The 72,089-nt window shown below is 41.6% G+C and overlaps 1 protein-coding gene across 1 annotated transcript; it reads left to right on the forward strand.

Moving 5' to 3' along the window:
- The first annotated feature begins 9,228 nt into the window (after positions 1-9,228).
- On the forward strand, positions 9,229-53,778 carry LOC131472400 (ankyrin repeat domain-containing protein 50-like). Its single transcript, XM_058649529.1, has 5 exons — positions 9,229-9,533; positions 10,993-12,164; positions 31,432-31,664; positions 49,017-52,552; positions 52,831-53,778. Exons 2-4 carry the CDS (start codon positions 11,656-11,658, stop codon positions 52,547-52,549), a joined length of 4,275 nt encoding a protein of 1,424 aa, XP_058505512.1. The 5' UTR covers positions 9,229-9,533; positions 10,993-11,655; the 3' UTR covers positions 52,550-52,552; positions 52,831-53,778.
- Positions 53,779-72,089: the final 18,311 nt, after the last annotated feature.

A 72,089-nucleotide genomic window follows, 5' to 3' on the forward strand; every position in this document is an offset into this window, starting at 1 on the left:
ATTGCTCCTGTGTGTTCACTACTGGTGGGTAATAAGGATGGGTTAAATGGAGAGGGCAAATTCACTATCACTAATTGGTGTGTGTGCAAAAACTGATTAATTTTTAAATTCTAAATTGAACATCATGGGTTCCACAGTCAACAAGCTCTGATAGCCAATTTTAAATACCTGTATATATTGTTCTTTGTCGTTTTCTTGACTGATTGGACTATTTACTCAATACTGCCCCCTACGATTTGCAGTGGTATTGCTCCGTGAACGCAAAGTACGGTCAAAAGTCTCCGTCCGTCTCCTTATGAATGAGTATAAATGGTACTTTAGAAGGTTTTGAAGGAACAGGGTTACGAATTTAATGAAAACAATAATACTGTTGTTATTTAAAAGGAGCTGAGGTGCCTGTCTTCATTTCTTTTGATGCGAAACACGGGGATAAAAAGCAGCACTTGTTTTATTTATAACAGTATTCTATTTGAACGAGCAGATTTATTCACTACATAATGAAATCATTATTTCCCATTTTAGCATTTTACTATGCAGTAGCTTCTGTGACACAAAAATGTACATTCCCATAAAAACCGCATAATCAATTACCCTTTTTTAATTAACGTATGTATATTCTCTCTCCGGATTGATTGTTCCTGACATTTCACCAATAGTGTCGTAGTTCACGCGCATTTGAGGCAAAGACCTGAAGAGACAGGAGGCGACATGTGTAACAATGCCACACAGTGCCACAGTTCAAAACCACTTCTGACACCGAACATCAGAAGATCTGCCGCCGGTTATTTATGACGTCATTCTGCTGTGTGTGTGTGTGTGTTTATGACGTGTGCACCACATGGTTCAAGAACAGTTCAAGACCACACACATACACAGTCTCTTAACCGCCATGAACCAGTTTCTGTCTGTGCTTAAATGTAACAAAAATCCACAAGCAGATAAAAACCCATGACATTTCCATAAATGTGATTAAATAACGTGATTTTGGTGCAGAAAACACAGTCTTTGTAAAACAAAATTGAGAATACAGTTAGTTTAAATGGTGGGAATGTATTTTTAATTTTTTCAGGAAACGTTAAAAAAAATGTTTATCAGTGTTGGTCAAACCTGGAAATGTCTTGTTTTTGTCCACAAACCAAAATGATTCACTTTTTAACGATTTCTTTGTGATATGGAGCAAAGAAATTAAGAAAATAGTCCCATTTCAGAAGCTAAAACAATCAGAAACCTTTTTTTAATCATGAGAAAAGTTTCAAACTGATTAATCGATGATCAAAATAGTAAGTATTAAAAAACATTTCTTCAACTGGAAGGCTGTGGGTTCAATTCCTGGCTCTGCTAAATCTATGTCTCCTTGAGCAAGACACTTAACCCCATGTTGAAGTGTGCGAATGGGTGAAAACGGCTAGAAATATAAATAATAAGTACAGATATGTGAATTTTGTAGTGCAGTAACAAAGTATTTGTACTTTGATGTAACCTAATAAAGATTTATAACTCGAATTATTGATCAATTTACTAGAATGAATACAAAATACAAAATGTGTTGAAACCTATAGGTGACCGTGTAATTGCTTTCTGCCCCGATTGCATTTTGTTGCAATGATAATGTCATTTTCCCAGGATAAAACCTATTATTTTACATGAATTTACATTAAATAAAGTTGTCCTCTGGTAAATAATCATTGTTTATCATGGAAAAAGAAATTCAGAAACTGGATGTAATGAAGATTTAAGACGCCCACATGCTCTGGAAACAATAATTAAAATGTCACAGATAAAGTACAAACCATTTCTGTGATTGTCTACAATGAATTCTGCGGGGGAAACTCGGTGTAAGAAACTCAGTTACAGTGAGAGGACGGACCTGTAAGGCACTCGGGGAAGAACCTTTGCTTTAGTGTGGTGCACGCACACACACACACACACACACACTCTCCGGGGACATAAATATTTCAGGGAGTTGTTGTTAGTTCCAGTCTGCTGGGTGAGACAAGCCCATAGCAAAGCAGCAAATACCAGTTTCTGGAGAAAAGGGACAAGAGTTCACGACCCATGTAGACAATATAAAGTTGATTTAACCAGTCTGGTTAAATGGTTCTGCAGTCTGATACTGGATATCCAGAGGAAGTCACTGGTCACTTCTTTCTTTTTTTTTCCACTCAGATCCACTTCAGTTTGACCTTTTGGCTTTCGTCAAATCAATTAGTCCCATTATCGTCATGAAGACGCCAGATGCTGAGACTTAACAGAAAAGTCTGTTCATGTAAACATGTCAACTGTTAGATTCTGCCTCTGATACCAAAAAACCCACAAACAAAATAAAATGTTGATTCATTTTAAGAATCTAAATTATTGATCAAACAACATGAAGTTTCACCACTGGGAAAGGATGCTCAAAAAAAAGATGTTCACATCTGAAATGTTTTACAGTGATGTATAATACGGCAATTTCCACTTTTAGTTAGATAGATAGATAGATAGATAGATAGATAGATAGATAGATAGATACTTGGCTAGCTCACTGTGTTTTCTTGTCATCTAAAACTATAGCTTGCTAGATAGCTTGCTAGCTTGCTTGATAGATAGATAGATAGATAGATAGATAGATAGATAGATAGATAGATAGATAGATAGATAGATAGATAGATAGATAGATACTTGGCTAGCTCGCTGTGTTTTCTTGTCATCTAAAACTATAGCTTGCTAGATAGCTTGCTAGATAGCTTGCTAGCTTGCTTGATAGATAGATAGATAGATAGATAGATAGATAGATAGATACTTGGCTAGCTAGCTGTGTTTTCATCTAAAACTATAGCTTGCTAGATAGCTTGCTAGATAGATAGATAGATAGATAGATCCTACTTTTTGCACCCAAACATCCAATATCAGCCTCTTCGTTTGACTCCTATCAAATCAGTTCTTTTCTTTCCTTTCCACAAAAATAAAGCTTTAGTTGTGACTTAAATAGCCCAATACAACAAAATAGTTTCTCTATAATCAACATTTCAGTCCCTGACATTTCATCACTGAACATTAATTCTCATAATCTTGTCAAATTATCCAAGCGTGAGAGCAGGTGACGTCCAATTTCACAATTCACTTTATACAATAAACTGTTGCCACGCACAATCAAAACAAGCACTTGCTGTATCGGGAGAATAAATCAGAAACATTTTGAGATAAAAATAAAGATTAAGGAGTCAGTGTAAAATGAATTAATGTTTCAGCAGAACCATTTGTCATTTACTCAACAGAGCAGCGCTAGCTAATTGGAAAGATTCAAACTCTCCTTCAGGAAACGCGACACTGTAATTTGTTCCCATCCATTTCGCACACATACTGTGTTTCTTGCCTTTTAAAACAAAAACAAAGTCCTGACATTTTCATCACCACATCTGATCCCGGTGATCTAAATAAAGCAGTGCAGTGAAATAGAACATAATATACAGCTTTCAAACGCTCCGCTGCTCAGTAGCCTTGAAATCTGCCAAGTGTGTTCCTCGTTTTCCACGGGGTCACTCATCTGCATCACGTCAACTATTTGTGTACGAGCCCGAGGATACTGAGCAAGGCGAACTTGTCGTATCTGACAGGAGGAATAAAAAATAAAAAATAAAAAATTGAAAATCTCTATTTACTCCAAAAGGCCCGTGGGTTCCTGCAGCCGTCATATAAAGACAACTGACGTGAGCCAGGAGTAAAAGAAACAAACAAGAACAAGAAATGATGGACTCTGTGATAAAGCCATCAAATGAAAGATTGATCCAAAGGTGACGCGCGTACGTCAGAGAACTGCGGTGTCACAGTTTGACCTTACTTAAATATTCACCTTATCCACAGCAGTGGTGATTCATTTTTACTTTGTTTTGAGTGAATTTGTAAGCAAAAGTATAAATTAGGTTGTGTGTCTTAAGTGACAACATAATTATAATTGTACAATTTAACTTTCATGTAAGTCTTAGCCATGCTAGCTGTGTGGCTCTGACTACATCCTGTCTGTCCACCATTTTGATTCTGACTGAAGTGTCTCATTAAATATTGTAGGATTAGCCGCATGTTTCTCAAAGAATAAATGATTAAATAAATAACTTTGATGACAAAAGACTAAAGACCGAAACAGTAAATAGGTATTTTGTACACCAACTGTTGGAGTCCTAAATTTATTAGTTTAGTTAACCTAAATTTATGCTAACACGTCATGTGTTAGTCACGTGTTAGCATAAAGCTTAGCTGTTTTCTATTGTATAGTTGTAGCATGGATCAACTCTACTCCATTAGTGATAATACCTGGTACTTTTTTTTAGTACCTGCAAGGTTCCAAGCGATGCCAAATTGGGTCAAGTAGAACCAAGTAGAGCTAGAACAATATAATGAAAAAGCGTCACATGGTAGCTAGCTGCTTTTAGCCTAGAGGACAACTAAATTTGTCTAAAACTGTTGCAGTTAATGTAAGCTACACTGAGTTTATGTTACTCTGTCCATGACATGACACCGTTACCATGGTTATTACTTTTTTTTCCGGTTCACAGACGTTAGCAGCGACAATGAAAATCAACACAAACAACAGATATCATTTCAAAATATTTGTCCGAACCTTTGGGAGCCGACGGGCTCGGCTTATCCTCGCTTTAGTAACATCATCAATCTTGTTTATGTAAAAGATGGGAAAGTTTTGTTTCATCACTCACCACCAAAAAAAAAAAAATCTCAGTTTGCTTCCACTTTAATTTCACAGAGCTTGTATAAATAAGATATATAATTACAGTAGGACGGGACCACACTTACACACGACACACACTCACATTATGTGGCTGTTTTTTAGGCAGCGCTGCTCCGAAAAACACCCAACGATCTGCAAACTGCCTGCCATTCAAGTTCCAGCGGGAGCCAAGTTACAAGCTCATTGTCCCCACAGACAAAGAAAAACAAAGCACGTTGCTGATTATTCCCTTTTTTTTCCTCACACTGAGTTTGATGTGTAGGCTATATTCACTCCCTGCCACGCTCACCAATCTGCCAAATTCATGTAATCACAGCAATTTCCTTTGTCTTTGAGGCGACTAATACCCCAACTGGTCCAAATCATCGTCCTCAATGGACCAGCATGAGTCGACATGATTTTTTTTTTTTTTTTTTTTAAACATTCATGAATATTCTCTTGTTGTTAGCAGTGTGATGGTGCACTTGTAATAAAAACAACATACAATGTGCATTGTGTTGACAATGAGTCGAGGACAAACTGGTTGAGGACGGTCAAAAATTCAGCCGCTCACGGTGTCATATTTATAGGTGCGACTTCTACACAATGACAAATTGTGTAGAAAAAAATCAATAATTCACCCCCCCTTGAATGACGACGCGGCAGCAATAATGAACAACGAGGATGCTGACCGTGATAACTCATGCAACAGCACTTCACTCAGCCTCTATTCACAAGCTGAGTAAAACATAATTGGCAATCATGGAACCCGGAGCTACAGGCCTGTAAGCACTAATTTACAATCACAGGATAGGACCATGCTGCTACTCCAGGAGTTCTCTTTGTGTGTGTGTGTGTGTGTGTGCCTCAAGTGTACCTACGCCTGAGCGCTCCTGAATTACAGAGTGCAGAAATGATTCAGATGCACGATCAGGTTCCGCTACCTTGTGAGGATGAAACCAATCTGATTAGCGCTGCAGCTTGTCAGGATTCAACAATGTTGGTCATTATTTAATAGTTTTGTGCATAAAAAGTTGTTATGTAATGTGAAAGTCAGCCTCTGTACAAAGTAGGTTTGTTCGCGTGGACATTTTTAGAATCCGTCAGTCTTGTCAGATCTTTGGCACAATGACAACAAGTTGTGCTACAACTGCACAATAGAACAGCGTTTAAGCTAAATGCTAACACATCACAATAGCCTATAGTGTTTGTTTTGCTGCAGTTTAGCATGTTAGGATGCTAACAGTTGGTGTACATGATACCTATTTACAGTTAAAGCTCAGTGTTGTTCGGTCTTTACTCATTTGTCATCAACGTTTGAGAAACAGCTAATCCTACAATATTTAATGAGACATTTCAGTCAGAATCAAAATGGTGGACAGACAGGATTATCAGTACCTGCTAGCATGGCTAGCATGGCTAGGACTTACACAAAGGCTGAATTGTACAATTATCTCAGTATGTTGTCACTTAAAAAACACAACTTATGCTAAGAAATTCACTCAAAACAAAGCAGTAAACTAAGTAAACTAATCCACCATTAGCCTACTGTAATGCAGTCTGAATATTGTTACTCTGACAAAGGACATTTTTAATAAACTTGTGTGAAATTCAGCAGAAACCTTGGAAATCTCACCTGGATTCTCCAGAAATTAGTCTTCAGACTTCCTCCAGAATTCGTGTCTAAACACAGCTCATGAGAGGTTTTCATAATGACGCCTCTAGTGGCACTAAAACTGATTGACAGTGCGGCTGTTGCTGCTAATTACAGTTTCTATTCTTGATTACGCAGTGTGTTTATCCACGGACTGTGTGAGGTGGGAAATAGAGTTTTTATTGCAGCTAAAACGTGAAAACTTTTAATTAAATGACCTTTTAGTTTCACCAAATTATGTATGTTTGTTGTTGTGCCATCACTTACAGTTAACTATGTTTGGAAAAATCCTTATGACTGAGGTTTGTCCTGTAGGCCGGTTTAAGTTTTATTTATTTTTCAGTGCACAAAGAGGAAACAAGATAATGTTGTCACTTCATTTTGTGCACTTGTGGAAAATAATGATCCTGAGCTGGAGTTGGCAACAGTGAGGAAACTTGTGTTATTGCATAATGTGTTCGCAAAAAGGACATTTACATATGCATTAGAGCTCATAACAGCCACTTAGCTGGTGCTGAAGCTGTTTTTGGCTGAACTGATTAACCATCACATACAGTGGGACTTAGAAATGCCTTCAAACTGTTGAATAGGTAAAAACTGCTCATTTGCCGGCGTAATTTTCAGTCAATAAAGTCCCCCAATTACCTGGAGTAAGAAGTGCAACTATACAAGACCTTGAAAGTTCATTGTCCTCCGATACGTTTGCGGATGATGTATCATATAAGGTCAGTCTGTGGGTTTTGTGATTAGTTTGGAGAGCGGCGCTTCAATATATGGATTTGTTTATCTCCTCGCCGCACGCTCAACTCTCTGAATGACAACAGCGTCCGACACAAACTGAAGGAAGGCCACGATTTCAGCAAAGGGAGGAAGTGCACTCAAAGCTCAAAGTCCCTGATGTAATAGTTACTGTTTTTGTAAGATTCAAGTGATTTTTATTTGCCATTTTTTGTACTGTAAGGAATTCCTCTCGAGTCAGCAGTGGTAGGAAACAGAATAAATAAGGAAGAGCATAATAAAAAATACAATTAAATACTAAGATGCATCTACAAAATACAATAAAACAAAGCACCGGTATGAGACTGTACTGATCGATATACAGTATTATACTTGGTTGACATATTGGAGTTGACAAGGTTTTTATACCCTGACGTTATTTTCCATCAGCATAACTGTGGCAGGGAAGGAGATAAATAAAGTTCCTCTACTTCCATCCTATTTCTTTATTTTCAAGGCTATAGGTTCATTTTAGTATACATATATGTCTCCGGGATCACGCCGTCACGGCTGGTTACCGCACACGCGGAGTTATCACCATGACAACGTCAGCTGGCAACACAAGTGTCATCTGTCAGAAAACTACGACAGCGACACATCACAGGAAACATAATTCCTCAGGGGGACGATAAACGCGTTGCGAGATCAACAAGCGCCCGTTAAATCATCGACCTGAAAGCGCCACGTGCTGGAAGCTAGACAGTTGTTTTTGGAAATTTGCTTTGTGAAAAAAAAAAAATGTCTAGAACAACTTGCAGTATTTCATTTTCAAGTGAGAAAACGACACGTGCTGTTCCGTTGCAGCGTGTTGCTGTGATGTGTTATTTGATGGTGGAAGGGGGGGAAAAAATGACATGACATGACATGACACACACCAACCTGCTGCGTTGATTTGGCTCGTATCTGCGGTTTGAAAACACATAGACAGACTGGCTTGGCATGAAACACGAAAACACCAATTATCTGATTTTTCCTATATTCAAATATTGAAACGCCTCCTCACATTACAGTCAAACGTAAAATCTAATTCCACACACAGCTGCTCGCCCGCTCACTAAACATCGACAACATCTGGTGTTTCAGCTGCAAGGTTCAAAAATGCATCGCAGTCAACAGTGGCACCAAGGTAGCATTAAACTGATGTTTTTATTAATAAACAGCTCATTAATTTCTCCAGTGGATCCATAAACATACTGACATTAATGAGCATAGATAATCTATAGGTGGAAATATTAAAGGATACAGATGTGTGGCGCCTGTAAAATTGTTCTGTCAATAAACCTGTGCAGCATTAGAAGTACTCGTAGGGCTTTTTTTTCTTTGTGTTTTTAAAGATGGAAAAATAGTTGCATCTCATTCCTACAGTGGGACTACCTCATGGTGAGACGGCAGATTGTAAGAAACGGACGGAAGGATATCATTCGTCTTTGTTTGCTGAGTAAGCGTCTACTTCACAAACATAAATCTCACACTCTGGTGTTTGGTTTGTTTGTGTTTTAGCAACAGGAAATGCATCCTCTGCAACTGCTTTTTACGGGAAGCTGAAACTAGCGATTGAGACCATAAACTCCGCAGGAAAATGTTTACTGACAATATAAATCAAGTGAGAATATATATATATATATATAATTGCATTAAAACAGACCTGTATTTGCCCCCTGGTGGCAGCCGTACTATGACTACCCCGCCTGCGCTGAGGAGATGCTTCGAAGTAATGGAAAACGAACTGAGTCAAGCAGAGCAGAGTAGAGCTAGAACTGTATAATGGAAAAGTGCCATAAGTTTTTGGTTGGAACTCCGCATGTAAATCAGAAATACGGAGTTCTAACTACATAAATAAATCGAATTTTTGGCTTTAAATCACCATTGCGTGAACTCATTTGACATAATTTGAATATAATGGACATATGTTTACATTCAAAACCTACGCACTACAGCTTTAACATTTTTTTTTTGCCTCATTTTGTTCTATTTCTTTTTTTTTAATTAATGGCGACCAGGTGCTAAAACTCCAAATCCCAGAAGACCTTGCTGCGCCCACTAGAGTGTGTGTGTGTGTGTGTGTGCTCTGCATGCAGTGGCGAGAAATGCAGAGTGTAGTGGAGGCGGAGGGAAGAGTCAGTCTCCTCACTGAGGAGCTGTTTCGGGCAGCAGGAGGAGCCGCCGACGCCGAATGAAAAAAAACCCCACACACACAGAAAGAAGACCGACTCAAATAGAGACGTGAACGCGGCACAAATGCACTGAATTCGGGCTTTGAATTGCACCAGGAGGAAAACGGCCGCACCGCGGTACATGTGCGGCGTTTAATGCCCGCGGAGAGGGAGCTGACTACGGACACAGCAACCACCAACCAACCAACCAACCGACACCTCTCCAAGAAAACCAACCAGCAAAGAGGTGAGACGTTTGAAACTGTAGCGAGTGGAAACAGTGCAACAGTCGGCTTTATTGAAGTTTCAACGGACAGTTCGGGTACATTGTAGCAACACGGCTACGTCTAACGCCTCTTTTGTGCGGCTTCTGTGTTTTGTCCTCCCTTTAAAAAAACCCACAAACCCAACACAAGTGTTGTAGCCGCTCTGCTGTGTGTTTTTAAAGCCCCCACGTACGTGTAGTGTACATTGTATCCCGTCTGGAATGGGTGAGGTTTTTGCCTGCTCATACAAAAGACTTGTGCTGCCTTCACAGTCAACTGGGGTGAAGTGGTGTCGCTGTGCGCTGATGGGGTCGATGCGTTTTTTGTCGCCTCCAAACGCAACTAAAACCTGCTTTGTATTTGTATTTGCGTGCGTTTTATTATTAGTATCAATGAGGAAACCGCCTGTGTTGCAAGTAGAGGACCGAGGTGTGCAATTTTTGTTATTTGGCAGCCTTACAAAGTAACAAGCAAGACTGTATGTGTGTGTGTGTGTGTGTGTGTGTGTACATGAGTGAGTGTGTGTTTTTGGCTGGAGAGGCTGTGGCATATTTGCATTTGCTCCAGTATGGAGAAGCAGCAGGGCTGTACAATGTGGCCAAAAAAGGGGTTATCTAATCAGCCCTTATTAGCAATAATAATAGTAATAAATGTCAGATCATCACATATTCTGTTTCGTATTAGTTAGAGTTGAAGAAACCAGTGATTAATATTCTCAAACTCTTGTTCGGACACATATTTTAACACAATCCAGAGTCATTGCACGTGTCAAACCTCAAAGTGTGTTTGTGCAACGCATAAACATCGTACAAAGATGTTGTTATATTGAGATATTTTGTGATAGATTTGCATGCAGTGGTGCACAAAAAGTGGACAAATACCACATTCGTAGAATCCTCTTCATCCTAATCCCTGCATTTACCACCGCTGTCTAAAAACATGCAATCCTGCGCGGACCTCCCACTTTTTGTAGCTTTTTTTAGGTGGGGTTACCTTTAACTTCCACACATGTAAGCAAACAACCCCCCCCCCCACCCCGTTTGAGAGCAGGAAAAGAGGGTCCCTCTCGTTTCCCTCGGAGTTCAGGACGGATGTGGACTGTTTGGGATTTAAAGCCACATAGGAAGTTGGAGGTGGGGGGGGGGTAGACTAGAGAAACTGGACGAACCCCTGCCAAGAATTTAGTTGCAGGGCAGGCAGCGAGGCAGGGAAGCAGGCAGGGAGGCTGTGATGTTGGTTTGTGGAGGATAAAAGTGCTGAAAATCAACTCGCCCACCTTTTTTGTAGAAGCAGGGGAAAAAAAGTTAACCCTTCACTGCTGCATCTGAAACAATAACATCAACCTGCTGCATCATATATTGTTAGATTCTGCTTCAGTTGTGAATATGAATCCCCAAACTTTTGCTCTTAACCCCTCGTGTCTGTGTGTGTGTTTTCCAGGGGGAAGACTTTCCAGTGTCGGCGTGTTATTGGAGAAAAGTACTCGGCACCGGCTGCCACTCTCGTGCTAATGCAATGGAAACGCGCTCGGGTCGCCCCCGGTAGCATCTGAAATGCGCCAGCGGAAATATACCGGCAACTCCCATGGCTAATTGTGTCAAGTGGTGGTGGCGGCCAGAGTTTGCCGGTGGATGCACTGGAGCGCCGTGTGCCCTGCCATGCCCCGCGCCATGCTAAAGCAGCACGCTCATAATAACAAGGAGCACTCAGTTCAACCAGTGGGAAAGCTGTGGAAAAAGTTGGTGGAAAACCTATGGTTTGAGACCCAGTTCTGATTTCCTCCTATTTATTTTTTTTTTCAAACTTTTTTTGACCTAGATATTCTGCTGCCTTCACTTCACTTCCATCTGCAGCAGCTCTGCTTCTACTTTCCCTCTCATTCATTCTGGCTGCTTAACACCAACACCAAGGACTGTAAAGTGCACCCAGTTTTCTGAGAGGTATATATATATATAATTATATATATATTCATGCGGCAAAATGGATTTCCGAGTTTGCAGTGGCCCCTTGTTGTCGAGTTAAAAATGTGAGGGGGGGCGGGGGGCGAAAGGAAGGGACCCCTATGAAGTGGAGGAATAGGTGGAACAGCAGCTCAAGATCAAAATGGCCCAAACCAGTTTGCTGCAGGGGAAGCGCTTTTACTGCCGGGAGTGGGTCTTTCACAAGATCCAGCACTGTCTCCAGGAGAAAACCAACAACCTGAGCGGTGTGACCAGCACTCCATGCAAGCAGCAGCAGATGCTGGCACCCAGCGGGGGTGCGTCCACTCCCGGTAGCCTCACAGCAGGATCCACAAAGTCAGGTACCTCCTGGGGGGTGTTGCTGGTGGGAGGGCCGGGGAGCGGGAAAACGGCTCTGTGCACGGAGCTGCTGTGGCCCACGTCGGCACAGGGAACCCACCGCGGCCTCAACCAGCAGAGCCTGGCGTTCCACTTCTGCCGCGCGGACGACTCGGACACGCTGTGCGTCAGCGGGTTCATCCGCGGCCTGGTGGCTCAGATCTGCCGCAGCGGCCTGGTGCCGGGCTATGAGGAGAAGGTGCGCGAGCCGGCTGTGCAGAGCACGCTGCAGCCCGGGGAGTGTGAGAGGAACCCGACGGAGGCGTTCAAGAGGTGAGGACACACACACACACACACACACACACACACACAAACAAACACACCTGTCCTCTTCCACCTCACGACAGCCGGATAATTCCACTGATTAGGAAACTTTCACACAGAGGAAGACGTCGTCCTTGGAAGTAATTGCAGGCAGTTAGCTGATCGACAGGAAAATGATTAGACGGTAACAAGTTATCAGGCGACAAAGTGCGAGCATGTGCAGGTTGTGTCTGAGTCCGTATTACTTAAGTTTTTGCCTGAAGAGTCATCATTTCTGCTCTGGATTCACAACAACCTGGCATTTTAGAGTCCTGAAAAAGAAGAAGTTTAAAGAGCTGTGTCATCGTCTGGACGAGGGCATAAAATATCAGATTGTGTCAAAACAAGGATTGCATGGATTGCTGCTTTTGTTGTGGTAAATAATGTCCCTCAGGTGCTCTTTAGTCTGGATCAAAAACGTCTAAGACGTTACGATTCAGTAGCCATGAATTATTAAACGCTTTTTTTTTTTTAATTCTCACAGTTCTCAAGTTGTCCAACATTTACTGTACATTTACAAGATGGAGCCTAAACACATGAGATAATGTCATCTAAACATGAACTGCTGTGATGCAAGAACCTGTTCTTTGATTTCTGTTATTTGTTGCATTTTACAACAATTCAATTGCAGCCTTTGAAATGGGCTTTTATTCAAATTGTGATGTCAATTTGAAAATGACTACTTGTTCAGCTCAAGAAAACAATGACTCGGTTACCTGCATGCATTTCCTGATTCTTATTGGCCACAATCTGCTTTTCATTACTAATAAGTTCTGAAACCGAACCAACAGCTGCAGAGGCGACACTCGGCGTCCTGCTAATGCTCATACATATGATTGTATTATAAATGCTTTTAAGGCGTTCGTGTGGACACGAGTGGCCATCTGATATGGAGCTAATAACCTTTCGTTTTGATGCAGATGAATTAGGTTTTTCATGTGATAATGTAGGAGAATGGATGTAACCTTAGCTTTGCATCATTTTAGACACATGTTTGGTTAAAATAAAATATTTTAAAAAGAAAAGATACACAAAACAATGATGTATGCTTGTTGTAAAGAATTATATATGGATTGTAAGGATGTCCTGACTCAGCTATGGTAGCCCCTGCCAGGTATTGTTGGAAATCCCTCATTTTTTGGTTTGGCTGCAAATGTAAAATAGCAAAGCCGGCCCCTCCCCCCTTCTCCACCTCCTGACCCTCATGCACCCCCCTCCTCCCTCTCTCATTTTTTTTTACTGCTGCTCACACTCAGCACATAGCTCCGCCTCAGCAGCCTCCACACTTATTTGATGTCATGGTTTTGTTGGTTTTCCCCCCCGGTGTGTGGCCATGCTGGGTGGGACTGTCCTCGGCTCGGCTTCTGATTCATGAAAGGTCAGATATTTTTGAGTCGCAGCCGAGCTCAGGTGCCCCCCCCCCGAGTAAGGAGCCGTGACTTACCGGCTGACCTGAGTGGGGGCCGGCTGCTGCACAGAGATGATGTTGAAATTGGGAAGTGCAGCAGGGCTTGTGTACTTCCAGTGCTTTGCCTGGGCTTGTAACTCGATCAAGATGGACTGTTATTGTTGAGACAGGCTTTAAAAGGAGCAACACGTGAGCCTGTGTGTATGTGGTTTACATTGTGTGGCTTGTCTTCACTGTATAGGCCAGGCAGGGATGGAATGCAGCACTGCACACACACACACACACACACTCACGTTTCTTGTCTGGCCATCTGGTGACGCTTATTGCACCATCTCGGCATCGCACACAGGGTGGAGGGAAGTGAAGTAGGTCAAACGTTCAGGAAGGTAAATCATTTTTTAAACGCTCACCAGAGTCAACAGCTCAACCCACGCTTCTTCTCTTTTTTTTTTCTAAACACACTTGTTCCCAAGGAAGTGAACGCCGCTCTTGTCATCTGCTCATAATCATGCGGGTCGTACCAACGACTCTGACTTCAGTTTGACCCGGCTCAGATAAAAGGCAGGTTATCACAGGGACATAAACAGAGAGCGGGCTCAGCAAGGTCGGACCTCTCACTTCAGCTCTGCTATGTCTGCTTGGACCCTGCTTTTTGAGCAGGGGTGAGCCGATATGATATCAGTATTGGTCCAATACTGGTCAAAATCAATGTTAAACCCGTTACAATCCAGAAATCTTACACATCGAATGCTTTGGACGTTGTAAATAAAAGTCAGCAGCAGCGTTTTGGCTGAGTCATGTTGGCGGCCACAAGTGTGTTGTTTTTAGTTTCATAGTTGATAGTAAAAGGTCTAAAATGATCACATCGCACTGATATTGGTTTCGACAGATGAGCTGAGACGATACTCAATATTGGCATTGATCTGATACTGGTTAAAATCCACTGTATTGGATAAACATGTCAAATACAATACAATCGAAATCCTAAACATGTTGCATGTGTAACTATGTACAGACTAACAGCAACGGCATTTTAGCTGAGTCATGTTGTGAGCTATTTCTTTTTAAATAGAGCAGAGTCATTGTTGGAATGATGACCGTAAATGTGTGTTGTTAACAGATTTATATCTCTAAATCGACTGTATTGCACTGAGATCAGTATTGGTAGAAACCTGAGGTTCTGTTATCAGTATTGGTAACCGATGAAATAAGTGATATTGTGTCTAGGTCTTCTATTGCTTGCAAACAACTGTAAATAAATAACAGCAACATCATTTTGGCTGAGTCATGTTTGGGAGCCACTTATTATCTTCTTTGTGGGAGAAGAACATTTGTTGACACATTTGGAGAATTGTGTCTTTGAATTCGCTTGAAATGACTCGTTAACAGCTTAGTAATTAAAAAGGTCTAAATTGACCAGATTGGACTGATGGTATTGGCAGATACTCGAGGTTGTGTTATCGGTACTGATATTGGACACAAAAGTGTGATATCATACTTAGTGATGAGCTGAAACAATACTTGATATCGGTATTGGTGCATTACCGGTAAAAAATAACATGATTGCATATCAGAAGGATAAAAATATGGAATATACATCACTATGGCACGCTTCACTGTGTGTGCACAGACTGCAAAAATGTGTATAAGTCATGTTGTAAGATGAGTCATGTTGCTTATTTCGTCTTAGTTCTTAATATTTTTAATGGTCTAAAATGACCATATTGGACTGATATCCATATTGGTAGAGGTTGTGTTATTGGTTCTGGTATTGGGTGCGAATGGGTGATATCATGCTTGGGGATGAGCTGAAACAATACTGGTTATCAGTATTGGTCTCATACTGGTAAGAATCACTGACCAGATCAGATATTGGAAGGATGAAAATGTAAAATCTTTTAGATATTGTGTCACAGTGACCGTGTTGGATCATAATCGTCAGACAATCGAGGTTGTGTTATCGGTTTTAGACGTATAAAAAGATAGGTATCGTGCCATCCCTACTTAAGAAGCAAATAATTATTTGAGCGCTCGATTCCCCCACGGTTGCTTAATTTGCAGACAACAAAGCTGCCGTGCTCACCATCATCACCACCACACTCTGTTTTTGTTTGCCAGGCACAAAAGCACTTGTGCAAAAACACCCTTATCGCCATCTCATGTGTAAACGCTGCATCCCAGGCTCTGTTGTACACAAATAATCTTAATGGCTCCCTCGCTGTTTCTAGATGCTATCTGCTCTCAGGAAGCCCCGAGATTGTCTGCTGCATCTGGCAGCAAAGAAAATAAAAGTAAGAGAGAGTGTGGTGCCATTTTTTTTAAAGCTTCATTATTATTCAAGCAATGTGGATTTCCATCAGGGATTCACGGGGTGGTGAATATTTGATGTTGATGCAACAGGTTGAGCTCTGTGCACTGTGCTCAGTAATACTTAAACAAGTTTTCATTTACTCTGAAGTCTTGTTTAACATAGATTTTCTTTTTCCAAACCTGCTGCTTCCTGCTGTAATTGGAAAAAAGGTTAGCTGGTGACTGAATGCCTGAGGAGGCCCCTGTCAAATTCTTTAACCCTAGTCAAAAACAAACAGCTCTGTTTGTTGATGGGGAATCACCAGTCGTGTGTTAATGCAGCCGAACCAGGTCAGACACGGGTTTTTACGTCCAATCTGTGCATCTGTTACATCATAAAGTCCAGTTTTTTGGGATTTTCTGAGTATAAATCCACTTGCACTCACTCGGTGCACACATTTTATTGTTTTGTTTTGTCGTGTATGACCACAGTCCTGTGTTTTATCCCTCTGTATATCCATCTAAACGAGTAATGAAGCATAAAAAGTAAAAGTAGATGATGTAATCAACAGTAAACATTTGGAATCTGGGATTAGAAGGTGTGAATTACTTAATACAGCAACAAAATGGCAACAGTGCCTTGTATTTTAGCACTCGTAACACATGAGGAAAATCTGAATGTTTCTTAGAAAATCTAAAATTAGAGATGTCGGATAATAAAGAAGGTTGATTTATTGATATTGGCATCAGTATTGATTAAATCTTGACATTGCCCATCCCAAATTTGGATACATCATCATATAAATGTTGCTTCCTAAACTCATTTATCATTTAGTACGTTTTCTTGCACAGTTAACTCAAACACATCATAGCAGTCTAGGTGGTGATATGTGTCCCCAGATAGTTTCTGCTTGACCTATTACATCACAGACCGAAGACAACTTACACTGGCAGCGAATTGGTACCATGTCGAGTGCCATTCCAGGTCCAGGTCTTTCTGCCAGAAGTCTGGGACTAAATTTCGCCAATTTTCTTGCTGTCGTCATCGTCTTTTTCCTTTTCTTCTTGTTGTTCTGTTCAGTCCTGGTCAAAGCCTGGGGGAACATGCACAGAGCTCTTTTGGAAAGTTTGAGTCCAGTTGAACGTATGCATGTAAATTGACTTCCCGACCACATTGTCTGGAAATGTTAATCTGACTCTTGAGAAGTTGGATGTCGTACAGGTTTCAGTCGCATTAAGACACGGAAATGGAAAATGGAACCTACCCTATATGATCTGTTTTCTTTTTTTGTTTTCCGTTAACGCTGCTTTGTTTCAAGAAATGTCTTCATCCACACGAACCCCTCCACCACAACGACTGTAACCCTCGTATGACCGTCATGATATTCAAGCTATTTTGATTTTATGGCTGTAGAATTGTCCATAAATGCTCAATGTTATGGACATGAAAAGTAAGCATGCCAAATCCTGTTGGCCGGCAACAGAAGGGTTAAATGCTGTAGTACATATGCCAGGACTGTATGTGGTGCTGTAGCTAGTGCTGTGGAAATAAAATGCAAGTTATCATAGTGAGTGATAGGCCAAACTCTTCAAACACAAGAATAAGAAGACTTTGAGGCTGAATGTGGCAACAGAGAATGGAAGAGTGAGAGAGCAGTGGGAGTTAAAGGAAAAATCCAGAGTTTGAGACGTTCTAGGTCTATTTTCAGATAAAAGCGAGTTCATATTTTGTGTTGGTGTCACAATCGCGTCGATCGGATGTTCGGCAATTTCAACTGACAGAGCTACAACGGCAGTGCACGGGGCGTTAGCATTGCATCAAGACACATTTAAGCTATTTTTTAAAACCACTTTGAGGCTCAAAACATCTCACTTCTGTGGTCGTGTTCCTACAGACGAACCAAAAGTGTCCATAAGGTTGCGAGTGTACAGACAGATTCTATAGAAGACTGTTTACGAAGCCAGTACTTTACCCGCAGTTGTCTTGCTGTGACGCCATCTTCAAAGTCCTTAACAGTCGAAATGTTTTGGCGCTATGCTATGCCCCGTGCACAGAACCAGAATGTCTGTAATCTGGGTTTTTCCATTAACTATCATCGTTTTCCAAAAGTACTGTATCCATGAAAAACAAAAAGGTAGCATGATGAGATGTTTTCCACTCTGTGACCCGTTTTCCAAAACTAGCATTTCATGGCTCCAGAAATTATAAGCCAATACCTTTAAAAACAAAGTGGATTTTCCTGAACTTGTTCTTTCTAAGGCCCCTTACATATTCACGTGTACTTTAAAAGTCCAGTTTTAGTCAGACTAACGCAGCAATTTATTTTACTTTCTAACCTCATGTAAATGTCCTGACTGAGCTTTACTCGACCACATTTGTTTTTCATACTACTGAGAGTAATGTCCTGCATTAGCAGGAGATTCCGCCTGCCAGCAAAGGTCACGAGCCACAGTTATCCAGATAAAAGCCAGTTTCATCTTTCAAGTCTATAACTTTTCCCTCTGCTCCGCGTCTGTGTCAGTGTGAGGCTGATGCTCAAACAATAGACGTGGCACGCTGACTTTTGACTGCCGTCAGGGTCAAACCCATTGCCATCGCCTGCTATCTCGACTGCTTTGATACTTGGATTCAGTAGCATCATCATGAAGGACTTTTTATTTTTCCAGTCAAAGCACATTCCTGCGTCTCATTAGTCTTATCACAGGCCACTGGCTGTGTTGTGACTGGATCTTGGATGGATCTGTGAGCGTTGAAGCACCAGTTTTTGCTGCCTGACGTTGAACATGCTTGATTTCCCTCCCTATTAAAACAAAAGTGATGGATTCAAAACAAAAGCAAACCTTTTAGTGTAGGTGTGACTCTGCATGGATCTGCTGTTTCACCGGCGAGCAGCAGCAGCAGCTGGACCAGTTTCTTGTTGCTCTGTAAAGGTCATGGACTTCAGAGATGATGAATGACTGATTTTTAAAATTGTGAACTCTCACCGAAAAAGCTGATATTTGATACTGGCATTTTCCTGCTTGACGGCTGATTTTCTGGCAGCGGCATCAAACGCCGCTTTTGTCGAAGTGAACCTGCGTCCGTTCCAAACAGCTGTTGATCACAATCAAAGCAGAAGTGGGATTAGTGCTCGTCTTGTACCCTCCGGGAACATAACATGATTGTTGTCAGTGAATTCCAGTTATTGGCTCTTGCAATATAGGAATATAGTGTATGTAAATATGACGGTGACGTCACGGCGTGTGATCCGATGTTGATCCCAGCGATAGAAACCCTCTAATAACAGGATATTAGTGGAAAAGCCGTAATTATGTTAATGTGCCCGTTGCTTTTTCTTTATCTTAATTAAGTTGGAGCACATTTCAATTTGATTATTTTAATTGGTTTATGGAGGAGCAGCTTTTGTAAAAGGTTGTAAGGTTTTGACTGCTGCACGTACAGTTTTTAAGGCCCCCCCCCCCCCCCCCCCCTTCTGTTTTTCATGTGGTGCACGGCCGTGGAAAACCTGCTGCAGATTAGGGCCACATTTTACAAACAGAGTAAAAAAGAGTCTGTGTGTGTGTGTGCGTGCGTGTGTGTGTGACGCATCAACTCCAGTCGAGCAGATGAGGAGGAGCGGCGGCAGCACTGGTGTGGCTGCAACGATGACTCAGCAATCTGAGGTCAGCCTCTGTCTCCACACATCACCACTGGCGGACGGTGTGTGTGTGTGTTAATGTGAGCGTTTTTGTCTGTGTGTGTGTGTATGTGGATGCGCCTACATGCTTGTGTGGGCACATATAATTCATTCATATTGTTGCAGTCCCACTCAGTAAACTAACTCGTGAATTGTAGAAGTTTTATAGCGACTCAACGCAAAAAGGAGTGCAGGAAAGTTTGTATTCATTCAAATAGAAGTACTTGGATTTAATAATACAATATAAAATATCAAAAAAAAGACCAATTTGCTGCCAGATTACACATTTTTGTCCATTGAAACTTGATAAATGTGAATAAAAGTGCCCTGAGTTAATGACAAAATGTAGTTTTTGATGACCTGTTTCATGTTTTTCATGTGCTTTCAAGTGCAGGCACAAAATGCAAATCATTTGTTGTTATGTAACTCAGAATTTTGGCATCATATCGATCATTGGCTGCACTGATTTCCAAAAGATTGGCAGCAGCAGCTGCAAGAAAATCATTATATTGATTTACTTCTACATTTGTATAATTAGTAGTGAAGCGTTCATATTGTTTGTGTGTGGTCATCGCGCAGTGAAGCCAGTGTTGAAGTGTCTGTATCCTGTATTCTCTTGAATGTTCCATCAGGAGGCAAATCCACTGGTTGCATAAAACAGTTAGTTTGTGGGAAATTTACACAGATTGATGTCCATATGTTACGTGGAGTCGTAATCACTGGAGGTGTTGTGGACTCTGTCCACTGTCGCTCTCTGTGCAGTTGACGTGAGATTCCGTGCAGAACAACGAGCGAGTAAAGTTAAGCAAAGAGAGAGCAAATACTGATTTGTCCAAGATCCCAAGGACAATCACTTGTCCAGATGCAGAGCGTGCTGTAAATCAATAAAAGTGGACGTCATGGACGCTCTTACAAGTCCCATCTTTAAGCTGTGTCAGCACATTCTAGTCCTTGAATTTGAGACAAATTGTTCATGGAAAGTCCTTGAAAACCCCTTGAATGCCAGCAAAGGTGTGGAGTAGACGGTAAAGCAGGACATTTGGTGGGACAAGGAATCTTGTGATTGACAGCTAGTGCTGTCTTTTATTGCATTGGCCGAAGTCCTATCTCAGAACCAGCCAAATATAGTTTCTCCTGGTTAAAACACCTCACGTTAACATTGTTAAAGCAAACGGACAGATTGTTGCTCAAATAAGCAACAATCAGAAAAATGCAGCTAATCTGCTTCACAGAAGAAAGTATGGATGTAAGACAATGCTGGCAGCCAAAAGTTAGACCCACTCCACACAATCCATCACACTTTGACAAAAGTAGTCCATAATTGTGATTGTTGGAAGTAAATAATATGTGGCCATCGCTGTTTTCCAACTGGGTCAGCCAATATGAAACAAATATAAAAAATCACTCGTGTGTAAAATAAGCAAAACTCTTGTACTAATTGTGAGCTGATTTCCAGTGGCTGTAATCAGATCTCAGTGTTGTTTTCTGATGATTACTCGCCGCCTCAGCAGCAGAGCTGGTAAAGCTGTTTATGTATGAATGCATGTATTTACAAATCCTGTCTCTGTTGGCTTCGGGACGCCCCGTGAGGTTTATTCTGTGTGTTTATGCGCGTTGAAAACCCGGCGACGAGGACGAGGAGTGTGTATTTATGTGTTCACTCGTGCACGGACAGACGGGTGTGTGTTCACGTATGCAGGGGGGGGGAGGAGCAGATTTTTGGAGGCGATCCTTGGCAGGAGAAGCGGAGGAGGAGGGAGGGTGTTGAAGAGGATGAAATTTCAAAATTCCTTTGACAGCAGTAGATCGCTCTCCAGGAATGCACACACACCTCATCTGTGTCGGGAGAAGCTTTGGGGATTTGGAAATAGCTATTTGAGGCGTTTGTGCCAAACGGGAAAAATGGTGTGTTTTTACGCTTTTGCAAATCGTCAACGACAAGCACAATGTTGATGGATCGATGGTTGTTTAAATAACCAGAATATTGTAGAAAAGTATTGGAATGACTTTTTCCGTTTGACAATATATGTTTTTTTTTTAAAAAGGCCTTAGTATGCAGTTTTAAATGCTATTCTTGTCCATGTCTGTTTCACTCATTGTGAAAATACCACACAGATTTTTCCTTTTTCTTTTTTTCCCCTGTTGTATAGATTTATTATAATATAAGCATAGTCGCATGTATGTGTGCTACATGTTGTTTCTTTTATACAGGATACTGCAGACTCACTTTTTCACGTTTTTGTTTTTATTTTTCTGTTATAATGTATTACCCTTTACCTCATTATTTTTTATTTGCAAACAATAACCTAAAGTAAACTAAATTGAGGTGAAAATCTATTGATTACTTTCCCAATGAAATTGATTAGTTGTTGAATTATTGTTTCCCAAAACCTCAAAATTGACAGCATATACAAATGTCTTCATTTATCTCCAAACCATATTACAAAGATTTGTGTCAATTACGCAAAAGGTGACTGATGGAGGGTAGGTTAAGGGCTCAGTATAACTCCCGGCGAGCATGGCCTAGCTGGACAGGGTTGGTATCAGTGCTGTAGCTGTGTGACGTAAGTGGGTGGTGTTACTCCAGTTTAAGTGAAAACTCGCGACTAAAATCGGACTAACATGTCACAGTACCATGTCCAGGAGCGGAGTCCTATCCGCTTGACTGGTGACCCTTGTTCCAAGACATGACCAAGTGTTGGGGGAGGGGGGGTGAGTTGATCCGACAGAAAGTGAATAGGAGCAAGATTCACAGCATTTGGAGTTAAAATTGTCAAAAGATGCTAAATTTCCATCTAAAAACATACAGTTTGTTGTGACTGGTTAAAGCACGGGTCTCAAACTTGCAGCCCTATCTGTTTACTAATAGAATCATTTCTCATCGCAAATACAAATGTGTTATCGTGAAGTAAATGTTGTTCCATGTCGGCACACTTTTATTTTGAAATTCAATGAAATATCTTTATCATTGCGATATGACAGAAGTTTGCGAGGGTGGAGGACTAGTTAGATTTCAGATGGACAATGATTCTGTGTGCAGTCCTCACCCTCATTTAAAAAAAAACACTGCGATCACTGTGTGTGACCAGTCCCATGACAGCGATTAAAAGCAATAAAAACATCACAAGACTTAATCTCAGAGATCACCAGATATCAATTTAAGTTTGACATTTTGGGGGAGATCATAAAGGGCCATTTATTAGCAGCCAGAAGAAATACTTTTATTGTTTGCTTGTGTAAATCCTCCAACGTTGGTCTCCCACGTGCTCTCTCACATCACATCCCTGCTGACTGGGTCAGTCTCTGGAACATTGTCTGTCAGACGGCTGGAGGCGTTCGTCTGCCTGGGGTCCTGGGCCAGCTCCAGGATTGATTGTGCACATCCATTAAGCCGGAGATCAAATTCTTGCATTGTCCAGCGTGTTTAAAGAACGGCAGGAACAAGCACTTCTGAAATGCTTACGGCATCATTCAAGCATGATCTGGTTTTTTGGTCTTGAGTTGCTCCGCTTTGGGACGCTCGCAGTAAACGTCACCAACACCAACTGAGGTGGGACATGTTGATATCCCCTGACCAGTGCCAGTAAAACTGTTTGAAATGTGATTTCTTTTGAAGAAATGGGTCAATCAGTCAGCAATATACACAATAATATGCTGGAGTTAGCACAAACCTCCACACAAGAAGTTTAAAAACAGGCTTGAGGGGTAAAAATTGTGCAAAATTAGCAAAGTCTGAGCTAAAAGTATTCTCAAGACGAGCCGTCTCTTGTGTCTGATATGATAATGTACCAATACTTATATCAGTCTGAATCCAGTTTTTTAATCAAATTAGCAGGTAATTCAACGTCTGTGCTAATGGATTTAGTACCGAGCACTCTCCTCACCTGGTGGCAGATTTTCCTCTTCACACCAAACGATTAATGACACGTTAACAGTTTATGGACGGTGTCTGTTCTTACTTTATTCTGATAATCCCTTTTGAGCATTAAATTTGGATATATTTTAGTCTTTTTGGTTGTCCATGAAATGAAAAAGGTAAAAAATTAGTAACTATTTTGAATTAGACAACATTAAGTATGAAGCTAGTGCCTGTATCATTTACACAGGTGTTACTAACTAATTTAACAATTGTATCATTTACACATGTGTTACTAACTAATTTAACAATTGCTTAATTGGTTTGAATGTTTCTTTATAGTTAAAACTACAGATTTTTCAGCTTCTTAAATATCAATATTTTCTGGTTTCTTTGCTCCATGAAACAAAGAAAACATTAAAACGGAATAATTCTAGACATTTGAGAACATCATCATTTCCAGGTTTGATATTTTATGAACCAAACAAGTTGCAACCCCTAATATAAGACATATGATCCTAGGGGATCATATTACTGCTGATATGAAGCTGAAACAATGATGTCTTCAAATGAAAACACATCAAGTAGCCTTAAATTTAGATACATGGCTTATGTAAATTGCCCCCAACATGACAAGAAAATCTTATTCGATTGGGCGGCAAACATCAATTCCCTCCATCAAATGACATTAAAATCTCATTTAAACTCATTTTAACTGTGCGTTTGAGGGCGCAGCGTCTGTGCGGGGCATCCGGGCTGGTTACCGCAGACGGATTTAAAGTCCAATCGCATAAAAACGAGAGCGATGTGGAGACAGACTGAGAGGGGAAACACGAGCCATATGGTGCATTTAAGGGGAGGAAATACAGCTCAAGTGTTTGCACTCAGTGCCCGCCACTCCTGTTGTTCTCATCAGTGTGATTACTCTGAACGAGATGATTGCAGAACAGTTCTGCATAATGTAAGAATCACACAAGTAAGTGCGAGCAGGGAGACGGGGGACGGTGGTTATCTCCATCCCGTTTGGATGAGCTCGTGCCTGAGTCAGCTGCTGCTGCTGCTGTTGTTGTTTGGTCCTGTGGCACTATAAGCTTTCCTGCCTCTTCCAAAAGACGCTGAGCAGGCGTCCTCTAAATGGACTCGGTGCTAAATGAAGAGGACGGGGGTTGATGTAATGAATAGAAGCTCTGGTTTTCGCCTGGTAATGGCGGAAAGCTTTGTCGGTATCACTCTTTGCAGTGATTTGTCTAAAAGACGGCGTGTCCAAAGTCCACCGCTTCAGTTTTATATTGTATTATTTATGGACAGGGACGGACTCGGACAGAAAATCGTCCCCTGGTCACTTGTCATCCCCCTTAGCTCAGCTGGTAAGGAGTTGTGCTTTGAGTCCCAGCTTCACAAACCCTGCTGTGACAGACAGATTCATGCATTCCCCTCCTCCTATTATTATTGTTATTATGAAATCTAAGAGTTTTTTTCATTTGTTCTCTCCTGCGTGGCTTAGATTTGGTTACATTGCCATTTAAGAGTGATAATCAGGAATGAAACAGTAGAGATAGTAGACCATGATGATTCACAATTGATACAAAAATCCCTTTTGATCACCACATAACAGATATCCAGAAAAACCTTAAGGACATGTTGATCTTGCTCCAAAAATATACCGGTTTTTTTTGTAATTTCCAGAGATAAACGTGTTCTTCCATCATCAGACATTGGATCTGAGACACACGTTTCATTCCCACAACAGGAGAGGAAGCTGGGATTGTAAAAGAATAAATAAAATTAACAAAAAGTCAACAACAAAGTCAGTTCCTTCAAAGGAAATAAAAGCATTCCTCAGCTCTTTACTGTGTTTCTGTTAAGTTTTTTGGAGTGAAAGATCCCCAAGGGGACAATAAACAAACTCGCCAACTAACTATAATTGTGACAAGGAAAATAAATTGGTTATAAAACTGCATTTGTATGTAACTTTTACTGTTAAAAGAAATAAAAAGGTCTGAAGGAGAATCCTCACATTATCAAATCTGGCCTTCCCATAACACTGTTTTAACCATCCGGATAATGGGTGAGTTTGTTTTGATTTTATGGCTGTAGAATTGTCAATAAATGGGTAATGAGTGAGTTCTTCTGCTTCCTTTTTCCAAGATAACATTCACTTTCCATATCTGACAGTTATTCAACCGTTAAGAAATCACGTTGCTGAGAAGCTGACGTCACTGAACGTCTCGTCTGTGATTGTGACGGTTGTTCCCTGAGGGGCTACCATAATGACAAGTATATGGGCACAATTAAAGCTCTATTTCTCTGCTTTTTGGCATCCATCCACTCATCTTCTACCGCTTTATCCTCCACATGAGGCAGGGTGCTGTGCCAATCTCACATGACATGGGGCGAAAGGCGATCGCCACTCTGTAGTTTTTTAATTTTCTAACGCTCTAGGAGTTACGCTAATGAGAAGTATGCATGGTCACAGAAGGGTCAAAGAAAGTTTGGACACTCCTGGTCTGTGAGTGGGTCTGTGAGTGTGTGGTGATGTTGCCGTGGATTTCAGGATCTCTGTCCACTCTGTAAATCTCTGGCTCGCAGCCCGGCACTGTCGCGTCGGTCCAGATATCTTCACTAAACGTCACTTCAGTTGTAGCGAGAACGATGGCTGCCACAGGCGCGGGAACAACGTAACAGATGGTGAGTGCATCCCCCCACAAGCCACCATCCTTCTCTCGTCTTAAAAAGCGATTTTGTCATACGTCGAGGGCTTAAAGCAGGAAACAAAATAGCTGGTGTAAACATCTAAGAAGGACCGACGTGTGTGGCCGAATTACTTTTAATTTAGTGGCTCAGGTATGCTGCAAACTAAATCAGCTTATCCCGGAGCTTACTTTCTCTCCGCGCTCTACGTCCCGTGAAGTTTTCTTTGTCTGCAGCCCTTGTCTCTTTGACTCTTTGACAGCTCAGAAGTAGCTGAAGAATGGCTCTTTGTTTTGCCCGCTTGCTGTCACTGTGGATTTGATTGTCTCAGTAGGCAGCATGGCCTCAGACACAACCATTCACACACACAGTCACCCCTGTGGATGGACATTCCTTCTGGCAAGGCTCCCAGATGGCACTGCAGGTTCTCTGTGGGCTGTGGCCATCTGAGGCAAGTGATTGACTGTGTTTGTGAAAGGCCGAGCAGCATCGCGGCGGTGCGCGGAGGTTAGGAGAGCTCTGGCGCTGCTTTTGATTTCCTGCCGTGAGTTCAAACTAAACAACAAAAAACAGACTACACTGCTCCGTGTCCACCAGAGGCCAAGAAGGACTTTGGAGGAAATTAACAGTTGACTTCACTGGCAACTTGCTGCTTTTTCTCATTAGAACAAATATCTTAAGGGTTTTTTTTGTGGTGTTTGTTGAAGAAATAAAATCATTTGCAGAAGTTGCACCTCGGGGCAGAATCTCGACAATTTTACTTCACTTTTTTACAAGGAAATTAGTTTGTTAAGAGAAAGACAACAGTTGACAGTTGTATGAAATTAAAATTAAATTTAGTTTGAGCATTTATTGCTTCTTGGAATTGGAAGTACACCTGCAAATCGGATCCCTAACACTGACTTTGTTGATGTAGGTAAACTGGTCATGTCGTAAAACATCATCTCAATGCGTCTTTCAGTCAAAAGTCTCTGTCTCACTGTGAGACAACGTCTTGAATCACAATTCACATATTTAAGACATGTAATGTAAATGGAATCATACTTTTGTTTACGTGCAATATGTTTAGCTTAGCATCATTAGCACCGGTGTGGCTCTCATTCATTGTGGTATCGGGACATCCCTAATGTGCTCCCCATAAAGTGTCCGGGTGACGGCGCGCTGCACTTTGGAGATCCCGCCTTTTCATACCGTCTATTTTTACGTTATTTAACATTTAAATAATCTGGAATTTGGACATTTGTGCAGCTAAAAATCGATGTTTTTCCCCCCCAACCCCTAATTTGAATACCTTTGTCCCTCTGTTTGATGACCTGAACCCAAATAAAACCAAATTCAACTGCGGAGTAATCAGATTTTAGTGGTGTGCGTTGTAGACATGTAACAGATTATAACGTCCCACTGGGATTACAGCAGCAGTGGATTTAATGGATTTGCATGAGTCGAGGAACGTGAATGGATTATGCTACTTGCAGCAATTTAAGTCAGATTATTGGTGTCCATACACAGTCAGTCCCTTTTTTTTGACAATCTGATTATTGTGATCAGGAAATTCTTACTCAGATACTTGTTATTAAGTTTTGGTGAGGGTTTTTACTTTTTAAGCCATCGTTGCATCAAATAAAAAAATGGTGTCAGTTACACTGGAAGTTTAGTGAAATACTTGCACTCGTCAGGCTTATTTAATAGTGAAGAAGCCTCGTCTGGAAACACAGAGACCTTCACCCTGGGCCACTTCTGCTCCTGTGTGCATGAGGATAATGAACTTGGGTTAAATTGTAAGCCCTGAGTGGTAGATGCTTAAAAAGCGAAGCGAGCTGTTGGAGCCACAGGGTTAGTGACAGGCTGTCGAGCATCCAGAGCAAGTCTCATTAAAACAGTATTTTTAGTGTTTTATGACAAAAGCTTACAAGCGACGTCGGCTCCATTAAAGGAGAGTGGTAGTTAAAGAGACCGTCATCCAGAAGGTGACCGCTTTTATCTGCGTGACGGCTGCCCATGAAAATCCTCACTGGGCCCAAAGCCGTCTCCTCTCCCTGAGTCATAGTTTTTCATGTCAATTATTTGATTTGCTCAAACCTCCCTTTACATGTTTAATTAACCAAAAACCCCTGATCCTCAGATCCCTTATCACAGCCGGTTGAGCTGAAAGAAGTAATTTTTATGAGTCTTGGGAAATGATAATGTTCCGTTCGGCACGAGTCCTGCCAACGCAGATATAAAGTGTATTTTTTTGGCTTCAGTGGCTGTTGATCTGGTGGAGTTGCACACAAACGCTGGAGCAGATTCCACGTCTGGCTTTAGAGTTTTCAGTTGACACGAGGTGAAAGTAGCATTTAAACTGTGGCCACGGGGGCTGAGATTCAATGGGATATTCAGAGACATCAATATTCATGTCACGCAGCGATTTGTCAAGGTTTGACTCTCCGGTCTCTCTAATGTGTGTTTGGTTGTCAGGGATAGTTGCTAAAAAACATTGTAGAATCATCCCAGTGCTGAGCATTTTGCTCACATGCAAACATTTCTGTGGAACCAGAGTCGTTTCAAGGGACTTTGGGGGCTCCTGGAGACCCTACTTTTAAACCAGACCAGCCACCCCACCCCTGTTGTTAGCATTGAATCAATTTTATGTTGCTACAAATTTAAAAGGTACCACTGGGCCAATTTTGACATTACTTTAATAGTTGCAGCAGCGGATTTTTAATTAATCAGCAGATTATTGCATATTAGGCCCGCAATTAACGATTATTTTCATCATCAAATAATCTGTGGATTATGTTCTTGAGCAATCGAGGACTTGTTTGGTACCTGTAAATAATAATGTTCTCAAATGTGTTGTTTTGATTCAGTTTTAATGATTTCTATATGGAGCAAAGAAACCTGGAAATAGTCGCATTTAAGAAGCCGAAAAATCGAGAAAACTTTAAAAAAACACTCAAAGCTATTAATCGATTATCAAAATAGTCGAAAATTACATAAGAAAACGATTCATTGAGTATTTTTTTCCATCTACATGTTAATCTGTATTATTTTGATGACCTGTTGATGTATTTAATAAGTAATTTGTGCATTATTGTTATTTAAATAAGTAATGTGTAACAGTTCTTGCCATAAAATATCCAAAAAGGGGAAAGATGTTATATTTAGTAGAAATGTACTCAGTGTGTCACAGTCGAAATGATTTAAACACTTAAAGTCCTCGGAAATGTGTATTTCTGCTCCGTGTAATGGACCGTTTCATTTTAGTCGCCTTTTAACGATGCCACTTCATTCACTTTATCATCTCTGCGATGTAACTCGTTAAGCGTAAACGCACATGGAAGCCAAAACATGACAACACGACAACAATTCCCAGGATCCTACGCTGAATCCTGATGTCATTAAACTACGCTTTAAACTACATGTAAAATACAAAATCCATATGTATGAGAGAGACCTTAATGTGTTGATATTTAAGTTAAGCAATGTTACAGTTATTATCATCATTATTATTATTATTATTATCATCATTATTATTATTACACTTACAGTATCATATATCAATCGACTGCCCTGATTACTAAAAATCGGCTTTGGTCAACCAGTGAAACATAAAAATGAAATCCCTTATAGAACTACTATTTGTTTATAATTTATTCCGTGTTACATAATTCCACCCACCACTGTCTTTTTATGTAGATTTTGATGCTTTTTGACCTGAAAGCTAATGGAATGGGGCCTGATTGTGGGTTTCCAGCCCTGGTGTCGTTGCAGTCTTCTGCCTGTAGCTCATCATTTTTTTTGACTTTGCTGTGGACTAACTGCTCCGCTGTTCTCAAAGGGGGGGCCCCCTTCCTCTGTGCTCGGGGCCCCAGGTAATTGCCCGCCTCACCGCGGTGCCCCTGCTCCTGCAGTGGACCTGGTAATGGCTGCGTTTTTAGATGGGATGGAGAGGCGTTTTGACTCCTACGCTCCGTTGAGACTGATGAAGTGAGATTGGTGCGGCGGAGAGAGTCACTCTCGCTTTCACTCTGTGACTGTGTGTTGTCGTCGTCGTTGTTGTGGCACTGTTGCATCATCCCAGACAAACGGGTGGGAACAGTTGCATCCTGGAGTAAAACCAAGTGTGCCAAGCAGAGGAGGAGGAGAAAGAACAATGGAGCCATTGTTATCATCATCATGACTCTATATATGGAAAAATAAAACCGGAGATTTTACTTCATTAGCATTGTAATGTCAGAGCTGTGGGGGCGGAGAATGATCTGTTTTTGCTTTAATGTAACACCAATACTGGCTAAGGAAAAGCTCTAAATAATATTTAAGTAATACCCCATTCCCACGTCAAAAAAAATTAATTATCATGCATTCATCTTCTGGCCCTTGGCATGGATGTTGGAACCTTTTTAAAATCTTTTTTGGAATCTTTGCCCAATTTGGGTCAAAATATAGATTTCGTCTGCCTTTTGTGTAGTACGAGAATTAACAAATGAAGTCTCTGCCAGTTTCTCTAGCCAGGCGTCACTACTTCATGTGTCCTCTTGGTGGTGCTGCTCAAATAACTGAGGGAAACTCTTACCTGGCTGAAGAAGAGGGAGTTCGATGCATAGACTTTATGCACTCTGTTCTCTATGTTTTCAATAAAGAGAGAAATCCTGCACGTTCAACTTTTCACGTTAATGTTTTGTTTTCTTGTCATATGTTGATTATGACAGAATCATTGTAACGTGATATTATTGGTATCGTGGACCATGTATCGCATATCTGATTGTATCATGAGGTACCTATTATAAACTGGAGGGAAATAGTAACCATTTTAACATTGTCACTGAGAGCTCTGGAGTTGTTTTGTTTGTTTCCAATGCATCTATGACATCACAAATCATGCAGTGGTGAAAAACGATGACATCAAAACAAATCACAATGGTGTTTATCTCCCTTTTTTAGTGGCTGAAAACATAAACATGTTGACATAACTCATCTTAGATCAGAATGCTCCACAAGTCTCAACCTGAAGTTTTTAAAAGGACCGGATTTGGGTTAAGATAGTTAACATAAATGTGACTATTGTCTTAATGTGGTTACGACTGAAAAATTGATTTCCAAAGGAATATTGTAGATTTAGCTATCTTGCCTAGCGTGCAGATGGCTAGCTTTTGATAGCAATGTAGTAGGAAGATAAGCTGATTATTGGTTAACCATTAATCTGGATTTTTTATAGAGGAAAAACTAGTCATTTTAAGAGGTCACTTCAGGCCTCTGGACACACAAAGTTAGTGTCCATCTGTAAGTTGAAAACATGCTAACATTTCTTTTCTCCCTCTTTCTTTCCTTCCTCAGGTGTGTCCTCTTGCCTCTCCTCAGCGTGAAGCCTCCTCAGCAGTCTCTCTTCCTGCTCGTGGACTCCATCGACGAAGGCTGTCAGCTGGGCGAGGGGGAGCAGCGGTCGTCCCTCGGCTCCCCCAGGACCATTGCCGAACTCCTGGCCAGCCACCACGAGTTCCTGCCTCCCTGGCTGCTGCTCATCTGCTCCGCGCGACGACAGAACAAGGCCATTACCAAACTCTTCACAGGTAAATATGGTGGAGGTGTGCGATGATTTATTTGTGGAATGGGCAGATGGCGAAATTTACCCTATGGAGACCCTAGCAAACCTCTCTGCGTCTTACTCTGTGCCACAAAAACTCAAATAAGGACAATGTTCTGATCCAGTGAGGATCTTTCTTAGGATGATTTTACAGACGTATGAAGCAGCACCACCTACTTACTGTACCTTTATTGTATAATGGCAGGTGTATTTGAATTCAGGTGTTTCAAGCAGGCTTTGGGCTCCAGGCCCCTTATCTTCAATGAAGGAAAATCTTAACGCTTCAGCATACCAAGACATTTTGGACAATGGTTGTTTTGCAACAGTTTGAGGCCCTTTTTCTATTCCAACATGACTGTGTCCCAGTGCACAAAGCAAGGACTATTAAGACATGGTTGGACTTTGAGTTTTGGTGTGGAAGAACTTGACTGGCTCGCGCACAGTGCCCTGACCCCAACCCCTACTATCGGGCAACTCTGGGATGAACTGGAGCAGAGATTGTGAGCCAGGTCTTCTCGTCCAACATCAGTGCCTGACCTCATAAGTGCTCTATAGAATGAATGGACGCAAAAACACTTCAAAATCTTGAGGAAATACTTATATATAGTGTATATGTGGGTGGTGCTTGATGTGTCCTGACCTGAAAATTGAAACATCCTCAATAAAGTTTTTGTGGCACAGAGTGAAAGTGTGGGCTCTACCTATTCTACCAGCCTTGCACCTTCACAAGAAAGAGGATGATGTGCTTATACACTATCGTCAGCAATATTTGAACATATGAGTGTAGCTCCATGCTTGTCTCTGCTTAGCAGCAGCTGTTTTTTCAGCCTTGTGACACACTTACCCTGAATATGTGGTTCACAAACAATGGGGCCAGCTTGCATTCGCTTCCCACCATCGCTTCACGTCCAGAGAGATTGGGGTCACCGCTGCAGACCTCGGCGAGATTCTGCAGCACTTCCCCGATGTCCTGTGACACTGTACCATACTGGCTGCTATTATCTCCCTGTCAGGCCAGGCAGCCCACTCTGTGGTGATGAGCTGGCACAACATTCATCAAGAACCTGGCTGTGTGGGAGGAAGTCTCCGCCGCAGGCTCGCTCTGCTGTGTGTTCCTCCTCTACCTTTGCAAAAAACCACAGAGTGTGGGAGCTTCGTACGCCCTCGGCTCGCCTCTTAAATCATTACGTAATATCCCAGCAGTCGTCCCTGTGCCACTCGCCACTAAGGAGATGGATGGAGGTTCAGGGCTGAGCGAGCTATATGCACTCCCCCCTCACCCCCTCCCCCTCCCGTTTGCTGTGCCCTAATTAGTGTAGAGCAATATCCCGAATCACTGCAATTTGTCATTTGCACATTATGTGTTCTTATAACGTTATTATTTAACAGAAGGAGAATGATGCAGGGGTTTAAATGGCGTCTCAAGCTCCATTTGGCTCTTGCATGTGTTGCCTGTGTCGGCACGATGTGATGCAGGAGTCTCTAGGAGAGTTGAAGCTGCTGTTTTGTGTTGTGCGGCACAATTACACAGGTATGAACCTGTTTTTATTTGCTGTTGGGGAGTGAAGAGAATCTTTAAAAGGTTATTTTCCTCAAGGGTTTTCGGATTTGGCTACAGGCTGTGACAATAAGTTGAACAGGAATTTGGGTTTGTGTGGCATCAGTAGGAAAGGAAAACAGTAAAGATAATGTACAGCAGATCCTTGGGTTTGGTTCCAGTTGCAAAAACAGAAATATGTACATACTTTGAAAATGTGTCTCACTACAATATGTATAAAAACAATTAATTAAGACTATTTAATACAGTAGTTAAGCAAAAATAAGAAAGTCCCAACTGTCCTAGCCTTGCTTATTATTGTAGTATTATGTGCATATGTTAAATATGATTTGGACACAACATGGTAGTTTCATTATTTCCTACCATATTACCCATAATCAATCAAAAATGAACAGCGAGTGAAGGAGAGTGATTGATAACTGGTTGAAGCCATGTTGGTCCATGTGGGTGTAATGAGCCATTTTCCACTCGTCAGGCTTTTTTTTTTTTTTCGACCCATGTTTTATATTCAGTGTCATCTGTTTATTGACTGGGAATGATTTAATGGAGCAGTTTGGCGTCAGCGTTTCCAGAGCATCTGCCCTCGCATTGTGTCCTCACCTCATACTCTGCGTTTGTGTAAAAGTAAAATGCATGAGAAGGAATTGTGGATCCGGCTCGTGTTTACAGGGATGGCGAGGAGGTGGAGCCGGGCTTTAGGATGCCAGAACTTCACTTTGAGTCATTTGTCTTCTGTGATGATAGCAGGCAGGTTTCATCCACACAAACCCACGCCCACTGCTGCTGTCATTTTACCAAAAAACAATACTAATCGATTCACTATTCCTATAGACTGCATACATCGTACTAGTTGTCACATGGGGTTGTTTAGTTGTTGTGCTGCCTTACTTGGGTGAGGCTAACAGCTAAGCTAGCAGGCAAAGTTTATAGCATTTGACTACAAATGGAACTCACCATTTGTTGCACTATGGCTGTATATTTTTAATTCCAATGGGTTTCTGAGCACGAGTGGATATCCAAAGCCCGAACACCCACCACCACACTCTCTAAACATCAAAGCCTCTATATAAGTGCATGTGATCAGATTTTGGATCCGAGCGCAGTATAAACCATTTTCTGAAACGCTGAACCCTCAGACAAGAAGATTTATATTTAATTTGCATTTAATCGTATTTGCTGGTTTACCCTGATTGTGTGTGTTTGTGTTCTGTGTCTGGCCCAAACCACGGCTTTAAATCACCAGATTCCATCTGGAGGGCATCTAAAGTTTGTAGTGGATTCAGCAGTGGGATGTAAAGCTGTATACACTACCGATGTAAATGGTAATCAGTAATGTTTTTTTTAATCTAAACTTGGGCAGTCACAGACGCACCAGGAACACTTCTGTTTGCTGCCGTTTCCCCTCATGTTTGCAGTTGATGAGCTGTCTCTTCTTTTTGTTTCTGATATGATTTGAAGGGGAATTTCATCTTGGAAACAATCTGATAAACGGCAGTTATCATCTTTCATTTATTCCGTCCTTTCTTTTCTTTTTTTCTTCCACTGCTTTTACTTTTTTTTTTTTCACGGGTTCTTTGATGGCGGCCAAGCTCTTATTCCAATTGGCCGGCTATTTGGCTTTCAAAGGCACAGGAACGGCACCAAACTGGCACATTAGATGTGGTGACCCCATTTGAAAGGAGTGAAGGACGTATTTTATTTTTCCAGATAAGAAAAGGGCTGTTCTAGATTTTGACAACTCTGTAATTCATTGTGTTGAGTTTGTGCAGCGAGACGGTGCTGCAGACCCACATTTTTTCCCTTCAAATGCTTTTAGCGGCGTCTTTGTTTTGTCTAGATTCAGTCTTCCGCTCTTGGTTCCACACAAATTCTTCTGCAACACTGACTGCCTTTTCTCTCCCCCTCCACCTTACACACAGACGAATGCAGACCTGGACACAAACACACTCACCCACTTACTGTGTCCTTGATCAGCTTGTATACCAGCGTGAATGCTCCTTATTCATCCAGCACTGGACTTAAAATAGACCAAAGGCCTTTGGAATATCACATTCAGGCCAAGTGCTTTCTGAAAATATGCTTCATATTGTTTACAAGTCAGCGATGGCAGTGTCCTGCCAATACACTCCACTTTCATGCTCCGTGCAGAGCCAGCTCTTATTTTATACGAGCGGCCTGTTCTGTCTGGGGTGGAGGTTGTGTGGGTTTCCCTCTATACTCTCGTCTGCGGCGATGGGAACTTTGTGGTCGTGGGAATTTAGTGTCGATAAAGTTTGAGTAGTGACCTTTAACCACGAGGTCACGCTGCAGGAAAAGCAGCTCGACGGAGAAGTCCGCCGCGATTGTCTCCGAAAGAATTCAAGATTGTCTCTTTGAATGCCTCCGTCCTTGCTCGACTGTTTTTTCCGTGTGTCTGTCTCGGAGTGGAATGTGCTTTGGGAAGTTTTTCAACACCTCTGAGACCGCGCAGGAAGAAGAAGCCATTCCGACTTGAGCAGCAGAATGCCTCGCTCACATCCGCTCGGCTTATGCCTGACAAACAAAGAGTGTTCTGTTGGTGAGGAGGTGTACAGGAATTTTGTGCTGAAATTTTGTGTCCCTCTGGCTGCCTCGAGCTGTATGATAACTCAGTTTTTATTGAATAAATAAGCACAGACTGAGGATGAGCTGCTGAGTACTGGTCTTGGTCTGACACTGGTCAAAAATCACCAGAATGAAAATCAACAGAGAGTTATCGGTATCGCAAAATATGGTTTCAGGCCGTCCCGATCCGACTCCTGGTGAAGATTGAAACGCATCCAGTCCACATGAGCGCTGCTTCTTTGCGTCCAAAGTGACAGCAGATCTGTGGAGAGAAGCTCGCTGTTTCTGTGCCGTTACCCCCTCTGTGTGCTCTGCTACTGTACGACCACGATGAGTTAGCGGAGTGGAAACACTTAGGCAGCGATTTTGGTTTTGGAGCAGGATAGAATCTCTGCCAATTTAACAAGGCCTCAAGCAGCAGCAGCAGCAGCAGCAGCAGCAGAGAGAGCAGTGGGTGGGGGAGGGGAGGTTTTACAGGAGATTTACATAGAAAAAGTGACTCACACATGTATTTTTTAACAGCTCTGTCCTCAGTCTCATATGTGCCGTTATCATGTGTCAAAACATGCGTCAACTTGTTCGTATAGATGGGGCTACGTGTCTCCACCAGTTCTGTCCCAGTGGCAACTCTGACATTGTGTCACAAGAGAGCAAAATGATGTGAATTCCGTTGTGTATGCCGGTATCTGATATGCCGATATATCGGGAGTGTTCAGGCCAGGGCTGAAACAATTACTTGAATAATTGATTATAAATCAATTACTAAATTAATCGCCAATTATTTTGATAATCGGTTTGAGTTATTTTTTTCCATTATTAAAGAGTTCTGATCGTTTTAGCTTCTTAAATGTAAATATTGTCTGATTTCTTTGCTCCATACAACAAAAGAATTATTAAAACAGAATAATTTTTGTTTGTGGACAAAACAAGACATTTGAGAACATGATTGATAAAAACTGATTGATATTTTTCTACATTTTCTGACATTTTATGGACATTTATATATTTTTCCTGCGCCCAACTGAAAAGGTAATTTAGTCCCTTTTTATATTGAAATTGATGATATTTTACAGCAGATAGATATAATACACACAAAAATCAACTGTTTAGTCAATAGTGGATCGGGATATCTTGCCGATAATATCGTATATAGCCCTAGGTGGGACCAAACAGGTAATATCATGGATGTTACTCACCAGTGTCACTACAAAATGACTCAGTTTGGTGGCACTTATCACAGGAATGTGGGTGATGTGAAGTTGACAGGAGGTTAATGGTGAACAGCAGTGGAAAGAATGTAACCTCCTTCAACGTCCTTCGCACACGTATTCTTCAGTGCGACAGTTATTGGTGATGTATGTGCTACAGTTCCCCAAGATTTCACTCTGCTCATAGTCACATTAAATAAATTCCAGGCTAATTTATTTGAAACAATAATCCCATTGTAGATTGTGACCCAGCAGTGAGTGATCTTTTTTTTATATATATATATATCTTGTGTAAGCATCACTAAAGTGTAGTAACTGTAGCAGTAAGTAGGACTCAGTGCTGTCCCCAGGGGAGGAAATAGGTACAGCATAAGAACAGGCCTTGACATCACTCGTAAATCATTTTTTCAGTCGTAAAGTTGAACCTTGAAGCTGCACATTAATCCAACTCTCTAACTGACCTCAACTCAGGTATTTATTTGATATTGATGTTTACTGTCAGAAAAAAAAGCATACCTGTCTACTCCTCCTGGTGAACGTTTGCACTTACTTTCACCTATCGTCTTGAAGATTTTAGGCCTGCAGCTTAAAATAAATACAGGGGGTAAAAAGATCCAGCTTTCCTGGTTTTGACATTCAGTGAGTCGTGTAAGGTCACAGCCACATACTCCACTCGAGTAGCTCTGCATCATTCACAGTCCAAAAGAGCCTCCGACCGAAACAGGCAATATTATTCAGCGAGATGATCATCTCTCCTTGGTCCAAACGCACTCCGTCCACAATGTTTCACGATCAAATCAAAACCCATTAATTAGTTTTTCCGTACCCCTAGCAACCAAACCAACAGACGGTCGCAGGTGAAAATATAACCTTCCTCGCATGAGATAACCAAGTTACAGAACATAATTGACTAAAACGGAAACTTCCTCCAACCATCTGTACGTGTTTGAGCCCAAATCTGATCCAGACTACGAGAGTGGACAGCACTAAAACCTCGCCCGTACAGCAGGATGTCTTTGTTCCGTACACGTTGCCACCATTACCTGCTTATTGTGCGACATAACCATAGTACGCTGTCAGGAAATACAAAAGCCAGTGTTGCCTGATGATTTGCCAACAAACGTCATGTATAGCAACCGTTGCGTGGCCTGGTACTCGAATGCTGGACTACATTAAACGTCTGTAATACTACTCAAGTGCGGAGCGATTTGGGAGAAGGAAGTCTGCTCGCCGAGTTTTGGAAACCTGGCATTTGGAGCGGTGTTTTACGTCACAGCTGTAGAACACATGTGACAGAAAATAAGAACAAGCATTACAAGCCAGTGGAAAGTAGTAGTTGGATTTGATTGGAGACCTCCAGTCAAAAACACAGAACAGAAAATAATCAGTGATGTTTTGAGATGGTGGTCGAGGGGTTTTTGTTACCTTTGGACAGTAAGAGTGACGCTAATCTTCTCATTCATCACAAATAATCATTTTTCCTTCACTTTTGAATAAATAAATCCCCAGGTTTTTAATTAAAGCTCAAATAACGCCAGACTAGAGCATGTTTATCCATTTTCCAGAAACGTGAAGTGCCACTTCAGATCAGGTTCGTTAAGAACCCGTTTGTCAGTTGGTGTTTCTTAAACCACAAAATGACCATGTCCTCAAATGCTTTGTTTGGTCCACGAACCTGAGATATTCAGTTTACTCCACAGAAGGGCCAAGAAATCTGATCGTATCCGTAGTTAAGAAGCTGAAATTTGTCCAACATTTCACGTGCCGCTAACGGTCGAACATTTAAAGTGAAAATGTTTCTGAGCACTGAGCTTCTGCTTTGTGAGCAAAGATGACCAATGAGATGTAACTATATAACTATATACTACTGTATAAATCCACAAGAGAGGTAGCATCCCCTGTGCAAAGCGGCTGTTGCGGCACGTTGTTGTGCAGTTATGAAACAGAAGTGGCAATCAGTCGTGACACCACCCATCATCATTTGAACTCATTTGGAAGAATCGCGATTTGACCGGTGCCATATTGACATTTTGCAAAATGAAAGTTCAGAGGCATCAACCGTAAACCAGGCTCCCATTGGACGATTCACATGTGCCATCATACTTTCTCATCTGTTGTCCAAATTGCCATCATGTTCTATTGGAGAGGAGCTGAAACTAGTGATGGAGAACATTGACTCATCAGGAAAATGTTAATTGACATAGAAATCGAGTGAGAAGTAGGCTCAAATATAGACTTTCAGCTAAATCACCCCCTGGTAGTTATTCTGTATATTCTCATTTCCTAATTGACTTCAGTGAGGAAACTGGAAGATTTTTTTTATTTATATATATATATATACATATACATATATACATATATACATATTTGCTGAGTGGAACGCATTAAGAGACACAAGGCTGCCACATGGTCATTAAAGAAACTCTGCAGATAGTGAGCACACACACATTTTTGCTTTTGTAATGTCTGTTGTAATTGGTGACACTGACATTGTCAAGGGTTTAGGGAGATTTTCCACACCATGAAATTCCTCCTCACAGTGTTGTGGTTTAGTCTTACTGGTCTTGCTCGGCCACAAGAACCCAGTGGTTCTTATTGTCAACGTTCTTTGGTGGTAAAAAACAATTAAAGGACTGACTCCAGATTAGAAAGCCGAGGAAGGCCGAGTAAGTAAGTCCAAAGAAAGATAATTAGATTATTTATCTGTTTCTAAATACTGCCCATTTTTCTGTATAAAACCAGCTTTCAGAACACGTCCATGTACAGTAGATTCAACAAAGAGAAAAACATGTTAAGATGTGAGATAATAGAGTAAGCGTTATTGCCTTTCAAATCTCTCCTCCCGCATGGAAGCATCTTGTTACTAATCTGCGAGGACAGCAGGAGGTAGATGACAATGATACAGCCCAGTTTTAAAGGAAACACAAAGGAAAAAACCCATGAGTAAGCTGTACTTAGGATTTCAGGGAAAAGCCAACATGAGCGAGGGATGAGGGAGGATGGAGAAGGCCTGGATTTGTGAGCTGCAGTGCCAGTAGTTATAATAATATAGTATCGGTGTACTACTGGAGCCATGAAAGATAATAGCCCCCCTTAAACAACCACATTCCTGCTCTGCAGTGTTACAGCAACTTCAAATAGATTGATTTCCACAGTCGTAAAATACATGATTATTTTCATTTTTCCCTCCCTAATTTTTTGCTAAGAGTCCTTCTACTTGGTCATGAAGGGGCACTTGGCAGGAGTCGAGCGCTTCCACCAGCCAAAAACCTGTAAAACAGCCACACATATACACACGGAGAGCGAGAAACCCCCCCCACACACACACATAAAATCCCCTGTTAGTTATGAATCACAGCTGTAATTAAGACAGTTATATTCCTCGCACAGTCTGAGGAATGTTGTAGGAATGTGTGGCCACTTCAACAGTACATTTATATTGTGAGGCATTTTGATGGAGGGTTTACTCATTTCCTTCCTCAGGTGACACATCCACACATGGTCTATGGGGTTGCTTTTTTTTTTTTACCCAAATGTAAAGTGTAGGTCTACTTACAGATGACTTTACTCTGGAGAGTACAGTCATAGACATTATAAAGATAATGGATGTAATTTAATTTCTGGGTCTGGGAAGTGAAACCAACAGAAGGCTCTTGTTTTGGCTGAAACTAAGTAAAAGTAAGAAACGAAACCATAAAGGTACCGTTTTAAAAACTCGCGTTATCTAAACCTCGTGTTCAGATTGGCTCAGAATGAAGCAAAGGTGTCTGCACCCGGACTGTGCAATTAATCAAAATGTGTGTTTCAATTACGATTATAAGTAATTGAAACACAATGATTATTACAAAACGGGGGCTTTTATTCTGAAAATAATGCTTTTTTTTCCCCGACTTTCGATGTAAATGGAACACATCGTTATCCTAGCTTAGCAGTGAAATGCTAAAGTGGTTTTAACAGCCTGATGGTGGGGTGTTGTTGCCCAGCTCAGCCAAGTTAGCGGTTGACAAATTTAAATCAAGACGGTGCTAGAGAAACTTCATTGTGTGCCAATGCAGTGGGTTACCACTTGAGTACAGTATATATACATACATATCTATAAATAGATAGGTCATTCCAACTTCTGCTGCAGTTTTTTTAATGAAATGTATACGTCGAGGAAACTATGCGAGTCCGGGGTGGGTCTGTGTTTTTGTTCCGTGTATTTGTGTGTCGAGGAAAGGAGGGAGTACAGCCGAGCAAAGGACCTGAACCACATCTCCCACCTCGGCGCTGCCCACCATGAATGGAGCTTTCTTTGCCCGCTCTGTCCAGAGACAGAACTGATTTACCACCAATGATCACAAATAAAAAAGAGCAGCCCTGTTTAAAGCCAGCGCGCTCCTCCTCCTCCTCCACTCCTCTGAGCAGCTCTTTGTCCCGAGGCATGTGGATGAATCTGACACAGAGCGAGGCCGTGCCTTCACAAAAAGGTCAACCAAACGCTTAACGTCTCCCTGGATTTTTTTTTTTGCCGTGTATACTTTCATTTTGGTCGAATGTGAGACCTCACTGGAGAGACCGCGGGATGTTCTGGCCGACGGACAACACAAACACGGTCGTAAAGCAGCGAGGACGGTTTATTTCTTCTGCACTGTGGAATGCTCCCTGAAGAGAGACAAAGATGGCCCTGCATACGGACGGACAGCGGCGTAGTTTACGCGACAATTGGATGCATGCATTCACGCGAACGCCAACAGATGACTCTGAGGCTTAACTATAAAATAAAAATGTGTGTTTTATGAGGGGTTATATGCCAAGAACAATTTTCAGGCAAAGAGCTCCGAGGCACTTTTTAAGCAGAAAATGTAAAAGCTTTTGTTTGTTTGGTAGCTAAAAAAAACACCTTAAAATCCAATCCCAGCACATTCTGCCATGCTGCAGCCTTCCCTGTGGAGCCCAAATTGCACCACACTAAACCGAAAAAGAACATTTGACAGATGCTTCCTGTAACCAAAAGTGTAATAAAAAGCCATGTCTGTTCTCTCACAGCTTTTTCGGCACGGGTTGCTGCTCTGCCTCACTTCCTGGGTAACAAGAGCAAGGACGACATATTTAATTAGCTTACCTCCCCCCCCCCCCCACTTTCTTGAAATTGGCTTACACAGACAAGCTGATTTATGTCCGTGCTCATTTATGAGTTTGTCGTCTGTGAGGCTGCATGTTGAGCTTCACTTTGGATGAGCCGAAGACCATAATCCTCGCTGAATACTGTAATTTACTACCATGCAGTCTGACAGTCGGGCAAATTACAGGTCTACCGTGTCTGAATCTCCAACACCTTGGGTGCTGCACTGCAGTAACATGACTCTGAACATGGCCCGGCCTCTCACCTCTTGAGGTGATGCCCCTCTCGTCTTTTAGAGTTTATTTTAAAGGCGTAGCTTGTCAAGTTTGCCCAATTGAAGGTTGCTGGGGTTTTTTACCCTCTAATATTCAGGCTGCCTGGATTTATTTAGATATTATTAACTTTCACTTTCGATATCTGACAGTTATTCAACCATTTAGGGACTGTGGTACTGAGAAGCTGACACCACGTGAATCTTTGTGATTGGATGGTCGTTCCACGGAAGTCCCGAGGGGCTACCGTAAAAGTTCTCATTCTCTGTAGTAGTTTTTGAATTTTCTAGGTATCACAAACTCACAAAAGGAGTTATGTTAATGAGAAGTACTGTAACAGAAGGGTTCATTATTTTTGTTAACTTTGTATAAAATGAATACTAAAGAAGTGCATTCCTGGTTCTTTTCTAACACACTGCCTCTCCTGCCTTGGCCTGCATGCCAAAGATGACTTTACAAGTACCTGGTTTCGGCTGCTTACTAGCAACAGGAGCTTTCCTTGTGTTGAATCTGATGTCCGGGCACTTCTCTGTGAAACCTTTCCAAAACGGTTCCAGACTTTTCCTGGCACTGCTTCTCTGCGATAGTAGATAATGGCTTGTTCTGTGACCCGACTGCTAATAAAACTCGACTGACATGCTGGAGTGAGTAGTCCCTGGTGCAGGTGAAAGGAAACATGTGGCGGTAGCGCTAAATGAGGTCACGCGGGGGTCAGCCGGTGTAATGATGAACAAAAACATGAGCAGATATTGAGGAAATTTGATCCCGAGTGGGGCAGGGGAAACTCCCAGCACTACAAGAGCTCAGTGTCACCACTGCTTATTTCAGGTTGACAAAGTGGACAGTTTTTTTAAGTGACATGGTTGGTTTAGAAACTGTTTTATAGTTTTTCACAGAAGCACATAAAAGTTATATAACTTTTTATTAAATTAGGTCACTGAGAAAGTAGAGATGAGTGGCTGTATAAGTCCCAATTTCCCCCAAAATTGCTAAAACACCGTTTGAATTAAGTGAATGCTATTTATGTCTGGTTCAATTGGTGTATTTCTGGCTCGGCGTTGTGTTATTTCAGTTCTCAATTGGAATTTGTTTTTACTGGGATTAGATTTCCAGTCGTCTGTGCAGCTGTAAAAAAAGCTCCGTGATATATAGCAACAACTGAATTCCACTCGAGATACCTCGTGCGGAATCCGGCGAGAGACGGCACATGTAAGTGACGAGGTGCGCTGCACTCATGACTCAGCTTCTTGTCCCTATTTTAATGAGCTTCTGTCACTCAGGCGTGCAAGTTTGACTTTTGGTTGCTGGAACGGAAACATCAGCTTTTTTCGGTGCGCGCAGCTGTTTTCTAAGATGAATGGGCTTGTTCTTCATGCAGGTGGTTTGATGGCTTTATCAGAACACGCCGCTCCCACTCAGCGCTTTTACACGTAGTACTGTTTACCCCACCCCTCCTCCACCTCATCAGGCCTTTTCAGCTGCACCGTGACAGGTTTGACTGGAAAAGCCTTTTATACCCTGTTTGAAATGCAGCGAGAGGCGTGTTTGAGCAGGACTGTTTCTCGTGTGTTGCCTCTGCAGCGTGACGTACGTTAATTGTTAAAAGTGTAATAGTTTCTGTGTTTCTATTGACGGCCATAAAGTACGGCAGGAAATGTACAGTGACGATTACTTGTAGACAATGATTTGAAGTGTTTTTTCTCCCTCAATAGCACTGTTGAATTAGGGGATTATTGAAGTCAAAGCCTCTCAGTACTTTGCTTTCTTTTCTCACTGGTGAATGAGCCACTTTTATCCGAGATAAAACAAAGTGTTATCTTTTCTTGAGTAGAAGTGAGAGTGTGTTTAATCAAAGGAGGAACTCGGCATTGTTTTTTTTTAAAAAGCATAAATGGCAGGAGAGTTTTCAAAGGCCTGTTGTTTGCAGACCATTGGAGCAAGCTCTTGTCCGCATACTTGTGTTTAGGAGGTTGGCGCTCTCGTGTTCTCTGGAGCAGGGAACGCTGCAGCTGTCGAGCAGACGTTTGTCGAGCGAGGGTTTACTGGAGAGCCCAAGGAGAGGGCAAGCGGGGCTTGGGTTTCTGTTTTCTTTATGGATCCGATGACTTAAGATGGTGTCTCTCACAAATAACACGCCAAAATCTCACAAGCTGGCGTTTTGAAAATTTGGGTCGATGAGCTCGGAACTCAGTTTGTCGACACAAGGGCACGCAGGCTCATTTGTCATCCAAAAATGTATCTCGAAGGCAAACAGGCCCTCTCTTTGTGGGCAAGGCCCTGTCTCTCGTGGACGGTATCCAGTTCAGTAACGAGCAGCAGCTGTCTCTGAGGCCTGTACTCGGGAGCTGCATCCCTCACCCCGATGAATGTGTCATTTGTTGCTTGTTTAGCAGTCTCTTTTGTTCAAGGCCTGAACCATCCTTTCTCTCACTCACTCACTCACAGGAACACAACTAGCTACAGTTTGTGTAACCCACTTCTAAAAGCGCCAAATCAAGGCCTTCGTGACTATCGGGGGTTTGGAAAGAAGGAAAATTGTTCTTGGGCAGCAACTGAACATTTATAGCCAGTGAGAGTTCTCGCATTCTTGTGTAGTTGTTAACTGTAGTTCCTATTACACCGCAGTCATCAAATACAGGTCGGGTGACTTCAGCCGTGTGGTTGTTTTGGTGTTTAATCTGCACGTGCAAGACCATAATAATGCCATGACTTTACGGTTGACATGCAGGCCTTATAAAGTGTATAAAGTCTGCTGATCTAATGGAAACTGTAGGTCATCTTCTGCGACGTGCAGTATGTTGGGTTTCTTCTTTCTGTCTGGAGCCTCTTCCTTGATCTTTTTTCTTTTGCTTTCTTCCTCAGAGAGACTGATTTTAGAGGGTTGTTTTTATCCAGGCAAGTGCTTTATTTCACGGTGGCTGCAGTTAAATTTCTACCTCCTTCTCCAGCTTTCCCCAGTCACTGTATCTTCATAATTGGTGTGTCAGCAACCCTGGAACGTAGGAGAAACTGCTCATCATAAACTGCAGCATAAACTGCATTTTTTTTTTCCTTCCCTTTGTTCCCCAGAGAAAATATTCTCGATAGAGCAGCATCTCCACAAGTGGGCTCTAATGCACACTCAATGATGTTTCACAGTCCCTCGAGAAATGGAGCAAATCTGAACATCAACACTGGGACTTAATGTAAAATGTGTGTGGGTAAAAATCCACCATAGGTTTGTGTTTTTCCCCTTTAATGGCCTCCCTTCTCAGAGTGGTGTGTTTCCTGTCCCAGCTGGAACAAACCCAGAATGTCCAAAGAAGGACAGGGTCCAGAAGGAGGAGAACTAGGCAGTGATGTCAGGGAATCAGAAACTCTCACATGGAGAGAGGGATTGTAGATCTCAGAGGTCTGGTCTTTAAACAGAAACGCCGTATTAATCATTCCGTGCGCCCTTGTTGACTAAGGCACAAATTACAAATAAAAGCAAAAGGAACCCGGTGTGGTTCTGGACTAGATTTTGAGTTGGTGAAACAAAAGGCTGGAGGAAATAAAGGGGAGGAAGAGTGAAAAGTCCTTTGATGATAGCACGAAATATGATCTTTATTGCTTGAAGTTTGAGCCAGCAAAGTGGTGAGAACACGGAACAGGAATGCACATTAGGGTCATGTGGTACCTTCAAGTCTTTCACTATCTTTTGATACAAACCTGAAAGTTAACATCCCCAGATTCCCAGGCTTTTGTCATCAATGATTTATCAGTCAGGGATTTTTTTGAAAAATATATGCCATCTTTTAATGTTTTTTTTTTTTTTTTTTTTCTCATCTTCAAAGATAGAATTACTTTAGACTTTTACCTATAGCTACTTCACCATATGCCTGGTAATGGCAGTGACTCAAGCGTGTGAACTGCTGCAGGGGTTGTGGAGTGAGAGAAGGGACTATGGAGGGTGGGAAAAATGCAGCACAGCAACCGGCAACCGAGAATAAAAGTGGGTTAGGGTCATTGAGTTGTCGTAATTATCAGGCAGTTATGTTGTACAATTGCGAGGGAGCAATACTTTATAGCTTTATCAATTGAAACTGTTTGCACAGCTGCCCTTTAGTTAAATCGTAGACATGGATATTCAGAATGAATAAGTGATAATCTGGGGTTTGCTGTGGTGTATATTGCATTGTAAAACTACACGTCTCTGTCCATATGAACCCTGTTATTATGAAGTGATTAATCCAAAAAAAACTCTGCCATAAAATGTTTTACGATGAGGTAATTGGTACTTATCATTTAGCCCAATTTTTATGTGCATTATATTAACTTAATCCACATAAACAGAAGAAAAGAATCAGAAAGAAAACCTCAAGTATAAAGATATAGTTTAGATAGGCAAGAAGTGCAGCAAAATGACTCCAGTCAGTGTACAGATTAATACATAAATAGTAAAGTAAAAGAGAAACACAATCTTATATTAAAGAGGGGACTCATCCACTCACTCCTTTTCTCTAGTGCGTCAACGAAGCTACGATGGCCTTCACACACATAAAAGGATGCTGTTCTTCTTTGTTTGCACGTTAACCTTCCACTTTAAAATGCAAACATTGTGCTTTGGCTGTTATCTTTTCATGCTGCTTTAGAGTCATAACGGTGCAAGATGGCAGTCTCCATAAAACAAGATCCTTGCCTATAATACACATAAAAGGCTAATTTTTTAAAGGATACGAAAACCAAACTACTTTTTTAAGTGAATATACTGTTAAAAAAAAGGCATGTTTCTACTAATTAACCCGGGGCATCTAATAAAAGATGTGCAATTGGAAAACAACCAGTGAAAACAGGCACAGGCAATAATAAAATGGTGGAATGTTAAAGAATAAGTTATGTGTAGTCGTTATCGCTGGCGTGATTGCTTGTGTTACTCCTGTTTTATCGCAGTTTGAAATACAATGAAGGTCTTAAAAGACAGAGAGGGATCACTGTGAGTTGTTGTTAGTGGGCGCGAGCTTATCTTGAACAAACCCAGGAGCAGATGATAAAGACAAACCAATTGCTCCTCTGTTTACCGGGATCTGCAGTCCAAACTGTCAGTGCTGTTGTTGCTGTTGTTAAACTCATCAGGTTATCTGGCTTCCAGTTGCAGTTACCACCAGGCCTGTGTGGAATAAGATTTCCCTTTTCTGCCTGTAACAAAACTCTGAGCCAGACTCGGTAACAGAGTCCCATTAATATTATATACAGGGGAAAGTGTTATATAATCAAAGCAATCACATTTCTCTGTTTTGGATGAAAGTGTTGCTGCTTTTTTTTTGCTGAATTGATTTTTTTCACGACCTCGGAGTACATAAAATGTTCAGTCAATAAGAAAAAAGCCTAAAATCGAAACCTTAATTACCAAAATTTTTAAGTCAATCTTAATGAGGCGGTGTTCAGCCGAGCATACACAGTAAGTGTGCACTGATTCACCGAGTCAAATGCAAATGCTGCAGACGCATTAGCTGTACAAGGACTGTAAGTCACTGTTAATGGTGCGGGACTGCATGTCAATAACACAGAGAGTGTGTGACTGTTTTTTTCTTTTCTTCCTGTCCCAGTGAACCCTCGAGGACCATGGGAACTGTAAATAAAAGTATGCAGAAATGCTCTCCTCGCCCTCTGGCTACAGGCTGCACATGCACACCACAAACAGATTGAAGTTAAAAGTTAAAGTGCCTCGGCTAATGTGCATAAAGTTCACTTCTTGCACATTAGCGGAGGAATTCCTATTAAAGATTATTCATTAAGACCCACTGTGATCATTTCTTTTTTTTCCAGCAGGATTTCTAAAGATTTGAGCTGGGAGCCTTTAGTACAATAATAAGTTAGCCAGTGGAGAGATGTTTTACAGGCAATTGATGTGCTACAGGCGTGGAAATAATGTCCCCTCTGCTCTCCCCCATACATCTCAAGCTCTTTTTTGCAGATTTGCTCCTGCTGACAGAGCGCTAATAACCTCTGCACTCAGTCGATGGGTTGAGTGACCAGTCAAGCAGGCTTCAGTGTTGAAAGGCATTCAAGTTGTTTTTTTCTGGGTCAAATAGTTTCTGAAAAGGGTGATGCTTGTGGTGGAGTGGTACACGGTTAAGCAAGAGCACAGAGATATTTTTGAATTATATTTCATTCATGCTTATAAAGTACAAGCGTCTGAAGACTTTACAACTTTTGTTTGTCTTCACTGCTTTACACCGTGTTTTGTTTGGTGTGCTCATGACTTTGTTGTCAGCGGTGCTTTACGAGCTGAAAGGATAGCAAACTCCTGCTGATCGTGTCTGCTTCCAGCAGCCAGAGGGGGTCTCGCCCTCATTTCCCCTGAAAGTCTCTTCTTTAATACCATGGCTTTACTGTTAATTATCCTATGCGTTTGGAAATTAAAGGTCGGCCTAATCTAATTATCCAAAGATACAAGAGCAGTGGATAAACACTGGTTATAATCTTAAGGTCAGATGTAGGATAATTACTCAAGGGCCACTGTGGGAAATGAATGCTAATCATCGTTAACTAAGACTGCTTCTACTGCCCCCACCATATGTATCTTCTAGATGTCTGCCCCGTTGTGTGTCTGTTTTCAGACTTGTCTAATATCCCTTTTTCTGTCTTTCAGGGTTCCGCAAAATCAGCCTCGACGATCTACGCAAGGCCTACATTGTCAAGGATGTGCAGCAGTACATCCTCCACAGGCTGGATCAGGAGGAGGCCCTGAGGCAGCATCTCACCAAAGAGACTGCGGAGATGCTCAACCAACTTCACATCAAAAGCAGCGGCTGCTTCCTCTACCTGGAGCGCGTGTTGGACGGAGTGGTGGAAAACTTCATCATGCTCCGCGAGATACGCGACATCCCCGGCACGCTCAATGGGCTCTACCTGTGGCTCTGCCAGAGACTATTTGTCAGAAAACAGTTTGCCAAAGTTCAACCCATCCTTAACGTAATCCTGGCAACTTGCAGACCACTCACAGTCAAAGAACTGTACCACGCAGTCTGGACCAAAAATATGACCACGACTATGGAGGACTTTCAGAAAAAGATGGACATTCTCTCCAAGTTGTTAGTCGATGGCCTTGGAAGCACTAAAATCCTGTTTCACTACAGTTTTGCAGAGTGGCTACTGGATGTGAAGCATTGCACCCAGAAGTACTTGTGCAATGCGGCAGAAGGACACAGGATGTTGGCGATGAGTTACACCTGCAGAGCAAAGCATCTAAAACCACTTGAGGTGCAAGAGTTTGCACTACACCTGGTCAATTCCAATCTGCAGATTGAGCCGTTCAACCTGGCTCTTTGGATGGTTTGGAATGGAACTCCTGCTAAAGACTCTCTCACCACATCTATACCAAGAGAGCAGGAAGTCCTTCAGCTTCTGGTCAAAGCTGGAGCGCATGTTAACAATGAGGATGATCATGCCTCATGTATTGTCCAGCAGGCCCTAGAAAGGGAGGACTCGATAAGGACATTGCTTGACAATGGGGCATCAGTGAACCAGTGCGACTCGAGTGGAAGAACTCTGCTGGCCAACGCTGCGTACAGCGGAAACCTCGATGTGGTCAACTTGCTCATTTCCAGAGGTGCAAACATGGAGCTAGAGGACAACCACGGACAAACAGCACTTACTCTTGCTGCGAGGCAGGGCCATACCAAAGTGGTCAACTGCCTGATTGGTTGTGAGGCCAACATCAACCACACGGATCATGATGGATGGACGGCCCTCCGCTCAGCAGCCTGGGGTGGACATTCAGAGGTTGTATCTGCTCTGCTCTACGCCGGTGCCAAAGTGGACTGTACCGATGCTGATGGCAGAACCGCTCTGAGAGCTGCAGCTTGGGGAGGTCATGAAGATATCGTGTTGAACCTGTTGCAGCACGGGGCTGAGGTCAACAAAGCAGACAATGAAGGACGGACAGCTCTCATTGCTGCAGCTTACATGGGGCACAGAGAGATTGTCGAGCACCTATTAGACCATGGGGCTGAAGTTAATCATGAAGATGTGGATGGAAGGACTGCCCTCTCAGTCGCTGCTCTCTGTGTGCCTGCAAGTAAAGGTCACGCTTCTGTGGTGAGCCTTCTCATCGACAGGGGAGCAGAGGTTGACCACTGCGACAAAGACTGCATGACTCCCCTCCTCGTGGCTGGCTATGAAGGACACGTCGATGTAGTTGATCTGCTTTTGGAAGGCGGAGCCGATGTGGATCACACAGACAACAATGGCCGCACCCCTCTTCTTGCTGCTGCATCAATGGGCCACGCCTCAGTTGTCAACACCTTACTCTTCTGGGGCGCTGCTGTTGACAGCATCGACAGTGAGGGAAGGACTGTGCTGAGCATCGCATCTGCCCAGGGTAACGTGGAAGTGGTCAGAACTCTGCTGGACAGAGGTCTGGATGAGAATCACAGGGATGACTCAGGCTGGACCCCGCTTCACATGGCTTCATTCGAGGGCCATCGCCAAGTGTGCGATGCCCTCATCGAGCAAGGCGCTCGTTGTACAGAGGTAGATAACGACGGTAGAATACCGCTGATATTAGCTGCACAAGAGGGACATTATGACTGTGTGCAAATTCTTCTGGAAAACAAGTCATGCATTGACCAGAGGGGATATGATGGGAGGAATGCTCTCAGGGTGGCTGCACTGGAAGGCCACAGGGACATTGTTGAACTGCTGCTGAGCCACGGAGGGGATATCGATCACAAAGACGCAGATGGACGTCCAACACTCTACATATTGGCACTTGAAAATCAGCTGGCCATGACAGAGTATTTCCTTGAAAACGGGGCAAATGTGGAAGCTTCTGACGCTGAAGGCAGAACGGGCCTCCACGTCTCCTGTTGGCTAGGACATGTTGAAATGGTGAGGCTGCTGATAAACTATCATGCTGATGTGAATGCCTGCGACAATGAGAAGCGATCTGCCCTCCAGTCTGCCGCGTGGCAAGGCCACACGAAAGCCGTACAGTTTCTGATAGAGAGTGGCACACATGTTGACCACACATGCAACCAGGGAGCAACAGCACTAGGCATAGCCGCACAGGAGGGTCACATCGATGTTGTGCAAATACTTCTTGAAAATGGCGCTGACCCCAACCACGCTGACCAGTTTGGACGCACCGCAATGAGAGTGGCAGCAAAAGGTGGCCATTCAATGATCACAAAACTCCTGGAAAAGTATGGGGCCACAACGCTAAACGGCTGCAATCCCTCTCCTGTACACACTTTAGAAGAAAAAACACCATTAGCTGTGAGTGGGAAAATGCAGTCCCTCACAATTAAATCAAGTAGTTCTGGCAGCACCGGTGCAGGAGATCTGCAATCATCTGGACGCGGTCTAAACAACGGACCGGTCCATGCTTTCAGTTCGCCCTCAGAATCTCCCGATTCCACTGTAGACAGGCAAAAGTCCTCCTTGTCAAATAACTCCCTCAAAAGTTCAAAGAACTCGTCCCTGAGAACGACATCATCGACGGCCACGGCGCAGACCGTGCCAATCGACAGTTTTCACGGACTGACGTTCACAGAACAAATCCAGCAGCACTCACTGCCCCGTAGCCGCAGCAGGCAGTCCATCGTGTCCCCTTCCTCAACAACCAAGTCCATTGGTCAGCAGCCATCGTCTCCGTCCAATGACTTTGACTGGTCTCAGTTAAAACCTGGTCTCAAATCAACAAAGGGAAGCAAGAGCGGAAACGGGACGTCAAACAATAAGAGCTCGGACAAGAAGAAGAACAAGAACAGCGGATCGACGCAAGGGCAAGTTTTGGAGTATGAGATGACACAGTTTGACAAGCGGATCGCCTTCAACAAATCAGTAGCCAACATTTCGGTGAAGGATCCCCACTGTAAGATCATGATTGGCGGCTCACTTCAGCAGGAGAGGGGACAAGTCCAGGATCAGTTCTTTATCCAGCAGCAGAGCTGCGCAGAGAAGAAGAGAAACGGCATCATGACCAACCCCAACTATCATCTACAGGGTAATCAGGTTTTCCTGGGTAGGGTAGTTTCTCGGACTGCACAGAACAGAGGCCACGAGGATGTTCTAGAGAACTATCCCATAGGGGAAACCGAGCTAAGCCTTAAACAAGCCCTGAAACTGCAGATTGAAGGATCAGACCCTGGGTTTAACTACAAAAAGGAGACTCCGTTATAGCTGGTAAGAAACACTTAAACCCTCCATTATGTGCGTCAAGTATTGTAAAGTTGAAATTAAGGTCAGGGTGACAGAATGTAGATAATACTTCATTTTACGGCGGCTAATTTAGAGACTAATAACAGACCTTGAGTTGTTACTGGATTGCACTCAGAGCCGTCATTAGCTGGATTTCATCAGACTCGCACGGAGAATCAATCTCAATCTAGAGAAGCAGATTTTTTTTTTCCCCTCCCTCCCAAACCAAACATTAACTTTGAATCATTCCTGTGCCGTTGCAGATGTCTTGAAACACCATTCGTCACGCAGACCATCGGAGGGATTGTGCCAAAGCAACTGTTTTCACCTGCATTTCTGTTCTGTTGTTGTTGTTGTTGTTGTTTATCAGATTAAATATAATACCTGGGGAAGATTGTGGATTTTCTGCCTGAGGCTTATGTGAACTGATACTTCGATGTGCCTACATCTGTTACAGCCATCTTCATTTATTCATGCAAACCTATCATTTTTAATTTAATGTTAATGCTATTTAATAAACAGTGTATGCACTTTTAAAAAGATGAAAACGACAGACATGCATTTGTTCTATTTGCGTCGTGTACCATCCAGCAAATTGAAACAAACATCCAACGCTTTTTTTTTGTTTTTTTATTCTTCTATATCATGTTTGTTCTGTCTTTTTTATTTTATTTTATTTTTTCACACTGACAGCAATGTAACATTGAGTACATTGTCACAAACCAGAGGACATAACAGTAACTGATGTCATGGTATGAACTTAAGCGCATTTATAGTCCACCTTTTCTAGAGACCCCCGCCACATCTAATCTGTGTTAACCTTGATCAGTGTGCTCAATCTATGTTGTGTGTAATATATTGATAGCAATGGCAGTTACAAGCATATTTATTTTTGGAAAAAAAGCCACTTTTGCTGCATTTTTTTGTGTTGCATTAGCTCTATCATGGTGCTGTGTTCGGACGTTGCCTGCAGTTATTTTTGTTTGGACTCTTGGGTTTTTTTGTCCGCTTTGTGCATCTCTGTATTATTACAAATATCTTAAGAGAGCGAGATCCATTGAAAGTTAATTTTGTCCCTATGGGATTTTTTTTTTTAAGTTGTTTTGTGTGTTTATGTTTTTGTGATGCATTAAAAAAAACAAATATTTAAAATAACTCATTGTGTACCGGTAACAAAAGTTTGGTGCTATAAACGCAGCAGTTTCAAGTGACCGCAGTGCATCTGTCTGCGTTTGTCCCGAGTTCCGTGTATAACCTACTGCAATGCAAGAGAAACAAAAACCCAAGCTTTTTGTTTTCTTATTGTCACGTGGTTCCTTTTGAGTGATTTACTTGTGGATATTTCAGGGGCTCGTCACAAAAACCAGGGGGTTCAGCTTGTAGCCGTGAGTGGTTAAGTGTTAGAATGCAAAAATTGTAATGCCAAAGTTGAAACGGCACACTCTGACCCCCCCCTCTCCTCCCCGTGCGGAGCTGAAAATTAGCTCAACAGGACTTAACCCCCGCGGGAGAAGGAGGGGAGGAGGTGCTCGACTGTGGCACTGAGGGAACCAAACATCTGTTTCTCATGAACTCTGTGGAGCTGCGTTAGCGTTTACAGGCTGTGTCATATTTTTGCAGGCTTTTCACGCCGTTAACAGTGAGCTATTTTTCACCGCTAACCGGGATCAAGGGGGCGGCAGAATGGGGGGGGGGGGATCAGCAAACCTATCGCATGCACAAACACTTATAAGCCCTAGTGAAAGCTCCCAGCTCTCCATTTCTACAGTAGCTCTAATGTTATGCCATGAAGGGTTAAATAGAAGGATTCAAGGCAGGATGGAGTCGAGAAAACAGTGTTTGAAAAACAAAAGTGTATAGTCTTATTGAGAAGTTCTCTTGTTTGTCTTGACTGTGTATTGTCTGTCACCTTTGATTTGACTGTCAGTGGTTGGATTGTAAATAGCTTACCATGTACATTTGACTTTCAGTTAAAAGAATTCCTGTATTATATGAAGTGGAATTTTCTGATGTATATTAAAGTGCTTAATAAACATATTTGCTTTCCTGCTGAGAAACTCTTTCGCTACTTTATTTAGTGAGCGATGGACATAAATGAATTCTCCTATTGGACAATTCCAGCTGTCAATCACATATTAAGCAAAGACTCACTTCACCACAAACTGACATTCAAATTGAGTTCTTTCTGCAGCCAGCAGTGTTAAATTACAAATTAAATTAAAAAAAAAACGTTCTTCAGCGTCTTAAAAAAAAAAAAAAAAAATCTCAAAAAACAGACCAGAAACAAAAAGTCTTGGAAAAACAGACCCGACGAACAGGAACCGAAAAACATACAATTTCATAAAAGCACACCCCGAAAAAATTTTAATCTTTCAAAAACACCCGGAAAAAAAATCTTGTATAAACAGACCCCAAATAGTTTTTTCTGTAAAAATATCTCGTAAAAACAGACCCAAAAAAAAATCAGTCTGTAATGTAATAGAATACTGTGATAGTTTTTATAACTAAACATAACCGTTTTCACTTTTTCTCTAGACCCGCCCCCTCCTGAACAGATTAGATGCTCATTGGCCGCCAGGGAGTGTGAGACCCCTGACCTGTGAGTTCCATGCATACATTTTCAGACATTTTTCTCCACACTCACATCAAAATGGACAAAGAAAATGATCTTTCACCACCGTCTTAATGTCTACATCTGTTGAATTTGTCACGCATGTGTGACAAATTGTAATATTTGGCTTTGTGCCGTTGAGCTCAGGTTATGAAAGCGCAAGTCAGAGCCAGCAGGAGCTGCAGCCGTGTTTTCCTGTGAGGCGAACAACACACAGCCTTACCCTGCTGCACACGTGTCCACTGTAAGCCACGCTCGTCTTCTCCTTGTCAAAAATACCTAACCCTGAATCTCAAGACTAACATACTGGACAGAAAAAACTGATGGTCCATAAACTCCCGCGATGTCTGCATTTGTTTAAGATGAACAATAAAATGATAAAGGTCTTGTTCGCCTCTGCCAACCATTCAGATTTCATTTGACATCTGTCCACACTCGTACAGTTTATGATGCAAACACTTGGCCAGAAAACGTGTTTTTACAGAATGTGATAAAAACGCAAGGAGAGAATTTCTTCACTTTGACTCGGGAGGGAATTAGGTCGTCGAAGGCGAAATTTATCATCAAGTTGCATGATTTTTACACAATTTTAATCGGCTTAAATTTACTTTGGAGTCAAAGGTTCAACATCTATGATTTCATCAACAAGGTTCAAGAATTTAAACAACAATTTTGAGCAGATTTTACGTATGAAATTGACTTTAATTGCACTGATCTTGAAACTAGTGAATTGCAAAGTACATCAATGCTGCTTGATTAAAAATGTGTGTCAGTATAAATACAGTATGTGTATTTAAAAAAGTCTTGGAAAAAAAATCTCTTGTTAAAACAGACCTGAAAAAAATCTTGTAAAAACAGACCCGAAAAAAGAAATTTCGTAAAAACAGACCTGAAAAAAATCTCATAAAAACAGACCCCAAAAAAATCTCGTAAAAATATACCTGAAAAAATAAATCGCGTAAAAACAGACCGAAAAAATCTCGTAAATATAGGCCTGAAAAAAATAAATCTCGTTAAAACAGACCTGAAAAAGAATCTTGGAAAAACAGACCCTGAAAAACCAAAAATCTCGTAAAAACAGACCCGAAAAAAAGAAATCTCCTAAAAAACAGACCAGAAAAAAAGAAATCTCCCAAAAAAGTAAATACGGACCTTGAAAAAAAAATGTCGTAAAAACAGACCCCGAAAAAAAATCTCATAAAAACAGACCTTGAAAAAAAAGTGTAGTGTTGACGTTTGTGTTCCGTCAGTTTTAATCCACAAATCACTTTGACTATCGTATAAAATTACACTCAGAGTCTGACTTATTGACGAGAATCACTCATATTGACAAATTGTGAGTGTTGACAGATGTCGATGTAAACTGCGACTCGATCAGCCGGCAGACGACGACGACAAGCACGAGGCAGTGAATTATAGTTTTTTTTTACCCTGTATTGATGCTGTGAAACCACAAGCTCTGCTGTTAACCCATAGAACACAGAGCTTTTCCATTACTATATTAAAACGTATAAACAGAGGCTATAAAAATGAGCTATATAGAGTGTCCATCCATCCATCCATTTTCTACCGCTTTATCCTCCACAGGAGGGTCGCGGGTGTTTGCTGTGCCAATCTCAGCTGACATAGGGCGAGGGTACACCCTGGACAGTTTGATATAGTGTCTTATATCCTTATTTTCAGCACGTAACATTGAAAGTTTGTTTTTTTGAACGAAATAGAAGAAAAACTGTCTTTTTTGGTGACTTCTGCACAATTCATACCTTTGACACAACGAAAAAACACATTTTTTGTAAAGCCTGAACATGTGACTTATAAACACACACCCCCAGGATGTCCATATAAGGAGTTGTGTATTATTCCCACAGCAACTTACCAAGAGTGTGTCTGCGGAACAGATCCTTGCCATGTGAGCACGAGGGCTGCAATCTGAATAGTCCACTAGTCGTTACAGTAGTCTGTGACTAGTCGACTATTGAAATAATCATTAGTTGCAGTCCTAGTAATCACAAAGGTTAATACCTACTTCAATGTGGGTCACTAGACGACACCGGGGCCAAACGGGGACAAACCAGGACAGTGCCGGCGTCACAACACATGGCTCACGCTGAAGTGGAACGAGCATGTGAGCCAGTGCTATCACGTCCACACTCCAGTTCACTCAGTTCATGTAAGAGACGATGATTTGATCTATTTGAACACAAATGTTTATGCAATTTCACCAGATTACACTAACGTAATAATAAGCTACTTGAATCCGGATCCTTGGACTCACTCTTACAATTCACTTAAATTCAAAATTTGATGAATAGTATTATGGAACAGCAGCGTTTCAAATCAATTTTTTTTGGCCCAAATGGCGAGGACTGGACAAAGTAGTTACACTCAGTTTGAAGAACACATTAGGCGTAATCACCATCACCCAATAATTCAGGGAAAGAAGTGACACGGAGCAGCTGAAGTGGGATTTAAACTTCACTGTGGCCTTCTTCTGTGAGCTGTTGGAGGGTGGGTGTTAATGCGTAAACCATCTGCCGCACTGATGTCATGTAATGTGCACTGTCCAAGCTCGGAGATTCTTCTCATGGAGCAGCTGCCAGTGGCCACATCTGGTTCTTCTCCACCCATGCCCTTGTTTTGGATACAGCGCTAACAAGCCTCCATGCAACGCAGCACAACATGGAGACAGTTGCTGTCGTTGGAGACTGCGACGGACCTGAATGCCATGTGCAACACTTCTCCTTTTTTTTTTAGCTCAGGAGAACAGAAACGTGCAGTTTTTGTTGTTGAGCTGCACTGAAAAGCTGCCTTCACATGGCTCTCAGCTGGCTCCAGGTAATTATCAATTATGCTAATCCCCGTGTCCTTGTGTGGAACACTTTTCTTGGGAAGAAGGAAATCACAAAGAATGCGAACACTCTCACGTTTTATTTTACCGTCTGGCAGAGCCGTGGACGCGACTCTGGGTCTTTATGTCCAGAAAATCACAGCTGCGTATTGTAATGCTGTGTTTTAGCGCCGCCGATCACTGTACAAGACTCTGACATGGTCATGTTTTTTTCCTACATCCTGGACATTCGATCCTGTAAAGCCATAGTAGTAGTCCATAGTAGACTTTTAAATAAGAGAATGGTTTCAGGGTTTTCACTTTTGGACTGGTATACGACGTGTTGAGACAGATAGAGACTTTGAAACTGTGGCAAAGGATAATTTTTTTTACAACCTTTACAATATTATAGAGAAGAGAAACATAATGAGCAGACACTAGAGGCATCAGTGAAGAGAAAAAACCCTTTTAACAGTGGGAAATCTCTGACAGAACCAGACTCAAAGATGTGCAGCAATGTGCCTAGACAGGTTGGGGTGAAAGGAAACAGGGGGACAGAGGAGAGACCTGGAGCTGATAGTATACATGACAGTTCTGAATCAGTGATGACATGTTTATAGAACTACAATGTCATTTATACAAGCAGCCGCAGAGATTGTTGATAAGAAATGATACTGATATCAACTTTGAATAGGACTGCACACAGTCATGATAGGGCCCTCACGTCCCCAATCAAGTATAATGCAAGTCGGGGAGTGCAGCAGTTCCCTGACCTGAATTTTGAATCCGCAAAACCTTTCGACAACTTTTCACCTTTGATGTGTCCATAGCTCATTTACATTGTCGTCAAAATGGACGCCAACATTCAAAATGGCTGACTTGCTGTTGTGTTGAGGTTATGGTTACGTCAACTTTTTTGTTCGTCCTGCTCCATAACGTCTTCCCACCAAGTTTCGGCCATTCGGTGGAAGTCAATTTTGCCTCCGTTTTCACCTTAGGGGGCGCTATAGAGCCCTTGAGCAACACACGGGTCTGGGAACTATGCCAATATTGCATTTTTTGCCAGAGCTGACCTCCATGCAAAGTTTCAAGAGTTTTTATGCTGGCTAACCCGATCAAAAATGACCGTAAAGCCATGGATGTAATAATAATCTGAAGGATGACAATATTTTTCTCGCACAAATTTGTGCCAGCAGCCATTTCGGCCCCTCCCATTCGTGGCTCGGGCCCTATTTATAGCATACAGAATGAATGGACACAATTTCATAAAATCTTGAGAGAATTCTTCCAAAAAGAGTGGAAAAGGGGGTTCAACTCCATACTAAAGTACTGTATATGTATTTAAATACGTAATTACGGCCCCTATTAGTATGATAGTCATGTGTCCCAATACTTTTGTCCACCTCACTGAGCAGGTACATGAGTGACAGAGTCTAACAGCACATTTCATCTCATCAGAGACACTTTTTATTCTCTCAATGTTAATTGGCGTTCTGGGAAACTGGCATCCACACAAGAATAAACAGTCAGCTTCTCCGGATCAGCGCCAGCAGTGATTTGGTGCGGAGGCAGCCAAGTGGAGACATTTTTTACAAAAGAGAATTTAAATCCATCCATTTCCTTTTTTATTTTTTTTATTTTTTTAATAATGACCAAAGTGCAGTCATGCAGAGCGTTTTATCCGAGCGGGTTTCAAATGAGATTGACCCGAAGTTGCCAGTAAGAGGAACATTGTTCAAAGTGAGGTGAAAAAAGGTGTTTTCTTTTTTCCTTTAAAAAAAAAAAAAAAAAAAACTCTTTGTAATTACTGACAATTCAAGAGAGGAAACGGCTGCAATTGAAGCACTTAGAATGGAAATGTGTGTTGTAGCTGAACCTTGATCAAATGTCCTTGAAAGAGTCTTTAAAAGAAGAAATAGCACATTGATTCTCTTGGCCGATGAAATGCTGCTGTGTATTTTTGGACACCAAAGACGTACAAAAAGATTTGCAAACCATCCGGTCGAACGAGAAGTAGCTACGTCACTGGGTCTGTGCCGTGTTTCTTAAGACATGAGATAATACTACATTATAGGACCATTTCCACCCAACTTAAAGTACCAGTTCCTGCAGACCGTGGTTCCACTGCGGTGAAAGACCAGAGGAAACTACGCAAATGAGTGTGATGTCTTAGGAAAAGACCCACGGCCACAGCAAGCTGTTGCGTCGCTAACTGACTTCAGAGCTCACACTGATCCCATTGAAACTGTATCGGATCCTTATGGAAGTGCGTCGGGACAATCACACGACAAAACGACAGCAACCCTCGATTCTTTTCATCACACTCAGATCTGGTTACGGGCTGAATTAGATTTTTTTTTTTAATGTGAGGAGGATTTTACAAGCTGTTGCAGAAATCAAACGCTGAAGCACAACTGGGTTCGCTCAGTGCAACCTCCATGTCCATGACAATGGTTCCAGAACTTCCTCCCTGAGCAGGGTCAGTTTTGGGCCAAAGTACTTCCATTTACTTCCTAGTTCCTGTGGTGGAATTAAAAAGTTCTCAGGAACGTGATTAGTTCCTGGTGAAAAGTCAAGACCAAGAAGAGTCCACCATTTATGGACTTGGTCTTGGTTTGTGTGGTCTTGAATACAAAACTAGTTAAGCTAAAAGAGACTTCCCTGTCACAACAACAAACTAAAATACAGGCAGCTGTGGTTCAGTGGTAGAGCAGTCGCGTTCCAACCGGAAGATTCAGACTCAATCCTGGGAAAGACCCTTACTCTAAATTGCTCCTGGTGGCTGTAAATGGGTAAACATCACCTAGACTAGAAAAGGCATTTAGATGCATACTACCTAGATACTAGTGTATCCTTCTGGAAACGTTCGTGCTATAAAGTAGACAGACACTGGAAGATACCTAATCAATTTGGCCAAATTAGGCTCGTAAAAAACGCTTGCTTCAGACTTTTCAGATGAGAGTTTTTACGAATCCCTGTCTTAGTGACAGATGTGTCCGATCGAGCAATCGTGGCTTGGCCAAAAATCAAAGAATTTTATGCCACATAATCCATCATCACCTGCACACAGTCCTCGGATCTTCATGTAGAGAAAAGTTTATTCAAGTCCCGAAGACTGAAAAGTGGATACAAATGACTGGCATTCAAATGAACTTTGAATGTTCTTCCTCCTTTTTTGGTTGAAAGAATGACTATTTATATGACTTTTGTAATAGGACGGGCGTACTAATCAGTACAAGATCCAAACGTACAAGTATCTTAACCTCCCTTGGTGTCTATAAACAGGCGTAGTTCACAGAGCCACAGTCATAAGTTAAGTTTTTACCTCCAACAACCTCTAAAGTGCGACTAAAAGCCAGAAATCCCTGATCCACCTGAAGTATTCATTGAGCCGTTGGTATTGATCTAAAAGCCCATCATTCCCCCTGCAGATACATGATGATCACCCTGTGCTATGGGGGCAGCATCAATCTTAGTTATAGCCACTGTAAAGTTTGGACTCACGCGGTGCCAACAAGCAGTCATCACAAAGTTGCTTTCAGATGCTGTTGTGACAACGTGCCTGCCGAGTTTTATACTCTTTACTGGCGACGGTTCAAACGCTGGATATTTGCGCTGAACAAGGCCATTCTTGTCCTGAAAACATGACTTTTTTCTTGCAAAAGAAAGCGTCTTAAAGAGCTGTTTTCTCCTCTAACTGAGGTTTGGTGAATTCAGAATTTAGAGAGAGAAAAAAAAGGGAGCCTGCGCTTAAAAATAGGCAGCTTTGAAAGGAGACTCTGTTCAACAACAATGCACCAACTCACGAGCAACAAAGCTGCAAAATGAGAGATTACACGTACTGTACTCCTCTTTGTTGCCTGTTTACATAATCTCGACAGTCTCTCATCAAGGAGCGCCGATGAAAAGCTTTCATTACCTCCTCTCTGTGGAAAACCTGTTTTCTTCTCTGGAGCTCGGCACGGCGGCCCCCGGCGTGCACACAGGTGTTCCACTTTCACTGAACACTGAGCGGGATCATTCACACACCTGATGACAATCTGGAGTCAAAATGTCTGTCACTGGGGAGACAAAACACTGACTGAGTTGGGTAAAGTGCGCCATCATAGTGTGCGTCGTTAATCATGACGGCTGAAGCCAAGGATAATAAATAGACTGAAGCTTAAACACAATAAAAAGCCTGTTACTCTACAGGCCCAGATATTCCCGTTTGAGACAAAAGCAGCTGCCTGTAAATCAGAGAGGGTTCAGCATTTCATGGCTCTGTCCTTCCTTTTCATCACAGTCACTTTCAGATGCAAACACTATATCCTGGAAATGTCAGCTGCAGAGGAAATAAAAACTTTGGGCTTTGTTTACAACTCCAAGTTTGGGGGAGAAGTGTTTTTTGAAAAGGTTTCATTAACCCAGGGGGTCAGGAGAATTTTTCCCGACCTGTGAAGCATATAATCGTTCAATTTACGTCCTTCTGAGTTTATGTGGTTTGCCCCCCCTGACAGGAGTGAAAAATGTGGGACTGGGTGGAATCTGTACCGAGCAGCAGGGGATTTTAAGCTTTAAATATGTACAAGGATAACCTTATGAATATTAAATTTAAATAAGCTCCCAACCTGGTAAGACCTGGTAAAAAGTCAAAAGTGTCAAAATCATCGGGAATATGTCATAGTTTATTTATGTATATAAAATGTATTAAAAAAAGGTCTTGTGAGGCACCAAAATGTTATAAAAAAGTTCCTATAAGGATGTCAACAAAATAAGAAAAAGTGATATTATACAGTAGTAAGATGGCAAACATCATGTCATACTGTATATAATAATTAAACTGTATCAAAAAAAAGTATAGTAAGGCACGGGGAACATAACTGCAATTTAATTAAATACTAAAAAATAGGTATGAAATACAGGTATCAGGTTTCTGAACTTATTTTCCTCTTACATAGAGTAATTTAGTGTCATCTGCACACACGTTTAGTAAGCAATTAACAACTCTGTCTGAAATGAATGGGTCCTAAGGTGGTACCTTGAGGAACTCCTCCCTTAATTGTAAATGCAAAAAAATCAGCTATCTCATGATTTTGTAAATGGTATCAAAATAAATCAATATACTGTGTATATGTATGTATGTATATATATATATAAACTGTATGTATATACACAGTCTTGTATAAAGTACCTCAAAGGGATAATTGAGTAAAAGTACAAGTATCTTACCAAAAAATGAAGAAGTTGAAATCACCTTTTTCAATAATACTTTCGAAAAAGAATTACGTGTATGACACTTATTGTACTTAAGTATCAAAAGTGATTTACTGATACACTAGTAGTGTAATGTACTCAAGTTTTAGAAGTAAAAGTATTAAGAAAGGGAGGCATTAAAATTGAGTTATGGTAGCTCAGGGGTCATCTTTTAACTGTAAGGTTGTGGGTTGGATTCCTGGCTACACTAGTCTACATGCCGATGTGTCCTTGAGCATATAAATACAGAGCATTTACCAACTCTTCTTCTGATATTTAGGGGAAATGCATTGCAGTACAAGTACACAATTTTTTTAGGAAATGTAAAAGCAGAAGTTGCTAGAAATATAAATAACAAAGTAAAGAAGAAATACATGAATTTTGTACTTAAGTACAGTAAGAAAGTATTTGTACATTACAACAATGTATATAGTGTATAAAAGCTATCAACAGCCTAAAGAAACCACTATAGACACCACTACAGTGTAAATTGTGAAGTACGGTGGAATGTTTATCGTCACTCTCTGAACTTCTTCCTCCAGGGTCGTAACGTACCACAGCGTTATGAGTACAGTGCAAACAGAAGCAAATGAGGAACAGATTCTGCTTTCGCCATCAAGCTGGGAAAAGTGAGCACCACCTGGGTGTTTTATTGGTACTGAGCTGCTAAATCGGCTTATTATGCAGCGCTATTATCACCGGGAGATGAGGAAATTTTATAGAGTTGGCAAAGCTTCTCTCTCTCTCTGCCGCTCGGTCCCTGGCTCTGTCTAAATTTCTGATGGTTTTTCTACTTTTTTTTCAATCTTCTGCGTTTCATTCTTTTACTGTTTTTCCCTTCATGTTTTCTCCCAAGTGATCTCTCTTGCTTTTGATTAATCTCTTCCTTGTTCTGTTGCTCCTTGTGATTCTGCAGCCTTTAAAAGTTTCCTTATTGTTTTCCTGATGCTCTCACTCACATCAGTCTCTTTCTCTCTCCGAGTCCCTCGTACCATCATCTATTGTCACTGTGGAATCATTCTTCAGTGTATTTATTCTTCTGTGTTTTCCTCTTCTGCCTTCTTTGAATACTTTACCCTCCCTCCCTCTGTTTCCTCCCTCTGTCAGGAGCGAGTAGCCTGTTCACCAGTGCTGCTGCAGAGTTCATTTCAGGACAAACCCCTGCTCCACTTCTGCTGCCGCCGCCGTTACACACACACGCACACACACCGTTTGTCGACCAAATCAAAGTCTTGGGTGTAACGGGGCCCGGGGACAGATGGAGAACAGTGAATACGTAACAGAGTCATTCTCAGAGTTTCACTGACGCACACACAACGGGGGGAAAGAAATATTGAGAAGACAAAGCCGGCCAAAACACAGATGCTATATGATATCACAAATGTTGTTCGGTGGTGTTTTTCACATTAAATCATTAAGAAACTGGCATACACTCTGGCCCTCTTGGCTCCAATTTTGCAATCTGTCTGCTCTGACTTGCGTCTGCCAGAATCTAAATTTGTTTTGTCAAGAGTGTTAACAGATTTGACCTGATTTGACTTTGGTAGCAGATTTTAATCAGCAATCTTCAGGCCCTACTGCATATCAATTTCCACAGTGTAGGCTACGCACCACGACAGGGTTGGAAATTGACGTTTCAGATTGCAGGGGGCGGTTTTTACGAAATCTTCTCTCATCTGACACTAGCCTTCAATGATGCAATTTAAAATAATAATAAAAAAAATGGAAATCACTGTACGGGATTGTTGCCAGCGCTTTGTTTGCCAGAGGGATTGTTTTTCCATGGCTCCAAACTCAGCCTGATTAGCCACACTAGCAGCATTGCTGGGGAGGAAAACAGTGGTGATTGTTATAAGACAGTAAGTGAAGCTCAGCTTCCTCTAAAATGTCGTCAAATATGTTCTGTGTTTACATTTCAATTGCTAAACGTGCACTGGAACATCAGAAACAGCTGTTTATCACGGATGACGTATCGTCTTCCGTGATTTCAGTATTCCCGTAGCAGCCTCTGCATTAAAACTCACTGGAGCCAGGATGTTCTCTTGACCTTTGACCTTTCATATATAATTTTCCTACCACACCTGAAGCTCAGCAGAATATTTATTTTTTCTCGCTGCATTGAGCTCAACGATGCGGATTGGACAAGTGCGTCAAAAAAATCACTTCCACGGAAACTCCGCTTCTCTTGGAGTCAATGGAGCAGTGGGCGGACACTGGGCTTTGGTGTGATGATCGAAGGAACTTTCTGAAAGTCAGAGCCAGTTTCTGATTGACAGCGTTGCAGAAACGTATGTGGATTTTGTGACGAAGTCTGTAGACAAACAGCTGGTCGTTGTGTGTGATTTACTCTGTGATATAGACCATTTTTATTTGTACACATACACTGTAAAGTTTAGTATGTCTTCCAAAATGTGACAAAAATGCAATAGTTTAGTATGTCGTCCAAAATGTGACAAAAATGTCATAGTTTAGTATTTCGTCCAAAATGTGACAAAAATGTCAAAGTTTAGTATGTGGTCCGAAATGTGACAAAAATGTCAAAGTTCAGTGTGTCGTCCAAAATGTGACCAAAATGTCATAGTTTAGTATGTCGTCCAAAATCACCCAAAAACGTCATGGTATAGTATGTCGTCCAAAATCACCCAAAAACATCATAGTATAGTATGTTGTCCAAAATGGCACCAAAACGTCATAGTATAGTATGTCGTCCAATATCAATCAAAAAAAGTCATAGGTTAGTATGTCGTCCAAAATCTGTCAAAAAAGTCATAGGTTAGTATGTCGTCCAAAATGTGACAAAAATGTCAAAGTTCAGTATGTCGTCCAAAATGTGACAAAAATGTCAAAGTTTAGTAGGTCGTCCAAAATGTGACAAAAATGTCAAAGTTTAGTATGTGGTCCGAAATGTGACAAAAATGTCAAAGTTCAGTGTGTCGTCCAAAATCACCCAAAAACATCATGGTATAGTATGGTGTCCAAAATGACACCAAAAAGTTATAGTATAGTATGTCGTCCAAAATCACCCAACAACATCATAGTATAGTATGGCGTCCAAAATCAACCAAAAACGTACATATAACATGCATGGGGTTTTTCTCAAAACTGTGGGACTAGTTACGTGCCAAAATATGGGAGGAAGAGGAATAATATCGAGAAGAATAAACGCAGTACGATTGCGCGTCACCACAATGGACCAACCTGAATAAATGTGTCGAACATTCATACGTTAAGATGTCCGGAAAAACTAGCAATAGCAGGCTATACTGAATAGCATGAAAAAGCAACCTCCCAGAAACAGAAAAATTCAGTAATCACATTGTAGGTCTGTTAGCATAGATAATTGCAGCTGTTACTGAATTGGTGTTGGTTTTATATTCTGTATTGTAACTGAACTCGAGCTGTTTTGGCCAAAACTCACTTGTAAAAGTGATTTGTGGACCTCATGGTTAAAAAAAAAAAAAAAAAAAAGGTTAATTAAATAAGGAAAAAATAACTTAACATATGTCACGCATTTACCTCAAAGCAGCAGCTGTTTTGCTCAAAGCCAGTAGCACAGCTTCAGATTTTATCAGTGTACTGTCACCTGTTCGAGCTTCGCTTTCAAAGGTTTGTGACACATTTTATTCAACAATAAAATTGCTGCAATTATTCGCTGAGGTGTCTTTTAATGATGTGGACATTATTCACATCACTTGGCTAAGCTTACAGCCTAAAATTAGGTGTTAGCTCAGGCTCCAAAAGCAGTGGAAGTCATCATTTATATTCCAGGCTTTTTAGCATATGTTGCCGTTAGCATTTAATTCAAAATAGCAGCTAGTCGAGTACATATTCTCTAAAAAGCCTTTAAGCACAGCTGTAGGAAGTAAGAGTAGAATTAGCATCCAGCTTTGTGACGCATTTTCAGCCCAACTGAAGACTCTATTGTAGCGCGCAGTAGCTGCAGGAGCATATTAGTGATGGTGATTGTCTGGGAGTGTCTGTCCACGTTTGAATTCAATTCACTTACTGTCATTCAAATGACTGGCCAGGCTTTTGTGTTTGACACCAGACCCTGAACGTAGCGGCTATTCAACACAACCAGTGCATGACATTTTAAATCTGGAGCGCAGTGTAAAGGAAAGGCCTGACCTGGCAACCCTAAACTTCCTGTCAACCTCGCTCTCCTCATTATCACTAACCCAATTCCAGGTCAAGAGAACGCAACGTGGACACACATACTGTTTTTTAACAAACACACACACACACACATCTTTTTTTTCTCTGAGCCTCTTTGTCTTGCTCGTTTTTCGCCCCGTCTCCCGCACACACTCGCATACACACACAAACATGTAACGACACACATGTTGCTGATGAAGGCAACCCAGCCGCGCAGGAGTCTGACCTCATTAGGAGCCGTGGCAGCAAGCCAGAGCAGAGGCTGTCGATTAATGACTCAGAGGAAGAAGAAGGGGTGAGGGAGCAGGAGGGGCTGATCTGCAGAGCAGTAGGTGGAGAGGTGAGTGTTCCTGGTGTGGCAACACTCGGAAGCTTTTAAGCATTGGATACATTTTCCTCTGTAGAGCCTTTTTTTTCTTATAATAAAAATCGTTTTAAATATGGGGTTAATAAAATGCTAAAAAACTTAAAATATTACTACTTTATTTGGGCCATTTTGTAATTGTTTGTTAATTATCATCACATGAGATATTTTACTATGTGAGATTTAGTCTAAATGCATTTCACCACTATGGACATAAACATTCATGGTCCAGAACATGACTGGATCAACAGCAGAAGACAACTTTTCACCTTCCTGGAGGATAAATCCTCCTGCCTTTTCTTCTCCTACCGCCATGATATGGTTTATATTCGTGTTGAGTGAAGCGCCTCAACACCAGCTTGATGGATTGCAACCCCTGCACCTTTTAGGATGAAGTGTAAACACTTGAACGTCTCATCTTGCACCGTCATTGTATCAAGTTTTTCCCTTTTGTCCTTTGTTTTATCAGGAAATAAACTTCTTGTGTCCACCTCTGCTCAACGATGCTTTAGGTTTCAAATGTTAGCATGCTAAACAACCCAATAGATAGAGATATGGACATTAGCGTTAACATGTTAGCATTAGCGTGGCTGCAGCATCTTGTTTTGTTAGCTAAGGAAACGATGCTCGTCACACACAATTCTACCTAAAGCCAAAGAAATTACCTTTAAGATTTTTAATGATATTAGCCCAGTTAATCACTTTATACATAAGAGGTTTAACTGGAATAATAATTGTGGACAATAGAGGATGTTTTCTTGTGAGTGTGATCTACAACATGAGTTTTGGTCTTTGCTCCAGAACTGGCTTCAATCGAGAACAGAACCATAAAGACACCCGCTCTTCATGTGATGTCCATTACGAGGGGTTTATTTTTTTAAAGGAGAAAAATCTGGACCCTCTGACACATGAAAGTCCAAACCCCCACATGAATGGATGAGAGAATGAATCCAATTATTAACAAGATCTATCCAACAAATGACGGACAAACATGCGCCAAAAACTCGTGCAATATGTTGAACAGAAATCCTGCCTCACTGTAGTACATATGTAACTTGTACTTGAACATATGGCTTCACTGTGATTAAAGAGAATTTAGTTGTGTCTGCTTTATAAATCTACTATCTATAAATGCAAGGAATGTCTGTCTGTTAATCGTGTAACTGTCAAACGGTTTGTTTGACCGGCTTCAAATTTGGCAGGTGACTTACTCAGGGCACCGGTGTGTGCAATGCCAACTTTGGCAGTGTTTGGATAAGGAATGCAAGCGATATCGGTAGAAATGCGACAGATGTGTCAGCAGCTTACATCTCTGTAATCATTGTTATTATTATTAAGTCATTATTTCAATATCTGTATTTATGTTAAAATGAAAAGAACTTAAACTGAGTATCTGCTAGAGGCATGGTTTCCAAACTGTGGTACCACCACTGTATATACAAGGGAATGTGATTGGAGTGAAGCCAGAATGATGAGGGAGCAAATTATCTTATTGGAAGAGGTGTGTAGCCGACTTTGCTCGGTCTATGTACACAACTGTATTTTAACATCGGTGATAATGGTGTTACTTCAAGAGCTCAGTATTTTCTCAGGTGGTACTTGGTATAAAAAGTGTAAGAACCACTGTTCTAGAACATAAAGAGTATTAAAGAGCATTAATGCTAATGCAACAGGAATCTTTACTAGACAACTCTTACACAGCTATTGACATATTAAAATAGAGTAGTGGCCTATTACTTTTAAGTGCTATTATTATTCAGTATCCCATGGGTAGACAGATAAGACAATAAGCCTAAAGCTTAAAGCAAACACCACCATCCACCATCCGAAAGCCTTCCCCTACTTTTACTAGCTCCAATTCATCACTCTCTACTCTTTCAACGAGCCTTCGCATTAATGGCTCGTGAACAATCTCTCATTTCCTCCTTTCTTCACATTTGCCGCTTACAGTTCGCAAGTCGCTGGATGGAAGGAAAAGAATAGTCAATCAAACGCGAGCGAATTCCTTATTTGTCTCCTGGATTTATGACAAAGGTTAACCTCAGCTGTGCGGCTGCTCTATATTCAACAGATATTTTACAGGTAGCCCTCAAAGTAATTGTAACAGTTACGGAGACCCAAGGGCCCCGACGCGCCACCAAACTTGGCCAATGACAGATTGCCTCTGTGCTACAAGGATGTAAAAGGCTCGCCGCCATCAGAACATGTCCAGCGGAATACATTATCAAACCTTATACTGGAAACACTCAGATACGAAGCAGTAGCCCACAGAGGGATTAACATATAAATGAAACTAAAGGCAAGATGTTTGACCTTCATTTCCTCCATCTGTTTAGGCCAATGATGGTGAAGTCCTAGATGTTCGGAGGAGGAGGCAGTCAGGTGTCTCCTGGAATGGATGTCAAGGTTTTGATATCAGGAAAATGTTGCCCTCAAACTGGCTCCAAATCAATAGCTTGAAAATATGAGATATTTTCAACAGAGGCCACTGACAAAGATGTTTAAAGTGTAATATGCAAAGCAGCTGAGGAAATAATTTTGTGTCAGGCCGTTTCCCCATAACTTGTGCATAACTTCTGCACTTAAAGGGAATTTAATGTTCAAGAGGCCAAAAATAGGATGCAAGGATCCTCGCGAGAGGCGTTCCTACGATATCAAGACTTCCACGGGGCAAAAGGGTCTGTGAGGTCACAGCAACCTTGATTTTTTTTCCCCACCACAACCTTATCAGTCCGTCCTTGAGTCCAAATATAAGAGAAATTCCCTCAAGATGTTCTTGAGATTTCCCAAGAATGAGATGGATGTACGCAAGGACGAACTGACAGCATAGAAAATCTGACGCTTCCAACCACAACCTTCACCACTGCAGAGCCATAAAAACACCTCAGAGCTTCTCTTTAGGGGGAAATAAGTCTAGAAATAACACTCTGCTTGGATTTATCAAACACATGGTGGGTTATTACCTCCATAAACTGTGCAAGCTAAAGTTGTTGCCCGGGTTCATTATATTAAACAGAATTTTGGCTTTTGAGATATGAATCTAGTGAGTGGAGGAAAAAAACACGCCGTCTCATAAAAAGTCTCTAATAAAGAGTCATTTAATTTCTTGCTAAAATATTAAACTCTCCGTCTCTTCTTCAAAGGAAAACCTCATCTTTAAATGTCATAGATTAAATCACCTCACCTTTTACTGTCATGCAGCATTACCGTAATACGTGCCCGGTGAAATGAACGGACTCGAGCCCAGTTAGTTCCACTCAAAAATCCAACGCTTAAGCAAACATGACTCCTCAACTGTTGCTCTGCAAAGCCCTCACTTAAACCCTGTGTTTGTTGTAGCCCAACAAGCGGCGCAGTAAACAACCGGCATATCCAACAAAATCACTGTATAATTGCACGTTGCACGGAAAAGAGCCGTTGCTATTTTCATCAGGGCTCGTAAACAATGTTTAACAGATCTGCGCCGAACAACACAGTCTTATTATGTGAAATGTGGAGCTGAAGAGTCTGATGACTGATTGTATTATCGAAAAATTCAAAAACTGTGTATTTGCCAAACGTAACACATACACAGCGTGTCAGTCTCGGTTGCTCCGTGTCAGACACAGATTGGCGTGTGATATAAATAACACCGACTCTACAGCACCGCACTTGACAACAATGAGACAGAGACGCTCGCGTGCAACACATCTGAAAACTAGAGAAGACAAAAAAAAAAAGAAACCTCAAAGGAAAAGTGACGTAAAAACTGCAAATACTGTAAACACATGTTTTAACATGTTTAAGACAATGGATGGGAGAGGCTGACACAGAATGTTTACATGATGTTGGAAAATTAAACTAATTATTGTCTTAGTCTGACTCAAATCAGACTTTTTAAATACATGTGAACTTGTTGGTTTAGTACATGTATAGTGTTATATGGTATTCCTCAGATATAGTTATATAACACACCCAGATAATGCAATTGGTATGGGAATAGCAGGAGAAACCACTTCACAGAAGAAGACAAAATGCTGAGGAAAAACATGGTGAAATCCAGACTAGTGCATTTCTGGACAGACAAGGAGACTGACTTTACACTCTGTCAGCTTAAATAAAATAATATTTTAAAGTTCATGGATAGACTTGGCCTCACAGCAAGAAGGTTGCTGGTCCGGGCCTCTCTGTGTGGAGTTGTGTATGTTCTCCCCGTGTCTTCTTCAGTTTCCTCCCATAGTCAAAAAACATGCAGAGGTTGATTGAACCCTCTAAATTGCCTGTAGGTGTGACAGGGAATGGTTGTTTGTTTCTATGTTGGTCCTGTGATGGACTGGCGACCTGTCCAGGG

This window comes from Solea solea, chromosome 14 (assembly GCF_958295425.1).
Source record: "Solea solea chromosome 14, fSolSol10.1, whole genome shotgun sequence".
Lineage (NCBI taxonomy): Eukaryota > Metazoa > Chordata > Actinopteri > Pleuronectiformes > Soleidae > Solea > Solea solea.

Bases quoted from the DNA above. Each gene is read 5' to 3' on its own strand.
- LOC131472400 (XM_058649529.1), top strand. From the start codon at position 11,656: ATGGCCCAAACCAGTTTGCTGCAGGGGAAGCGCTTTTACTGCCGGGAG. The intron at 12,165-31,431 runs GTGAGGACACAC...TTCCTTCCTCAG, and splicing joins CCGACGGAGGCGTTCAAGAG to GTGTGTCCTCTTGCCTCTCC. The intron at 31,665-49,016 runs GTAAATATGGTG...TCTGTCTTTCAG, and splicing joins CATTACCAAACTCTTCACAG to GGTTCCGCAAAATCAGCCTC.